The 70,443-nt window shown below is 50.9% G+C and overlaps 1 protein-coding gene and 1 long non-coding RNA gene across 2 annotated transcripts; one reads left to right on the plus strand and one right to left on the minus strand.

Annotated features, from left to right (window-relative positions):
- Positions 1–9,764: 9,764 nt before the first annotated feature.
- On the minus strand, positions 9,765–14,756 carry LOC141370639 (uncharacterized). The gene is made up of 3 exons (XR_012374848.1): positions 14,633–14,756; positions 11,018–11,108; positions 9,765–10,751 (listed from the first exon to the last, which is right to left on the minus strand). It is a non-coding gene; the product is annotated as an uncharacterized lncRNA (long non-coding RNA).
- TBX5 (T-box transcription factor 5) lies at positions 13,463–58,250 on the plus strand. The gene is made up of 9 exons (XM_025889840.2): positions 13,463–14,043; positions 15,804–15,988; positions 17,669–17,763; positions 19,900–20,019; positions 20,841–20,988; positions 24,473–24,625; positions 32,106–32,197; positions 47,169–47,395; positions 56,472–58,250. Exons 2-9 carry the CDS (start codon positions 15,842–15,844, stop codon positions 57,044–57,046), a joined length of 1,557 nt encoding a protein of 518 aa, XP_025745625.1. The 5' UTR covers positions 13,463–14,043; positions 15,804–15,841; the 3' UTR covers positions 57,047–58,250.
- Positions 58,251–70,443: the final 12,193 nt, after the last annotated feature.

Consider the following 70,443-nt stretch of genomic DNA (forward strand, 5'->3'; position numbering starts at 1 on the left):
CTTGCCCAGCCTCCTGTGTCCCAGAAACCTTGGTCAGAGGAGACCTGGCTTCTCCTTCCAGACACTGGGAACTGGTAGTACTGCTCTCCAGGGCCCAGTGCCTTACCTCCTCTTCCGGTCCTGGGCTGCACCTCCAGGCCACCTCCACTCACCAGGAGAGGGTCCGCATTCTTCAGCAGGGCGCCTTGCTCAGTGCACGCATTGTTACTCTCAGCCAGCGGCAGACATTTAAATATATCATTTCTTTTCCCCTCATAATAACCACCGAGGCTGGCATTCTTAGGAGACCCATTGTACAGATGGAGACGCCGAGGCTGGGGGAGGCAAAGAAGCTTGCTCAGGTCACACAACTTGGAAGGGACCTGAGCCCGAGACAATGCCCAGGAGCCAAAGAACCAACCATGAGGGGCTTCTTCTTTTCTTCTGGAGGACTTTCCCACCCCAGATCTCTGCTGTCTCCTCAATTCCTGGTCCCTATTCCTCTTTGTACTGTAACACAGGAAAGTCCTTCTCCAGGAGCCCAAGAGAGAAATGGAGGGATTGGTCTGGAAACATCGGTTTGAGAAAAGCCCAGCAAATGCTCCTTTTATTTTTATTTTTTTAAAGATTTTAGTTATTCATTTGAGACACAGAGATACAGAGAGAGAGAGAGAGAGAGAGAGAGAGAGAGCATAAGCAGGGGGAGATGCAGAGGGAGAGGGAGAAGTAGGCTCCCTGTTGAGCCAGGAGCCCAATGCGCGGGTTGATCCCAGGACCCTGGGATCATGACCTGAGTCGAAGGCAGACGCTTAACCATCTGAGCCACCCACGTGCCCCCAAATGCTCTTTTAAAGTGGACATTTCCCTCAGCTTCCTAACTCTGTCCACTAAGGAACCCAGTTCTCCCCCTCCCTGCCCCCGGGAGCCTCCACCCAGGGAAACGGGAGGTCAGAGGGTGGGCGACAGCCCAGCAAGATCAGCTAGAAACAGTTCTTTCTTTTCTGCCAGTGACGGGTCCACACCCTGGCTACATAAATCCTTTCTTTTATTTTTATTATTATTATAGCCCAGGGTCTAGCATGGGCCATAAACGGATTTAAGAGGCTGCTAGAGTATAGAATTTAATATATTTGGCATCATTAAATAGTGGCATAGCAAACTCACTTGGAGAAGGCTGGACCCCTCCCCCAACACCACCCCTCTTCCCCATCTCCTCTCACCCCCCATCCCACAAATCCTCCTGGCAAAGTTTTCCTGTGGGGCAGCCCTTGCTGGAGGGAAGGGCGGCGGGGAACTGAGCAGAGTCTAGAAGGCCAGGAGGGTGGAGAGGACACCGGGCAAATGACCAATTAGGGACACTTGGGGGAAATGGGACAAAGCTTTCTAGATAAGCATGGTTTTTATCAGTCTATAAAAATACCACTTTCACTAATCTACTGGCTCCTTCTCCAGGCTCCTGGGACCAGATAGAAGGGTGGACAAAAGGAAAGTCCAGAGGACAAGGGAGGGGGGTATTCAGGGAGGGGGGGCACTTGGGAGGGAGGAAGAGAGGAAGCATTTCAGGGCTTCAAGCCTCAGAAAGCCAAAACTATGCTGTGGGTTTTATGCCCCCTTCCAAACTTATCACTGTTCAGACTTCAATCCTTAGATTGTTGCATGGAGCAGGTAGTCCTGTGCCCTTCAGTGTTTCCTTATATATGTTCTGTGTCTCCACATCTTTGACTCTGAGTCCATCTGTTTATTACTTTCACATCCTTTATTCAACAAGTATTTATCTAGCATCGACTTATGTGAATGGGATGGGTGCCATGATCTCTGTCCTCAGCAGCTGAGAGTCTGAGGTGAAGACAGATAATAAACAAGCACATAACAAAAATGATAGGAAGCACGACCATGAGGAAAGCTGGGGAGGGGCAGAGGGAGTAGAATGTGCAAAGGCCCTGGGGTGAGAACAAATGTTGGTGCAAATGAGAAACAGAGAGGAAGGTGGATGGAATGTGGAGGCAGAAATGGGGCCAGGAGACGAGGTGAGAGGGGTGGGCGGGGGCCAGTTCATACAAAGCCTTAAGTATATGAGAAGGAGTTGGGATTCTATCATAAGACTTTTGAGGTGCCATTTGGAAGGCTGTAAGCAGGGATGGGACGTGACCTAAGACCTCATTTTTGCTCAGAGGCGGGTAGCTCAGGGGTAGGTAGCTCACTCTTGGGGCTGCACCAGGCCAGTGGGTGGAAGGGTTGTGGGGGCAGTGTGAGGGTGCCCTATAATCTCTCAGTATGAGCGGCTCTGTGGGCAGAAGACGGGGGTCCCAGTCACAGCTCTGCTCCAAAATCCTGAGGAGCTTTGGCAATTCCCTTTCTGATCTCAGCACCTCTAGACCTCAGTCTCCCCACACGTAAAATGAGAGCTGGACTAGTTAGTGCTCAGGGCCCACTATAGGGTTCCCTCCCTCTGGGACAGGTCTGTGTCAAAGCCCCGGGGCCTCAACAGGGGTTGACGGGGGGCTGGGAACGAGGAGGGCTGGACGTTGAGTTTTTATCTAGAGTTGGGCTTCTCCCTTGCCTGCTGTAAAACCTGCATGGCCTTCTTTCTCCTGAACTGGTATTGTCCAGCCTAGGCAAGGGGGGAACTGTTGAATCAAGGGGTCTGTCCAGAGGAACCTCACCGGGCCTTGGAGAATGATCCCTGGTGGTGCCCGTCCAAGTACTTCTCCCGGGCTGGGGGCGGCCTCCAGGTGCTCCTGTGTGCATGACCACAGCAGAGGCGACGTGAGGGTCCAGGCTGAGGGGGAATGTGGGGTGGACTGCAGACGTGAGGACGGAGCGTGAATCATGAATGCACAGATGTGAATGTAACTGTGTGTGGGAGCGTGCGTGCGTCTGCACACGGGCTGGTGTGTGTGACTCGGGGTGGTGGGGGTGTGGCTGACCGTGGGCTGGTGTGACAGTTTATGATCGTATGTGTGGCTGAATCCATGTCCACACACGTGTGTGACCACGATTGTGTGTTTGTGTGATGTAGCTGTGTCCTGGTGTGCCAGTGAATAGGAGATTCTGTGTGTGTGTGTGTGTGTGTGTGTGTGTGTGTGTGTGATGGAAACAGGAGTGTATTTGTGGATATTTGCCTGTGTGAGGTTGCATGAGACTGAGAACAGGTGTGTGTGTGTGTGTGTGTGTGTGCCCGCGCGCGTGCACTGGCTGGCTGTGCACGACTGTGTGTGCTCTAAGTGACTCCCAAATGGCCAGGCCCAGGGCATCTTACGGCCTGACCTCTTGAAGACAGAGTGTCCTGCCAGCCGCGTCCGCGAGGGGCGGGCTCAGGGTAGCCGGCTTCCTCCCAGCACCAGGGGACACAAGTGGCTGAGGCCAGAGACCCGCGTTCAGGGGGCACGAGGGGCTGGGACAGGGCCTGGCTCAGCAGCCCAGGTAAGCGCCGTGCCCCCTCCCCGGCTCCAGAAGGATTTCTGCAAGCTGCCTTGCCACCCCTTCAGCCTTGCCCTGGCGTCTGTCTGTCTGTCTGCGGGGGCCACAGGGAGCAGCAGATCCATCAGGGAGGGGGGAGCCCACCAGGCCCCTGGACCTGGGGGACAAGGTCAAAGGCTGCCTGGAGTGAGGCACTGGGGGGCAGCCGGGCCGCAGCACCGGATCCCTTGGGAACTGACTTCCAACAAGTAAACACGGTTAGGATTTAGAGTCAACTCTGTCCCTCCAGGATTGGGGAGGGCCCTGGGGCCCTGGAGGTGTGCCCAGGGAGTGTGTGCCCTGGTAGGGGGGCATGATGGGCCCTGGGGGGGTGAGGTGTGCTTGTGTGTTAGCCCCCCGCCCCACATGCTTAGCTCTGCCTGCAGAGGAAGAAACGGGGCTCCGCTGACTGTCCACGTGTGTATCGGGGTCCACTTCTTGCACCTGATATTTCCAACCTGCCGAAGGTGTGGGGCTTCCCCTGAGTGCAGTGTGGGCGGGCAGGGGGCTTCATTAACGACATGGGCCCCTCCACTCCCAGGCACCTCTCACCCAGTTCCCAGGAAGTGAGTGTGGAATTTGTTTCCAAATATAGACTCTGGTGGCCCAGCCGCCTGTGGACAGCCCTTCTGGCATCCCGGGTGAATGGCAGGACTTCAGCTGCCTTCCAGGGGGCCCAGGCCTGCAGGCCTCCACTTGGAGCTGAGGTAAAAATAATAATCATAAAAGTGGTCAATAAAAATGGAGGGGAGCTGAACGCTGGGTTATGAGCCCAGGACACCACTTGACCTGTGGTGATGTTTGGCTGGTGGCTGCCCTGCAGGGGACACACACACAGAGCCTTACACACCCACACCCACACAGGTTGGCACCGCACACACTCGGGCGTGTGCACCGCGGACTCACAGGGGTTTTTGTGTAAGGAAGTACACAGAAAAAAATATATATCAAAGAAGGACACAATGACATACACACACACACAAACTAACATGATGGCAGAAAGACACACGGTTTCTCCACGAATGACACGCGGTCACGCAGAGAGACTCAGGGATAATGTCATATTCAGTCATACAGAAGAGACATACGGCCCATGGCTCCAGGCAGAGAGCAGTCCCTCCAGCTTTGTTACAAAAGATGCAGCTTGGGAAGGAGGCTGGGGATGCAGCAGGATCCACCCTTGCCTGTGCTCTGATTCAGGAGTTCTGGGGTCTGGGACTCACTAAGATGCACCAGGAGCCAGCACGTGGGGCCCTCGGGGAAGCTGGTGTTTGAGAGGTCTGGGAGGAACCCCAGAACAAGCCAGCTTGGTGTTGTCTTGCCAGCAACCAGAGGGAGAGGGGGTGGGAGATGGCGGGGAGGTGTCTGGAGAGGTGGCAGCCTCCCAGGGAGCGCATTTTGCATGGGGGTGGGAAGAATCATTCCCTGGAAGGCCAGGCTGGCCGGGCTGGCCCAGAAGGAAGGCTGGCGGGTCTGGGTGGAGGGAACTGAAGAGGGGCTGCTGGAGAGTGGGGACCCCTTGGACCTCCCTTTGGGTGCTCCTCTCAGGCTTTGGATCTCAGAGTTCCCACCTTCGAAAGAAGTCCTTCCCTTCCTAACTAGTGGCAGCCAGCGCTGCGCCAGGGGCTGGCCTGCGAGGAGTATGGGCAGGGGCAAACAGGGAGCAAGAAAAAGGGTCTGGAAGCGGGAAAGTGAAAGGCCACACGTGGGGAGGCCTCAGGACCAACATCAGGCCTCTGGGTTCCAGGATCTTGAGCTCCTAAAAGGCTTGGGACCTTCCTGAGACCCACCAATGGGACCTGGAGGCCATGGAATCCATACACACCCTGAAGCCCAGTGGGTCTGGGTTGGCGCAAAGACAGAAGGGTCACCCTGAGAGCTGAGTATCTGGGAGGGGAACACTGGGGACCCACAGATTTCGGCCTCTGTGCCTCCAAGGGGGGCGCCCTCAGCAGGCTGAGCCCATAGCTACCTGTGGGGAGTGGCCGGGGTTCCCTTTCAGGCCCTCCCTAAAGGTGCAGACCCTAAGGAATGGCAAGGAGCTGGGTGCATTTCAGCAGAGGCTGCGTGATCCGGGCAAGTCTTCACCCTCTCTGAGCCTAATTATTTGTTTTTAAAAAATGCAGCCAGGGGCATCTCCTCCCCGCCTGCCCTGTATCCCAACCCCATTTCCTTCCTGCCAGGGAATAGCGTGTACTGGGGTTGAGGCTGTGAAGAATATAGGCCAAGGTTTGGGTACAGAACACCTGAGGCTTAGAGTGGGGAATGTCAGCACCTCTACGTCCTCTCTCGCATCTTGCTAAGTTCTCCTGAATCTGGCTCCACATGCCCACACAGGCCCTCTTCTGCTTCCTCAGTGGGAATGAGAGGAGGGGATGGAGACAGAGAGATCTGAGCCCTTACTCCAATTGCTAAGTCTCCAGCAACAGCTTCCATTTGACTGTATGCGCTTTTAGATGCTTAAAATGTGCCCATTGCACTCACCCAATTTAACAGACCTCCTCCCATCCCCCTTCCCTTCCCTGGCTTGATAGAGAAGCCTTGTCGAGTGTAAGAGTCACTCCTGACTTCTGGAGTCAGACTGCCTGGGTTCAAATCCCACCAGAGGGTGACTGTGGCCAGAGCCCCAGGAGCCCACCTCCTCATTGAGCTATTGAGAGCTAGATGAATGAGTGAAACCATGTTCCCACAGCTCCTGGCCTGCAGTAAATGGTACCTATTACCGCACCTCAAATGCTAGCAGATTTTTGAGCCTGGAATATCCACATTTCTCTCTTCATGGCTGTAGAGACTCAAGCAGGACTCTTCTGAAAATATTAATGGAAAATGCTGGGAAGGAAAGACGATGGGGCTGCCTCTGCTGGTTGCCTGGGGCTCAGATTGGAAAGGCGTGGATGGGGACAGTGCAAGCCAGCCTGGAGCTTTGGGGGACATTAGATGCCCCAGTGGAAGCTGAGGGAGAGGAGTTTTGTCCTTCCTGACCAGCCTGGAGATGGACGGTGTCCCCTGCAGAGAGTGAAACAAGAGGGGAGGACCCCAGAGGAGGAGTCGCCCCAAACCCCAAACCTGCAGCCACGGGTCTCTGCCCGCACACAGGTCTGCACCCCTTCTCTCTGAGGCCCTCTCTTTCGGGCTCCCTCGATGGCCTCTAAGCTGGTCAGTGACCCGGCTCTTTCCAACCTTGCTGCCTCCAAAATGGAAACAGAAAAGTCGGCCTGTGTTATGCACTGCCCACCCCCAGAAAAAAGAGGGGGCATTTCGCCCTGCAGGTTCAAGAAGCAAGCAGTGGAACCCCAACATACAATTTTAATGTTGTTTGTATTACACCCACAATGGAAAATGTTTTCTCTAAAAGGCGTATAATGTATTCTTTCTCTCTGTAAGGCCTTGCAGACGTGAAAGTCACAATTTCGAGTTCCTGACTTTCCTCGTTCCATTTAGAAGTTAATCCAGGCAGGCAAAAGGGTTGCTTGGACTGCCGCAGGGAGCCTCGCGAGCGGATTGGGGTGAATACTATGTGTGAAGAGACCCAGCACTCCTTGAGTCCCAGGTCCCTGGCTGAGATTTCGGGGTACGGGCTTGGGTGAAAGCATCCCGCCCGCCCGCCCCGCCTGAGCACGCGGCCCCGAGGTCACGGCCGGCAGCTCCAAACGGGGGCTTTTGCTCCAGACCCGAACCCACCCGGCAGAGATGGCACTAAATCTCGATTTTCTCCTACGTTTCAAAAAGGCGGGGAGTTTGTCAGTCCCTGCCGGGTTGAACCCACGCGGGAGGCTCGGGAAAGCCCAGAGCGACAGGAGGAAGTAGAGCCTTGCAAGCCTCGGAACTCGCGGCGAAAGCACGATGGTCCTGCGGGCGCCGCATTGTTGCCGAGCGTTCGACGGGAACTCCTGGGCTGCCATGGTGACCAGGAAACCAAGGGCCCCTGCGGAACCGGTCGCCCGAGAACTCTTCTTTGCCACCCCCGTCAGGGGCACCCCCCACAAGCCTTGGTCAGTTTCACCCCCCAGGGTTTTCCGGGTGCGATTGTGCACGGCAGCTGGGCGTCTGGGGTCCCCGCTTCCGGGACCCTTCCGTCGGGGCTGCCCCCAAAGGCCAGAAACCCAGCACCCGGAGACCACGGGGTCTGGGGTTGGGGGGGAAGGGAGGGGACCCGCTGCGGCGCTCGAGGCCCCGGGCTGAAAGGGAAGAAAAATTAGAGGTCTTGACCAAGCAATCGTTTTGGTGACGGATCCTTCCAGTTTGGGGTCTGGCGGCCCTCGTCACCCGCACCCCCACACGCGTCCCTTCACCTCTTCAAGGTCATTACTAGAGTTCTCACTCGCAGCTCCGAGCGGGGAGGCCGCTGCGTCCTCTCCACCCCCACTTCCCTGCACCCGAGCAGGGCTCCTCCCGCGGCTGGGGCCTGGAGCCGTCCTGGCAAGTTTCTTCCCGAAAGAGAGAAGCAAGGGATGCGGGGCGGAGCCGTGCAGATTAAGCTAGCTATTCAGCGTCAGTATCCGAGCTTTTCAGGTTCTCTAGACCCAGGCAGGTCCAAGTCCGAGAGCTTGGTCAGACCTTAGGAATTTCCAAAATCACTGGCCTGGCTCGTTTTGGCTATAAAGTCAATGTTACCTTGAATCATATCTTGACTAGGAGGTATCAAGCTGAACTTTCTTAAAGGGGGGTGGGGGGGGAGGACTGTCACCACTCCTACCCCCTTTGTTTGCTTTGTTGCAAACAGTCCACCTCCGAACTCCCTGCAGCACAGACAGGAACCGTGTCCCTTTCCCCTTAAAGAAAGTGCTTTATGAAACATCGGATTGGGTTCTCTCCGGTGTGGACGTCTTGCTCTGTGAGGCCCAGGCTGGCTGGAAGGAGGCCCACGGGCAGCCAGAACTGGAGTCGCGGTTTCGTCTCTGGTTTTGAATCCGGCCCTTTGAGCAAGCTTAACACGTGTGGATTTAATTTCCCTTTCTTTCTCGCTTTCTTTTCTCCCCCCCCCCGCACCCCTTGTGAGGGAACAAGAAAAATAGTCTGCCGTGTCGACAGCGCGACACCGTTCCCTTTGCCAAAGAAAATTTGTCTTTCCAGAGCCCCGGAGAGCAGTGGGTTCCCAAATTTCCACTGCACCCTTCAGTTGAGGGAGGGGGTACCCAGACAGGCTCTCGGCCAGACCGGGAGGTATTAGCCGGGGTCTCCATTGTACTGGGTCAGAGCCCTGGAATTCAGTATATTTTCCCCACATCTTTTGGGAGCTGTGGGGACAGGCTGACTACACGGGAGGCCTTTCTGTGGGTTCTGGGCTGCAGAGAAGGTTGGAGTGCTCAGGCTCAGTGCAGCCCATGGGGTAGGAGGTAGCTCCAGGTTCCCTCTCAGTTCAAGACCCTCACCCTTCTCCTCCACGGAGGACTCCCTAAATTGGAGAGGCAAAAACAGAGATGTTCCTTTGCATCCTGAGCCCTGCTCCCTTACCACCTTCCCTGCTCTTGGGGCATTTGCGAAGCTCTAGCCTTGAGATCTCAGCTGGGCCTCTAGAATGATGCTCCCACTTGCATTTCTCATTTTATTACCCTGATGGGGGGGTACCTCATCCGCCAAACTTGGGGGAGTGGGGAGGAATGTTTCCAAAGCACAGGGAAGAACACCAATGTGAACGAGAACAGTAGCAATAATAATTCTCGGTGAAAATACTGGAGGAGAATATTGGATATTAAAATAATAGCAATAGCCAGTATTCTTCCCAGATGCTTCCGGTCTGAAGGGAAGAAACTAGGAATGGACTAAAACATTGGGAAGGGAGATACCATCGTCCTGGAAAAAAAAAAAATAACAGAGCCAGATTTAACTAGGCAGGAGGGGAAGTGACCCCCTGAGAAACGAGGGAATTTCTCTCCCTTAGTCTGACTCCCTCTTTTGCAAAAGGAGTTGGTCCAAGGTTGGTCATATCTATTGTTATAATTCTTATTCATTTTCCCAGGCCCTTCTGCTCTTCTCCCTACTTGTTGGCCTCCAGGAGAGACCCGAGTCAGGCAGGGATGCATTGGAGAAGAAACGGAAAAGAGGGTGTCTTCTGAAGCCAGTTCTTTTTTAGGGAGGAAAGAAAGAAGGTGGTTTGGGACTCGACTTTCTCAAAAACAGAGGCCAGAGTGAAGATCAACAGTGGTCTCCACTTGCTTTTGCCTGGTTTTGTTTTGGACTTTTTAAGTGGGAACCTCTATTCTACCCACGGTGATATTAAAATCAGGGCCGGAATTTTGCACAACGAGGAAAATGCGTTGCGGGGGGGGGGGGGCGGCAAACGCAGCTGGGAGCAGGTCGCGGAAAGCGGCGATCCACCCTGAGAAGGAGGGGAGGCTGCATGTTGCGGCCTCGCTCTGGAACTTACTGCCCAATGACTGGGGTAAAGAATGGAGGTGCTCAACACTGGTGGAGGTCTTTAATTTATTCGGCCCGTGGTCTGGCCTCCTCCGGAGCGTCCGGAACAGCGGGTATGGGAAGCTGAGGCTTCGGAATCCTCTGCGAGCGGGTCCGGGGGGGTGGCGGGGCCCGCGCCGGGGATGCGAGAGAAGGGAGCCAAACGGAAAGGAACTCGCCCCGCTCGGAGTTTCGCCTTCCCCTTCCAGCTCCGGCGGGGCCCAGGCCTCCGTTTCCGGCCCACCTCGGCCCAGAGGTCAAACGGGAACCCATCTCGAGGCCTCCGGCGAAGGATTTCGGCTTGCACTCTTGGCGTCTGGGAGCCAACGCTGCGCCCAACGGGCCTCGGATCAGGGAAAAGATAATTGTTAATAACTTGGGAAACGAAAGAGAATTGGGGGCAATCGCCGCGGCCTGGCCGGGCGGAGGGACTTGGGTCCTGCTTGCTGGAAGCCCCAGAGTCTGAGGCCCGGCTGGCCCGGGCGCCCGCGTCCGGCGCTGGAAACCTCTGCCCTTACTCCCCGCGGGCCTGACCTTGGCTCCTGGGGCTGCTCGGTCGGCTGCATTTCTGACTTTCCGCGGCCGCTCAGGTCCCAGACGGCCCGGGCCCGGAGCCAGGCCCTGCTTCGGAAAGCCCTGGGGGTTAGGGGCGAGCGAAACCCGGGATGGAACCCCGAAGCTCGGGGCAAGGCCAGATTCCGACGACCGCTTCCCTCTCTGCCCCTTGGCGGGGAGCTTACCCTTGCGGAAGGCCCGGCGCTCGCTTGCTCAGTCCCAGGCAGGCCTAGCTCTTCCCCCGCAGTACGTTTTCGCAACTGCACCCAGCGCGTTCCCAGCTGCGCGCAAAAGCTCGAGCGCATCCGCCACGGGGCGCTTAGAAGTTATGCCCATTGGTGAGACCAAAAATAATGCCAATCCTTATTGCAAAACAAAATAGAGCGTCTCACACCCAGTGCAGCTCCGGTCGCTGTACTTTTTCTCTGCAGAAATCACCCCCTCTACCCCCACCCCACCACCCACTCGCACCCCGCCCCGGCCAGGCCAAGCTGGGACGAGTTGCATCCCCGGACTTAGCTAGAGGAGCTCTCGCAGAAAGGACTTTTTCTCAGCAAGAACATTGCGGACGCCTGTCTTTCTTCCACGCCTCGATCTCATTTCCCCTGCGCGATAACCCGGTAATTACTTCTATGCAGGTCTGCAAGCCGGCGCTGACTTATCGCGTCCCAAACAGAACCAGCTGGAGCGGCGCCTCTATATTCGTTTGCCGAGAGCTCCTCCTCGGAAAAAATTAATTTTTTTAAATAATAAAAGGACTCTCGTGCCTCCTCCAAGGGTCCTCGGTCCACCCCGGAACAATTTGATTTCTTCCCAATCGTGGGCCGACGTGGGCTCCTACCTCCCTTCGCCAGGAGCCCCCCTCCCCCTCCCTAAGAAAATCGATATTGGCTCTATTTGTTGCCTGATGTTCGCCACCCCCATTTCCCCAGAGAGCGCTGGGTTTGTTTATTTCTTTATTTATTCCCGTGGCCGAGACGTCTGGGACTTGGGGCTGCGCAGACCCGGGGCTGATAGGCGAAGACCGACAGAAATTAACCTCCCGCCGTTGCCCCCCAGTCGAGCGTGATAGCGCGCGGGCCGGTTGCGTGACTTGTGACGTCTCCAAGTCCTATAGGTGCAGCGGCTGGTGAGATAGTCGGTATCGCTTGGTTGCCTCTTTATTTTATTGGGGTACGCCTGGTAATAAATAGTAATATTTAATTTGTCGAAGACCACAAACCAGCCTCGAGCTGGGAGGTACATACTACTCTTGACAGAGGTTGGAAGAAGGCTTGGCCTAAAAGGGGTCTCTTTGGGGGGCCCTTGGCAAACTCTTCACTTGAACCCCCACTCCCGCGCAAGGCACCACCGCTGGCTTCTGCGTTGGAAAGAAGAGGTGGGATTTTTGGAGGTGAGTGTCCCCCACAGCTATGGGGGAGGGATAGGTTTCGCTCGGCACTTGGCCTGGCAAAGACCCCCTGGCTTCCCCGCCCCAACTCGGCCCTGCTGAATACCCCCTCCCAGAGATGCTGTTTTTCACGGTGGAAATAAGAATGCACTCTTTTTGCATTTTGCCTTGGAGTGTCACCTGGCAGGAATAGATTCCCGCTGGAGGTTTCAAAATCCCAGTTTCGCTTGGGGTCCAGCACAGCCTGCACTCCACAGACCAAGTGAATCTGGCCAGGCCGTTACTTGGGGGAGTTCAGATTTGCCCTCCCGGGAGGGGCCTGCAAATTATTTATGGGAATTTATTTTATCCGCAAATCTCAGAGAGTTTAAAGGGATTGGAGAAGTCTTTCTGGATTTCCCCTTCCTTTTGCCAGAGATGCAGAGATTCAAGCTCATCCTGAAGCCATGTTTGTTTCCAGTCTTTGGCCCGGGGTCACCTCCTTAGCAAGCCCAAAGCCCTCTGAGCTGACATTCTGGAAGGGTGAGGGTGTTTTCACACAAATAAATAAACTGCTGTGGTGAAAGGTTGTTTGCAAACAAACCTGGAAGGTGGAGTGAGAACTGTAGCCGACAGCTGGGCTTGCTTTCCTCCCCCTGGTCGCCCCACTTTTAGGGATGGATGGTCCGCTTTGTAATTTTGCAAGGGGTGTGTTACACCCAGCCCGCTGCTGATCTCCAGCGCATTTCTCCTCTCTCCATCCCTCTCCCCAGACCTTGGCCTGCAGGCCCAAGTCTCTAGTCAGAGCCCCAGAAAAGAATAAGGTGAGGCGGTAAGGGAGGCAAGGGGGGAAACGGAAGGGAACCCTGACATTTATTCCAAGCACCAATACTTGGTGCTCCAAACTGGGTCTGCTCAGGCTAAGACCTACTCACTGTGTTTACGCTTCTATTGACCTCTTCAACCTGCAAAATAATACATTTCAGAGAGGGGGAGGGCAGGAAGAGGGGCCCAGTGGAGATGAAAATCCCAGCCAGTCTCCCATGACTGTTTGATTATTTTAATAAAACTGGGTACCGCCTGGCGTACACCTCCAGCCAGGGAGGTCTGCTGGCCCTGGGGGTGGGAGCCCCCAGCAGTTTCTTGGCATCTTTGATCTGGGCCCCCATTCCAATGCACCTTCACCCTGCCTTCACCCTGGAGTCGCTGGGAGTCGGGGTGGTGAGTGGGGAGGGGGAGAGATGTCAGGGCGGCCGTCGGCGGCCAGCCGGGCCAGGCGGGGTCACGCAGCTCTGTCTTGAGGTCAGCGTTGGAGGGAGAACGTGGGCCAGGCTTTCAGAGGAGGCGCGGGGTGTGTGTGTGCAGCGGAATGCATTCAGACTCCGTTCTCTGCATGGCCGTGTCCCCAAGATTACTTCCCAGGCAGAAGCCGACCGGGTTTGCGATGATTTGTGCAGGATTTTTTGCAGCCACCGAGCCGAGCTCAGAGCAGCAGAGATGGATGAAGGTTGGGAAGGGGGTGGAGAGGAGGGGTGATCTCCAGGTCTGGGTTTGAGAGTAGTGCTGTGATTTGAGTGTTCGGGAAATCTAATGGAAAAGGTGGTTGGGGGAGGGAGTGAGAAGAGAGAGGGAGGGAGAGAGGGAAAGGGAGGGAGGGAGGCAGGGAGGGAGGGAGGGGGGGCGGGAAAGAGGCAGAGGCAGGCTGTGTGCAGTGGGAGCTAGTTGGATAGGCAATTTCGGTACTTTGTAAGCATCAAGGCAGCCCAACGTCACTGAGCTCAGCTGAGTCGGCTTGTATTTCTGAGAGAGAGAGAGAGAGAGAGAGAGAGACAGACAGACTCTCTTTCCTCGGATTCCAGAACTTTAACCCTGAAAGCGGCGCCCATAAAGGATCTTGACCATTCCCACAGCTCCCTCCCATCTCGCAGCTTCCCTTCCCCAGGGGTGCAAGTGAGGAGCAGGGTCCTGAGGTGTTATCGTTGAGGGTGCTCCGGGAGGCTGCTGCTTGCGTCCCTTGGAGCCCTTCTGGCGCCTGACAACTTGGAAGTCTTTAGGGAGAGCGAGCAAGCGAGCGCAAAGCGGAGGAGGTGTGTGTTGGAGGTGGGCAGTCGCTGCTGAGGCCCCAGCGGTGGGTGATCCTTTGGAGGCAGCGGTAGCCGCTAGTCTGGGCAAGCAGTCCCCGGCATAAGCCCCGGAGCCAGGATGCCCGCGCCCCCGCCTCGCCGCCGGCTTCCCTGCTAGGAGCAAGAAGGGATGTGGTGAATGCACCGGCTTCGCCCAGCGAGGTAACGGTCCCCGAAGATGGCCTGGGAGGCTCGGGAGGGAGCCCTCCGGCCGAGTGGGCTCCGGGAGGCGCGAAAGGCGGGACTGCAGCCCTGCCCGGGATTCTGCGGAGCCCGGCTTGCAGAGAGCTCCTGGCGTGTGGAGCCAGCCGGGGAGGCGTGCGGCCCGGAGCGGCGTGGAGGTTTGCAGGACGCGCGGCCTGGTTCTGTCAAACTGCATCTAGTTCGCCCCCCCCCCCACCCCGCCAGCCCCGAGCTGCCGCCGACCCCGACCGGGGTGCAGGATGCGATTGTCCCCGCGGCCGGCGGCGGAGGCGAGCACACGTGGGGGACACCAGCCCCGGGTTCTTTTGTTGCAAGCCGGTTGCGGTGGCTCCCAGCACCTCCTCTCCCGAACCCCGAGGGTGTGGTGAGGGAAGCTGCTTGGGAGTCGGGCCTCGAACGCCGTCCTCCTCGGCCCCGCTCTGGGTCTCCAGCCCCCGCAGCCCTGGGTGGGACCCAGCCTCTGGCTGAAGCGGCTGCTAAGCTTTGGGGGGCCATCCTTGGCGCTCCCTTCCCAGTCTCACCGGGTTTTGAGGGAGGAAATCCTTACTTGGAAACGTGGAGGAGATTGGAAAGCGATCAGAGCGAGAGGCAGGCTCCTCCGGGCTTGAACAGTTCCGCAGCTGTTATTTTTCGCTCCAAACTCCTAAGCCTGCAACCCGGGCCCTTCTACCCCTTGCGCCCAACCCAGGAGGCCGATCCAACGCCTGAAGACTAGAATATATCTGGGACCCATTAGATCCTCGCCGCCACCCTCCCCCGCCCCCCGCAAGCCTGGGCCTGCACTTCCAGCGAGCCAGGCCGGGCTGAAGCTCAGAGAAACTCCCCTCGGCCTGGCCGCTCGTCAAAATGCCGGTCCCGGGCTGGGGAGCCGAGGAAGCCGAGGTCGCCGGGAGAACGCACCGCCGGGGCAGGCGGCCGAGCGCTGGCCGCGGGCGCCCTGGAGCACGCCTCCCTGCGCACTGCCCCGCCGCCGCTTTCCTGCCCTTTCCGTTGGGCTACTTTTCTTTTTCTTTCTTTCTTTCTTTCTTTTTTTTTTTTTTTTTTACTGTTGCTAAAAGTTGGGGGGAAAGGGGGAGGACTTTTACTGTTGAAGGACTTTTAACTTTAAGGCCTGTAACTGATAAAGGATGAACGTGAATTCTCCTGCCGACCTGGTCTCTCGATCTGCAAAATCTTTCCCCACCTCTGTTTTTGGTTTTGCAAGAGGCGGGTTGTTGCAGACATTTTGCCTGCTGCGGAAAAATATGCCTGTTGCGAGTTTTAATAAACGGGGCTCTGATGTCCTTCTGTGAACGTGACGAAGAAAAACAATTCTCAAAAGGACACTAGGTTTTTGTTTTGTTTTTGGTTCGTACCCAATGGCTTCCAAAAATACCCAGGCCTTATCTTTATTGGCTCTTCCAGAAGTCCAGACAAATTTGACCGGCAGCTGGCTTATCATGGGGGAGGCTGCGCAGGGGAGATGTGGGCCTCGCCTCCGCCTGGTCTGACCCGGGTCTTTCGCAAGAGGTTGTGCGTGGTCATAAAAGTACTAATAATGATAATAATAAGGGGACCTTCGGCAACCTCCTCCTGCAGGGAACGGAGGTGCTGGGAGCTGGAAACTGGGGACCCAGCTGCTCCCTCCTGTCACTAGAACAGCGTTTCCAACCTTCTTTTCTCTCTCTCTGCCTCTCTCTCTCTCTCTCTCTCTCTCTCTCTCTGCTTCCTGTCCTCAGAGCAGGACCCTTCGCGGGGACAGGGCGCCGGGCACACCATGGCCGACGCAGACGAGGGCTTTGGCCTGGCGCACACACCCCTGGAACCTGACTCAAAGGATCTGCCCTGCGACTCCAAGCCCGAGAGCACGCTAGGGGCCCCCAGCAAATCCCCGGCGTCCCCACAGGCTGCCTTCACCCAGCAGGTAAGAAGACCTCTAGCCTCTCGGCCCGTCGCAGAAACCGAAGGCCCTCCCGTGGGGGAGGGGCGGGGGGTGGGTTGCCCGTTGCCCATTAATTGTCCCCTTTCCTTTCTGTCCCCGCTCATTCCACCTTCCTGTGACCCGCGTCCCCAGATCCCAGTATATATACTCCTATCCCTTTTATCGTGACAATAATCTTTACGGCCAGAGGAATTTGAACATACATTTAAGTTGTTAGAGAAGGCTTAATTATCTGGCTATTTGGGGCCAGCTAACAATAGCCCAGATGAGGCCTTTGCTCCTGCGCTAGGTGCAGACTCAGCCCGGAGCACCTCATTAAGGGCTGGGTCAGCGGCCGTTTCAGGCCGGCGTGAGCGATGGCTTGACCCCTCTTCAGATCTTCCCCAGCCTCCGCCTCCGCCCACCTCCTCCCGCGCCGCCGCCCGGGACCCGGGAGTTGCGCTATTTGTCTTGGGCCGGGCTCTGGAAGGCTGGCGCGCCTTGGCTGGTGGCGGAGAGCGCAGGGCTGTGCTGGGAGTTTGCTGGGGGCCACAGGATACCTGGCGGGAAGCTGGGCCCGAGTAGAGGGTGAGGCCTCGGCGCACTCTGTACCTTCTTTCCTGGGCGCTCTGGATGCTCAAGGAGGCCCGCGTAGCTCTTGATAATTTACACAAGGTGTCAGATGGGGTGCCAAGCGGGGTGACTTGACCAGCAGAGACATTCGGATGTAGCCAAATCCTTTCTTTGGGATTTCGATCGATCCATGTCCTTCCTAGCTACTTTATCACCTGCGTCTTTGCCCTTCCCGTCTCAGGAAGACGTGTGTATGGTTATAGAGAAGCAGAGGGCGGTGGGCACAGAGTTTGAGAAACTTCGATTGCTTTTCTTTTTGGAAAAGCAAATCCACTTACGAGACAGTTACAGATTATGGCAAAACGAAGATTTTTGTGTATGTATTTTTTTGCATCGGTTTTGTAAAAATAGCTTTTAGCTGAAAGTGGAAATGTTGAATAGTTTCGGCTGTGCCCAGAATCAAAACAGCTCGAAGTGAACGAAGTTGGCTGTGAGGAGAACCTAGAAGGTTTGCTCATAGAGACATTTGAGGATTAATTTTTTTGGACTACTGGAACCTCTTCTAGACACGTTTTTAAGTTGAGATATTCACATATGTCTATGTTTGCACTGCCACGGTGAGACTAAACACGCGTATGTACGGGATTTGCACGTCTGTGTGTTTGTGTGTGCTCATGCGGGTGTCTACAGAAGGATGTTCTGAGTGGGCTTTTGAGATCGAGCATTTTTGTTTTTGCTTTTGTTTTTTAGTTGCATCTTGACTGAAAGGGATTGAGATTGTTCCCCCCCCTTTTTTTTTTTTTGTCTCAGTATGTCCTCACATGGGCATGTTCGAGCACCCGGGTGTTTGGGGACTTTTCTCTAGCTTTGTGTTGGTGGCATCAGGAGACAGCAGTGCACCGTGGGGGGGCGTGCACGGGGCCTGCACAGGGATTCCTGTCCCCCCTCCCCGGGAGTCCAGGCAGCCCTGCCGTGGGCTGGGGGCAGTTCTCAGCCTCGGAGTCCAGAGACTCCAGAGGGAAGGAGACATCTGTATTTGGGGAAAGTTTGGGGAGGAAAGGTCCACTGCTCCTGGGGCTCGTCTGTGTGACTTTTCTCTTTTTCCTATAGGGCATGGAAGGGATCAAGGTGTTTCTCCACGAAAGAGAGCTGTGGCTGAAATTTCACGAAGTAGGAACGGAAATGATCATAACCAAGGCTGGGAGGTGAGCTGGCCACCTCTGTGGAGGGCCTGGGGAATTTGTGGGGGAGACAGAGAAGGAAAGGTGTCTCGGAGACCCAAGAGACGGAGACCCAGAGAAGGCAGAGGGGCAGAGAAAGGCGAGAACAGAATAGAGGAGAGAGAGAATGAACGTATTTTGTTTGACCTGATTTGGGTTAAAGATGCCTGGAGAAGTCCTCCAGTGACCCCCATCCCTGGTGGGGGAAACGCCTGCAAGAAACAGGGCATTTCTCCCACCTCATATAGAAGAATGGAGAGCTTGGGAGGCTGCGCTCAGTGGACTGGTCGTGGGAGAAAGTGGGACGAGGGGGAGAGGGAACGGGAAGCCAGAGAGGTGCCGAGTCGGCACAGAGATGAGACCCGCTTCCAGCCTTGACTCCTGGCCCCCGCCCTCCTTCCCACCCTCCTCGACCTTGGAGTGGGTCCAGAGTCCCACCCGATTGCCAAACGCTGAATTGTCGAATGTATTCGCTACCTCTTTCATTGTTTATAGAAAGCAGGCGAAGCCTTTGAAACTGAACCGGGGCTCGGCCGGGCTCTATATACACACACCGATAAACACGGCAGTTTCGGCAGTTTTGCCAAGACACTCACCCCAGAGTTCCTCTTAAAAGCTCACAGTTTTGTGCTAGAAATGCTAGACGGCTGGAGGAGGCTGGGGGAGGGTCGTACAGCTCTGTATCTCAGGGTGCCAGTGTGCCCAGGCCCGGGGCCATCCTCACCACAGGCCTCCTGGTGCTCCGTGCCCTGAAGGGCAGAAAGCCCGCAGTCAGCCCCAAGCTGGCGTGTGAAGCCCGCCTATGAAGCTGGCGAGGGCAGTAGGCCTGAGCCACCGAGTGTGTGAAGGGGGAGGGTGGAACCGTCTCACCAGATGCCCCCCGTTCTCTGGCCGAAGCCTCCCGCAATAAACTGACAACAGTGACATTTATTATTATTTGAAATTAAACAACGTCTGCTCCCCCGCTCGGCCTGAGTGAACTAGGAGGCGCGTTCTGTTTATGCTGAAGAACTAAGCTCTTCTTCCCATTCTGCCGAGGAAGGAAAGACACAGCCCGGCCCCCTCTGCCCCCAGCCTGAGCTGAGGGGATTTAACTATAAAAGGCCTGGGAAGCCTCCCGCGCGCCCGCCTGCAGGCGCACGCGCTCGGGCAGATAAACACCACCAGGCTTGGGCTCCAAGGCCTCCCTTCACTCACTCCCTTCCCACCATCCTTGGGCGAGCCGGGATCCAGCAGCTTGTCCTTGCTGGCTTTCTGGGGTGCACGCCATCCCTCCTCCACAGGAGGGCTGGGAATTTGGAGTGCGCGCCCCAGAACGCAGAGGGTATGGGTACAGAGCCTGCAGGTCCCAAGCACCCACCTGCCCATGACCCCATTGCGGTTCTGGCCCCAGTCTTTCCGAAATCAAACCCAGATGGGTTTTGAGTTTCTTCACGGAGGGCCAAAATGTTTAGACTCTCCAAGGAAGAGTGCCAGGCGCCTTGGAGAAGTTGGGGGGCATTTAGGAATAAAATTTGGCTACAGCCTCGTGGCAGAGGTCACCAGCTGAGCTCTGCTCTAGGGACGGAGGACCGTGGCCAGGACAGGAGGTGTATGGGCACCCATGGGTGTGCAGTCCCGAGGGCGCCCACAGCCTGGGGTCCTCATGAGGCGGCAGCAGTGGGCTCAGCGGCCCAGCACCCGCCTGGGCTCGGGAGGCCAGCTTTTCCCCTAATAGGGCTCCTTCTACCCCTAAATTAAAAACTAGGTCTCTGGCTCTGAAAAAGAGCGTTTACAAAGAACAGAAATGGGGGTTCCAAACAGGGCCTTCCACATAACTAGTTCTTTCTAGAAGCCTTGGCCTCCAGCTTTCTATTTTCCTCCTGGTTACAAATAGTCACCAGCCTCCTGCTCACCTCCAGGCCTATCTCCTCCCCAAAACTTCAAGGGAAACCTGGAATGGATTTTGCCAAGAGCGGAGCTGGGGCCACTTTTCTCCTGCACGCTTCTCCTTCCCGAGGAGTTGCTTCTTTTATTAAAATGTGTAGACGTGCTCTTTACAGTACTGGCAGTAATATTCTCTTTCTCTCTTTCTCCCTCTCTCCCGCTCCCTTTCTCCGTCTTCCTCCCCTTCTCTCCAAGGCGGATGTTTCCCAGTTACAAAGTGAAGGTGACAGGCCTTAATCCCAAAACGAAATACATTCTCCTCATGGACATTGTTCCGGCCGATGACCACAGATACAAGTTTGCAGATAATAAGTGGTAGGCACCTACCGGCGTGGGCAGGTGGGGAGGGCGGGGGTGGGGAGTGGAAAGCCTGACTCCCCTCACCGCCGCTCCCGCATTGAACCAAGAAACATTTTTTGAACTCCCTACTGTGGGCCGAGGCTTTTGCTGCTATCCCGGACCCCCCTGAGAGGAAAACACTGCAGCCTTTAGCCCCCATTTTATAGACAAGAAAACTGAGGCTCGGAGTAAGTGAAGGGCCTGTATGTGTTGCTGCACCCGCGGGTTGTGGATTTTAAAAAAGGGTATTGTTTCCAAGCGCTGGAGGTATTTCTGGGGGCATAAAACCATTTACAGTTATTTTTTATGAGTTACCTGCTTTGAACATGCCTTTTTATGAAATTGCAAAGTCAGGCCATGGTATTTGAGTTAAACAGGCAAGAGAGGAGAGGTCCATTCCTTGGGTGGATTGCTCCCGTGGCTGCCAAGCGATCAGAGGCTCGAACAGGAAGGCCCGTTTGAAAGCCCTCAAGGACTTCTCTTAAACTTTTTTATCCAGGCTTCCAGAACCTACCAATGGTCCATGGGCAGCAAGAGGCCGCGAGGCCTGGCAGTGGCACCCCTGGTACAGGGGGAGGAGTGAAGTGGAAGAAGAAAGAGCTGGGTGGGGGGGCTCACCTGGGCACTGGCCGCAGGCCTTCTGGGCACCTGGGCTTACAGATGGCCGGGCGAGGGCCCAGAGTCAGGCCATTTCCAGATCATTCTCCTATTCAGCAGCCCTTGCCTGGCCTGGCGCCGGACCCCGCCAGCATGACAGGGCGCTAAGTCTGGGTGGGTTTCACCCCTCCTTGGTCTAGGTCTGTGACGGGCAAAGCAGAGCCCGCCATGCCGGGCCGTCTTTACGTGCACCCGGACTCGCCAGCCACGGGGGCGCATTGGATGCGGCAGCTGGTCTCCTTCCAGAAACTCAAGCTCACCAACAACCACCTGGACCCATTCGGGCACGTAAGTACCTCGTGCGGCCTGCTCTCGGTCTCTGTCCATCTGTCGGTCTTGCTGTCTCTCCTCCTCCGGCGCCCTGAGTTTCTTTCTCTTCTTGGCTCCTCACACTCACGTTTTTCCTTCCCTCGCCCCACTCCACCCGCCTGGGTCTTTTCCTCTCTCAGCCTCCCTGATCCGGCCTTCTTCCCTTCTGGCTCCACCGCTCTCCTGTGCAGTCCTCTCTGTGGGCCACCGTGCCATGCTCTGAGGCTGCCTTTCCCCGGGTAGCTGGAGACCGGGGCCTGGGGGAGACTGAAGCGCACATGCCTGGTCTGGACCTCAGTCCCATCGGTGATGAGGGGTGGGGGGCTGTATGTTTCAGATCTCAGAAAACCGGGTCCTTCTAGCCCAGTGGGGACTCCGGCACTGGCTTGCCCAGAGGCCGGACCGTGGTGGGAGCTATAGATACCTTCCTTGCTCACTTCCAAATCCTGCCTTATTATTGAGATGTTCCAGCTGACAGGGACACCCCAGGCCACCTGCTCCCTCTTTTACAGATGGGGAAACCAACCTGCCAGAGGCCAACCCTGGTACCCGTGTTTAGCTGATAGCTTGGGATTATCAGTTTTTCCCCCCAGCTTCCAGCTTCCCCGCTGCCCCGCCCCCACCATGCCCGGAGCAGGCAAACCTGGACCAGAGCCCTAAACCTGGAGTCCACATGGGCCCCCCAAGAGCGACCTGGTGAATCCCCTGATTCTGCATGCGGGACATTGAGTGTGCTGCCCCCCCCCCCACCTTCCAAAAGAACGTGTAGCCTTTTAGCAGATTCTCTCGCTTTAAGTAGATTCTCTTCCTCAACAAAAAACAAATGAAGAACAAAACACCGATTTGGGGGAAAATGTCTCTAGATCTTTTCATTGGCAATAATTGATCACCAGCACAGGACACAGTCTCTGAATTCAGTGCGTGCAGAACCCTTGGCTTGATGATTCCACCATCAAGTGGGCTCCTTCATCTTCGGGCACTTGGCCTTCATAGCAACCTAGGAAGGAGGACACAATGTGCAGCCTTTATAAATGGGAGTCCAGGTGACGGGAGGGCACTTGCCCAAGGTCATGCAGCTTGTATTTGGCAGCAGGGATTTGAGGCTTGATCTCTCTAGTTCCAAGAGTGGTCTCTGTCTTGCCATGTGGTCTCTTTAGGGAAAGTCAACAAACACAGGGTCCTTGGTTGAGGGTACTGGGTTTGAATGGATTTGATCTGGAGGAGGACCTTTTGGGATCCAGACGGAGAACCTGCTCCTGTGGGGCCTTAGGGCTAAAACACTGAACCTGCAGAGTGTGTGGTGGGGTTGGGACAGTGATGCAGGCCACCGCCGTCTCTGCACGTGGTCCTGGGGAGCTTGAACTGTTGGCTGCTGGGAGGAAGAGAGAAGGAAGGCCCATTCCCTTCCTGCGCGGTGGGGAAGGAGCAGAGGGTGCCGAGGGGCGTTTCAGGGCAAAACGCCGGGCCTCCTCCGCGTTTCAACCAGGCAGTTTGCCCGCAGCCTGCCGCAGGCGGGAGCATCCCCGCCCAGAAATGCTCTCCAGCTTTCAGGGACGTCGGCTGGCCCGGGTCACGCATACCTGCGGGCACAGAACCGGGCCTCTATTTAGGTTAAGCGCCGCGGAGAAATGGCATGGTTTTCCCCTCCTGGCTGGAGGCCTCCAGGAGGCTGGTAGGACTCGTTTGTGGGGGACTGCGTGGAACTTTGGTGCCAGACAGCGGGACTGCCCTCCAGCCCCACTCGGGCACCTGGCTTTCTCTCTGCGTGTGTCCCGGGGTGCCCTTTGGGGTCGCCTTGGGGTGGGCGCCTGGGAAAGGCGCGCGGCCCCGCAACCAGGCTCCGGCACCCTTGCGAGTTTCCGGTCCTCCCGAGCCTGCGGGAGAGGGAGGGCGCTCGGTGTGGCCCCGGACTCCCCCGCTGCCACGCAGCCCTGCCCCCCAACTCCGGACTCGGAGTCCAGAGCCGCCCTAATGAAATTAGGAGCCATTAGATCGCCCTCGCGCTGACGTCTCCACACTGTCCCCGGCCGTCAAAGCAATTTGGCTAAGCCGGGACGATGGGCGCGCCGGCCGGGGACTGCGGCGGGCCGCGGGGCCCCGCTGCGTCTCTCTGTCGCCACGCCGCCCCGGCCGGCGTCGCTATCGGCCAGGGAGGCGGCCGGGGCCGCGGCGGCCGGAGATTAGAGCCGCGCGGCCCGGGGTCGTCGGGAGCCGCGGGGTCCGGGGTTCTCGCCCCCCCCCCCCCCCCCCCCCCCCCCCCCCGCCTCCTCCGGGCGGGTCTCTAGGGTTGGCCCAAGGACCCTGCCCCAGGGTCATCAACGCAAATAATCAAAGACACCGGGACAGTCTCCGCCGCTCCAGTTGGCGGTCCTGGGGAAAAAGCAGGCCAGATTTTCAGCCCGTTGAGCGCGGCGATTGGCGCATTCGGTGGGTATATATCCGAACGCTTTGATAAATGTTCGCTTATGCAGCCTCCCGAAATCATCAAAAGCCAGGCGTCCTCCAAATAGCAAAGCCGGTTTTATTAGCAAAGATGCTCATCTGCTAGGACTAGTCCCGCTCCAGCAGAGAGGGTGTGGAGTGTGGAGCCTCTCTCCCCCTTAATACTGATTAGAGTCGTATTAAAGGTGCAGCTGCAGCAATAAGACCCCGCTTGTCCCTGGGAGCACCTCAAACATTGAGATGGTAGAAAGGAGGGAGAAAGCGTGCGTTCCCAAAAAAGTAGATGCAGTGCTTCTGTCTGGGGCCAAGTCTGGAGATAGTTCCCACGGTGGATCCCGAAAACGTTGATAAAAGTTGCAGAAAGGGAACCCGGAGAGAAGCAGGCCCTCCTTTGGTGGCGGTGTGATGGTGGGTGCTTCTTCCCTCCATCTCACCATCCTTGGAGGCCCACTCCCCATCCCATTATCTTCTTTTTTTCATTGACTCTACTTTGCACGTTCTCCTAACAAAGGGCCAAGCCTGTGATTTTTACTCCAGTTCTGCAAACACTGGTCTTTTCCGTCTCTTAGAGGGTTTCTTGTTTTTGGGGGGGATGTTTGTTTATTCGTTTGTGTCTTCTCCCCTTTCATTCCGAAAATGACGCTTAAACTTCTCCCTGGGAAACCAGTTCCTTACTCCAGACTTGCTTCTCTCCGATTGGGGGTGGGGGGTGGGGAAGTACCCTATGCAGGAGTTAATTTATTAAACAAACTTTATTAAGAATTCTGATTTACTGCCGTGTGTGCTTTGGGTAGATTCCTGGAATATTACCTTGGCTTTTTGGGTTGGAAATTGTCATTTTTGAAATGTTTCTTTTTAATGAAATCACTGGCCCCCTTTTCCAAACAGGAGAAAAAAAAATCAGACCGTTTTTTGAGAGCCTGTATAAGGAGGTGAATTTTAAGGGTGGAAAGAGGGGATTTATCGGGAAACAAAGGGGTTTTGATTTTTCTTACAATCTCATTTTCCTTATTATTTTTAGATTATTCTAAATTCCATGCACAAATACCAGCCCAGATTACACATCGTAAAGGCGGATGAAAATAATGGATTTGGCTCAAAAAATACTGCGTTCTGCACCCACGTCTTTCCTGAGACGGCGTTTATCGCGGTGACTTCCTACCAGAACCACAAGGTAAGCCCAAGGCCCGGGAACCGGCATGCTGGGGCCACTGCCTGTGCCTTTGCAGGAGGATGCAGCGGTCCCCTGCTGAAACTCTTAAGCTCTAAGGGCTTCTTCATTCCCTCACAGCGGGCACCAGCTTCTACCCCAGGGGGCTGGGGCAGGAACCAAGCTACAGCCTGGAGGTTCCAGCTCTCTGTACTATATTCAGGGTTTTGCGGGACTCTCTGTCTCTCCGTCTCTCCTTGTCTCTCCGTCTCTGTCTCTCTATCACACAAACACACACCAGTTAGAAACAAACTTGTCAGACTGTAGGTGACCGCACATTCAAATACAGGAACGCATCTCTCTGCACACGTGAAGTGATCGCCAGGAAGAAAGGTCACTTTACTGCAGGGCTCCGTGCTCTTGGGTGGGGGCCTGGTGCCACCTTTGTGGAACCTCTTTCTCGGGTGAGAGTCTCTCCTCCAGTCTGCCTTTGGGATGCATTTCAACTTGACCTGGGGCAGGTGGCAAAGTTGCCAGGAGCCTTGGGCTTGGATTTGCAAGATGCTTCTTTCATTTTCTCCGTGGTTACTGATCCCGGACAGACCACGGTGAGGCAGGGTTGGCATTGTTGAAAATCAGAACAAAACCCCAAAAAACCCAAGCGACCTGTGCCACCCCACCCCCGACCCAGCAACTCCCAGGAGTTAGAGGAGACCGCACGCAGCAAACCACAGCTTGCGGATGCCTCAGTCTTCCAGAAGGAGGCTGCAGTGTGGTGTAGACGTAGGAGGGTACAGCTTGATCCTGTCAACGTCAGATCCCACGCTGTTCAAAATCCAGGCCCCAATTTGGGCATTTCCAAGCTGGACGATGGTGCTGGAACAGGGTACCCCCTCACAGCAGGTGGGGGGGTATCTTTTCTTTTTTCCCAGGAGAAAGGGCTCCTCTTGACTTCTCATGGTTCACTTCTGTTCTTTCGAAACTTAAGTGCCTCTGGATTCATTTTATTGGTGGAGGGGGGCAGGATTGAGTGATTCTTAAGCCTCGTTCTGAAAAGACATATCGTATCTGGCAAGGCAAGATACAGGGAAGGGGGAACTGTAGGGGTGCAAGTTGTTAACATTAAGTAGTGTGATCTGGGTTGGAGGACTGTTGAAGGCTAATATAGGGGCTTCCACGTGGGATCAGTGAGGGCAGGTCACTGGGGCAACATAAGGAGATGCACATGGGGATGGTGACGCCCTTCCTCCTCCACAGCTCCTGTCTCCACCTGCAAGGTAGGGTGGCGGGAAGTTACAGGGGCTGTGAAGCCAGGTGGAAGAGGCCAGGGCAGGGGTGAGGGGTGGGTGTAGTACCCTAAAGCCTCCCGCCTACACGCTGGGTGTCGGATAACACCCCCTCCCGAGGAAACCAGGGCAGTTATAAGATGGCAGTGTCCAAATTCAGCTTGTCAGTCACCAGGCCAAGTTGTGATGGATGGTCCTTTCTAGGCTGCAAGTCCTGTCTGGGGACCCAAGCCTTGAGAGAGCTTCCCTCCAGAAGAAAACTCACTCTCTCTAAAATGCAATTACTTTTTAAAGGGGAAGAAGGATTTTTCTGAATTCCACCCCTGACTTGTCAAACCAACAAGAGCAAAAACATTAAGGTCAAATACTCTGAAAATTGCAAAACTATTTCAGGCTAATTTGGGTCTGGCTCCTAGAAACCTGTTTCCTCTACGGCTATTGTAAATCTATGTTTAACTTTGTGGTGACAGTCACAGGGGAAAAAATAGCAATGAGCACACTCAGTTTCACTGCTCCCTCCCTCTCATAGGTATATACATACAAACACACACACACACACACACACACACTTAGACCTGACAGAGGGTCCAAAGATATATCAGATTCTCTTTTCTTTTCTTTCTTTCTTTTCAATTAAAAAAGCCCAGACTCACACAGAAAGGACAGGAAATGGTGGACTCATGAAAGTGACCTGCTAAAGAAAGATGTGAGTGCTTGGGTCCTTTGGGGGAAATCCCTACGCTCTGTGTAGTTATGATCTTAGGGTCCGTCAGGCAAGGCTAGATCTGGGAGAGCATGTACTCTCTCTCTCTCTCTGTCTCTTTCTTTGTTTTTTAAAAGATTTTATTTATTTGTCTCAGAGAGAGAGAGAGCTAGCGCACAAGCAGGGTGAACGGCAGGCAGAGGGAGAAGCCGACTCCCCGCTGAGCACAGAGCCCAAGGCGGGACTCAATCCCAGGACTCTGGGATCATGACCTGAGCCGAAGGCAGATGCTCAACCAACTGAGCCACACCAAGGCGCCGCTCTTTCTTTACTTTTTGAGGCATAACTGTCATACAATAAACTGCAATATTTGAAGTATACAATTTGACGAGTTTGACATGTATTTATCATTGTGACCACTTGTGAATATACCCCACTCCCTCATATTTCTATTTTTTTAAAATGTCCTTCCCAATGAATATATTTAGTGATCTATGCTCTTGAAGGAGTGTCTGCCCAATAGGGTGTATACGTGTGAGATTTGAGTGCAATTTAGGGGATTGTGTGTCTAAATGCTCACGGGTCTAAAAATGTGTGTCTCCAAGTCCGCATCTGGATAGATGTGTGTCTGATGACCACACAAAGGGTTCACAGATGGGAATTTGAGTATTGTTTTGTTTTGTTTTTAATTGGTTGGGCCATAAAGGTTTTTTTCACCAGCCTGACATCCGGAAGAGGGATTTCATAGGAGACAACTTTCCGTCACTCTTCCCCCTCCCACCTTTTAGCTGTGAAGTACCAAAGGCCCCTATGTTCTTCGTCAGGAGGTAGTCTAAAGCAGTAAAATTTTCCAGCCCACTCCAGGGCCCCTGCAGGCGTTCCCCGCGTGGATATAGGACGTGTGACCTAAACACTCAGGCCAAGCTGAGTGTGGTTTGTGGACTCTGTCTTGTTCCTTTATTGTCCCACCTGGGCGAGGTATTGAGACTCTTGATTTCGTGGGCAGAAGCCACCTGCGCTCTTACTCACCCTTGCCTAGGGTTCGGGTGGGACTCTGGAGGCAGGCTGCCTGGGTTTAAATCCATTTGACTTGGGCAAGTTACTGGATTCAGTTTTCCTCCTTTGTAAAATGGGGATGAGACAAGAATTGCTTGTGTTTATCATCGTGAGGACTAAATGAGATAATCTTTGGAAAACGTGTAGCACAGAGCATTGCACGTACGCTCACGCAGAGGGTGAGTGATGATGCTGTGGATTGACTACTCAGCTGATCCGCTTATAACAGGACAACTCCATCCAAAACGCAGGCCCTGGGAAACTCTTTGCCTTCCCTGATTATTCTAGAATCAGAAGAACTGAGCTTTCAAATAAGTTCTTTTTACCGTGCTTGAAAAACCACTACAAGTGTCAGTCTTGGTGGGTGAGTTCGTTCAGTCCCTGAACCTGCCATCAATTCAAGGACTCTTTGCCCCGCATGAAGGTTTGGATACATGAACAAGTACAGAACAGCAATCCACGGGATTAAACTGACAGGACAATTTGGGACACTCATTTTTGGTGTAAGTGACCCGATGCCTTTAGAATGCTCTTTCTCTGCTCCGATGCTGGTATCCCAGGTGGAGGCAGGTACCTGGCGACCTTCGTTTGTTAGGCAGGGGTCACACACCCGTACGCCCTGGGGCTCCTAATGACACGACGACATGTTTCCTCAGCCCAGCTGTGATCCCAAGCTGGATTTGGGAGTTATTTTCCCAGATGGCTGGCAGCTTGAAAAAGATATTTAAAAAGCTCGACTCTTCTGCAGCAGTGACGTTTGCTCTGTGAAACACGTTTTTGTAAGGTTTTCGATGAGGCTGTCAGCAGCGCCCAGAACAAGCCCTAGAAATATTTAGGTGTTAAAAAAAGGTCACATGGGCATTTCATTTCTCTGCTCTTGCAACAATGGCTGTGTATGCAAGCCATGTCTATCCCCCGATATTAACTTACTTTGTCATTAAAAGGCATTTTTCCTCCTGCTTAAATCATTGTGTAAAGAGTCTGTATTTATGAGGTATGAGCTTTCTGGTTGGGACCAGGAAATGAACCCCTAATAGAGAGACATAATTAAGATTTTTGGCCCTCGTGAGGGTTTTTTTTTTCAAAAGCAAGAATTCACAACAATTATTCTCATTAATTTTTACAACCTCTGTCTCACTGGTTGGAGCTGGTATTTATATTTGTTTTAGCTCTCCCCCTCCACCCTCCCCCGGATATCCGGTTTTATGCTGATCTTGGAGAGGGAGTACATTTGTGTGACGAGTGCAAGTCCGTTTCATTGGAGCCTTTTAGTAGAACTCAGACATCCGACCGGATCATATGCCCGTGAGTGAGCTAGCCAACATGCAGCATGTTTGGAAGGGAATTCCAGAGCTGGGGTTTGTACGGACTCAGGCGGACATTTTCACCTGTAGCTGAGCTTGTGTATGACCATTTCTCAAGGGTAATAACCCTTATGTTTTCTAGACCTCCATACTCAGTCTACGCACAAGACCTGCGTAAGATCAAAGTACTGAAGTGTCTGTGTAGCAAAACGTGCTTGTCCTCTGCAATCATATTTTTGGAAGCTCAAACATTAGGTAGTAGGACCTGTTTGGGGTGCAAGGAATTGTTTCAAGCAAAAGATTTTTGCTGATAAAAATACCAAAGCCCATCTCCCCTCCTTTTTTTTTTTTCTTTTCTTTTTTTTCCCTTCACGGTAATTGTTTGTCCCCGGCTCTTGGTGGAAGAGAGACATCATGGACTAGTCATTCATTCAGCCCCGATACCACACCCCGTGTTGCCTACAAAACTCGCAGGGAAGTGCAGTGAGGATTCCCTCCACCTCTTTTTGAATGATCTGATTTTTACTTCACATTTTGAGAATCCCCCCCCACACCGCCTTTTAAAAAAGCATGACTTATGGTCAGTTGGATTGCATTTTTTAATGACAAAGCTTAAGTGGGAAAGAAAGCTCTACTGGGTAATGGGCTGTTGGACTCAAAACAGAAGTGGATTCGGGAGTGCACATTTTAAAGAATGTGTTCCTAAGAGACCTTTACAGGTTTTTCTACTCATTCTGAAGGGTCAAGTCAAAATCAGAAAGTTGTAGGAATGGGTCTAGTTTAAAAAAAAATGAGGGAGGGGGAATGTGTGTATACATAAAGACCCACACCTATTTAAAAAATTTTAAAATATGTCTTATTTTTTTAAAGTGGTTTTAGGGTGACAGCAAGGTTAAGTGTGCCCCCGCCCCTCCACAAAGGCTCCCCCACCATCAACATCGCCCACCAGACTGCGACATTTATTACAATCGATGAACCTACACTGAGACATTGTTATCACCCAGAATCTACATGAGGGCTCGCTCTTGGGGGTCGTAGATTCTGTGGGTGTGGACACATGTAGAGTCCCGGACATGTATCGACCGTTCCATTATCATACAGAATAGTTTTACTTAAAGTCCTCTGTGCTCTGCCTATTCATCCCTCCCTCCCTGCACAAACTCTGGCAACCACTGGTCCCTTTTTGCTGTCTCTATAGTTTTGCCTTTTCCAAAATGTCGTATGGTTGGAATCATATAACATTTTTAAAACTTGAATTTTATGTATATTTTTTATGGCAAGCACACACACACATACACGTGTGTAATATAGTAATTTCATGTTCATTATAGAGTCTTGGAGTTAGAAGGAAACCTTATAAGGCCATCTCTTCTGGAAAACAGAACATACCAGAATGCCTGCCCCTAAAGGGATGACTTATAGGTGCATTCACTAGTTACTACTCCTGGTTTCTCAAAGGAACTTGCTCGGTTTCTCAAAGTCTGGAACTCACCTATGGGGGGTAGGTAGCTGAGGTAGTTTTCGTGGGTACTTGCATACGATGCGATCACAGAAAATTGTCCTTATTTTGATTATCTTTCTTTTTTTCTTTAAATTTTTTATTGTTATGTTAATCACCATACATTACATCATTGGTTTTTGACGTAGTGTTCCGTGATTCATTGTTTGTGCATAACACCCAGTGCTCCACGCAGAACGTGCCCTCTTTAATACCCATCACCAGGCTAACCCATTTGATTATCTTTCTATTCATCTATCAGGGAGAGAGTTCAATCCCAGTGTGTGTTAAATACGTCTCTAAAAGTGTCTCGTTTCCCCTTGTAACAAAGTGAGGGCAGGCCTTGGGTTTAGAACTTTCTGCGGGGGCCAGTAGAGAGAATTTGATACAATAGTTTTCCTTTTATTTAATAGCTTATGATTCCAGCTTGAGGTAGAGAGAAGTGATACCATATTTTTTGTAAAATAAATATAAACAAAAAGTGGTTAGATTTAAATCAAAATACTAAGCAGAGACCAGTGTAGAGATAGATATATTATAGAAATAGTTTTACATTATAAGTATAAATAATAGTATATATTATATACCATTATTATATAAAAATAAGATTACAGGGCGCCTGGGTGGCTCAGATGGTTAAGCGTCTGCCTTCGGCTCAGGTCGTGATCCCGGGGTCCTGGGATCAAGTCCCGTGTCGGGCTCCCTGCTCCTTGGGAGCCTGCTTCTCCCTCTGCCTCTCTCTCTCTCTCTCTCTCTCTCTGTCTTTCATGAATAAATAAATAAAATCTTTAAAAAAAAATAAGATTACAGATATAATACAATAATGATGGTGAATGTGAAGCTTGCGTGATTGAACCTCATGAATGCTGCTGCGGTGGCTCTTAAATGATTCAATAAATAAAAATTCAATTCACATGCAGCCTTTAGGAAATACTTTTAGCAGACTCCCTACGGATATACTCTTTCACCTGGATCTGTTACTCTATGCTCACGCTTATAGACAATGTGTTGATGGTTTCCGTGGAAGTTCCGACCGTTGAACCCAAGATCCTGTTCTATTGCTAAGTTTTGTACATTGCAACAAACATTCGCAAGAAGAGGGCTCTGTGTTCTTTATCTGGAAAACTGAAGGGCTTTGGAACTGATAGACAGCTATCATGTATGTTACAGTTCTCTCTGTGGGTGTTTATTTAATCCGGTGCCATCTTCCACTTGTGCTAACTGTGTCTGTGAAGCTGAAATGAACAAGGCATGAGACAGAGCAGAATTTTGAAAGCAACCAAGTTTCTCCAAACGGCGCTCACCAAGCTGCGGGACGAGCAACACCACCACGTCCCTGTGACCAACTTTCCGAGGGGAAGGAGGGCTCCCAAGTGCTGAGGCCTAAATTGTGTTTGAAACACAACATGCTAGGATTAAAAAAACAAACCAACCCAGCTGGAGTGATGCAGAGTATGACTCCAATTAACGGGCAAACCGAAACCAGGTTTTTTCCCCTTTTAAAAGTGGTCTGATCTAGGGCATTTTTCAAAGCCTCCTCTTGAATGAAGTGGTGGGTCTCACTGACGTGACTGGCTTAATTTGCTTCTTTTGGTCGCCAGAGGCTGCATTTCCAGCCATCAAGTGAAAACCAACTCTCTCTCTCTCCTTTCTGCAGATCACCCAATTAAAGATTGAGAATAATCCCTTCGCCAAAGGATTCCGGGGTAGTGATGACATGGAGCTGCACAGAATGTCAAGAATGCAAAGGTATGAAGGTGGAGCGCTGGGCTCCCTTCTCTCCATGTGCCCCCCCCACGCCCCCAAGGAACCCAGGAGAACCAGCAGCAGCCCAGCACCTCCCTCCTCCAGCCTTCCTGCCTGCAGAGACCCAGGCATGTTAGCCATTGAGGAAAGGCGAGATAGGCACCTTCAGTCCCACTGTCTGACGAGCCCCACATGCTCCCATGTGGTTTACTCCGTGGGACAGCCCTGGGTGGTGGTGGTGGGGCGGGGGAATGTGTCCTCCGGGGATGGGAAGGGGGAGAAGGCACCAGGGAACTTGGCGTTCTCCATCTGCCCCGGGACAACAAAAGCTCCAACTTTCTCTCCCTTTTCTTTGCCTTCTCTCTCCTTCTCGTGAAATCAGTCCTTTCTCTCTTTCTTCCCATAAGTCACAGCCGATGAATGATTTTCTTTTTTGGCAACAGCTCTTGGTAAATGAAAGGGAAGTTAATGACTCGATTTCCTGGGGGTGAAATGCAGACAAATTTGACACCACGTGGTGGTCTGGGGGCACTGGGGGATTGGAAGCTGGTGATAAAAATTGCTCGGTATTTTTACATATCCTGTGGTCACAGTCGCTGATATGATGAATAGAAGGGGCTGTAGCAAATGTACATAGTGGGAATTTGGTCTGATTTGAAAGGATTTTACGAGCATTGCCAATTTTGTCAAACATTCTCTCTACCTCTTGATATGCTTCCAAAATAACTTACCATATGGCAAGAGAATTAGAAATACATCTTGATTCCTTTGACCAAGGGAGGGTTCCCTGTCCCCCCTTTTGGTGGGTTTAGTGTTTCAAAATAAAATGAGATCACGTAGGAAGCTTTTCCTTATCCTTTCTGGAAGACATGAGAGGGGTGAGTCAGGCAGGTGGACAGACATACCCATTCAAAGAAAGATAAGGGATCTAAGAGAGGAACAGAGAAAGGCCACAGTGTTGTCCTTTTCACGCTGGTTTGGAAATTCACGCATGGAAATTGTTTTTAGCGAGCGGGCATCCCTGATCTAAGTTTTCGTGCTTTCATTTATTTTTATTTATTATTATTTTTTTAAAAGCACTTTTTTTTGAAAAAAGATTTTATTTATTTATTTGTCAGAGAGAGAGAGAAAGAGCACAAGCAGGGGGAGTGGTGGGCAGGGGGAGAAGCAGGCTCCCCGCTGAGCAAGGAGCCCAATACTGGACCCGATCCCAGGACCCTGGGATCATGACCTGAGCCGAAGGCAGACGCTCAACTGACTGAGCCACCCAGGCATCCTAAATTTTGCATGCTTTTAAAAAAAGAAATCTACTTTGACCTTCAGGTGTGCACATCTCCGCCCCACTCATATGCATTTCAGCATTTATAATCAGTTTTCTTCCCGATCACAGATTAATAAGATGCTTTTTGTGGCTAAAAGAACCAAGTTCTTAAACTATTATTGTTAAAAAAATAACAACTGACTTTTTGAATGTCTGCACTTTGAAATTGGAGTTGGACTGAGTCTATGGTCAGTGGAAAAGTTGACAACAGGTGTCACAGAAAGCGGGTGGGGGGTGAGGGGTCAGCCTGTTTGCAGCCCTGGGCTCAGAGTGCTGGGCTGGTGTTGCTGGTCACGCCCCCCTGTCGTCCTGACACTGGTGGTCACTACGGGATTTTAGGCTTTGACAGAGTCTCACTTCCATCCTCCTGCGGGTGAGGGTCGAGGCCGTGCATGTAGGGACTGGAAGCAAGTTGCCCCGTTCCAGCCTGCAAACCAGGGGTCTTCCCTCCTTTCCACAAGGTCAAGAACAGGTGGGATCATGGACTTGAGATGTTATAAACCGCCCCTTCACGTGTAACCAGTCACCAGATCTGGTTACCCTCAGTATAAGGTCCAGACTCTTTCCCGTGGTGGGCCATGCCCTTCTCGTCTGACCCGGCCACTCCCCCTCGCTTTGCCCCCCACCAGTGCCCCCTCTCTGTCTCCATCATGCTCAAGGGGATGCTCCACGTCTGTATCCTTCCCACTGTTTTTGGCCCTTGGAACAGCATGTCTGGTCTGCCTCAGGCTTTCTCCCCTCCTTCTCACTCGGCCATCTCCTGCCCATCGCTAGGTGTCCTTGGAGCTGTCCTTTCTTCCAAGAAGCGTTCCCTGGCCCCAGACTGTGGATGTCTATCCTCAGGACCCCTCCTCGCTGCTTTCCTGTGTCAGGCCCGGGCCCTGCACTTTGGGAGCTGATGGGATAGAATGATAGACACGGAGGAGAGTCAGGTGGGGAGTGCAGGTGTCTGAGAGATGAAATGTCGGTCACCCCGGGGACTCTCCGCTAAAGTTTTAAACACAGCCGGTTAGAGATTTAGGCGGATGGCTCTACTTTGGTCTGAATTCGCTGTCCCGATCATCCCCCTGTTAGTGCAGATTGGCTGAGGGGTCGTCTAGGTGTCCTCTTAGGGTAGGCACTTGCAGAAAAAAAGGCGGGAAAGGGTGGTGGGTGTTCAGTAGGCACTATGTAATTGACATGCACGGTTAAAACCTGCAGCCTAAGAACCACGTGTGTCTTTGTGGCCATGTTAGGAGTTGCCTTGGGGAGTCAGAGGGCTGAACTAAGCACTGACCAGGCTGGGAGAGTGAACAGGGTCATCTGCCCAGTCCTGGGCACATGGCCCCTGGGAAGGAGATGGAGTAAGGCAGAGTGGCTCCAACAGAAGGCTATGGGACTCAGACGAACCTGGCTTCCATCCTTGCTTCTGCATTTATCAGCATGTGACCTCGGGCAAGTGACTTAACCTCCCAGAGCCTCAGTATCTCCACCTGTAAAATGGGCATAAATGATAGCTTCCACTTTCTAGGGTTCTTTTAAGAATTATATGAGAAAATGTCTATAGGGTGCCTGGTTCCTAGTCCACCCTCGATACAACGTATCTGGTTTGGGGGAAGACTCCCAGGTACTCCCGGTTTTGCCCTGGTTCGACATTTATTCTGGGCTGCGGTCCCAATCCTAGTGACAAGTAGGGAAGGTGGCTGTCCAGAGTCAGCCGTGATAACAGCCAGGCTGGAATGGCAGGCTCCCTGTTCATCTTGCAATCCTGTTTCCTGTCCCCCACACACCCAGTGACAGCTGGCCCCGCGGGGGGAATAAGCAAGAGGAATGACATTTCCTCTAATTCCAACAGTTGGAAGAAGAGGAGAGGGCTGGACACGGACTCGCAGTTAGCCCACATCAGTAACATCTGGATTCGCTTGGCCAATGTCTGGGCACTCACCCTGCTATCTCTCCGAGCCCCGCAGTCTGCGTTTGGAAAATGCAGATGATGTCTTAGTTATTTTTCCACCGTTCATTTATGGGCTCTGGTTACAGAAGCAAGAACTGCTTATTATAAAAATGGGCGAGCTGTGGAAAAAGCATGAGGAAGAAGATAAAATTATTTTAAAATCCTGTCTCTAGCCGACTGACTAAAATAAGTGCCAAGGTTATTTCAAAAGGTTAATCTGCGGCTTAAGAAGACATGTTACCCTAAAAAAACAGTATTTCCCAAATTGCAGGACCTCTACCCTGGTGACAGATGGGATGATTTTAGAAGATGTACAGACATGGGCACACCAGGCTGATTTTATAGACGGTATTGCTGGCAATGAGACTATGTTCTACAGGAGGAAGGAGAGAGGGAGGGAGGGAGGGGGAGAAGTAAGGCTGATTATTTAAGGGAAAATATTAAATAAGAGGAGAACCGGTATAAAGGTTTGGTGAACCTGTCAAGGTGATATGCAAGTGACAGAAATTTGGGAAATAACCCTACATGCTCATCCTAACAAGAAAGGTGTGGGAGCCTTCCTGCTGTTTGAAATGGCCTAGGCCCTGGTTTTCCGGGGAACGTTGCTTTCTTTGACCTTGGCTTCGGTCTTTAAGATGTGTTCAGGCAAGCTGTGAACTTCTTAAGAGTCAAGGGTGCTGGGGGCCAAGGCCAGGGCCACGAGGGGTGGGGGTGGGGATGACGGGGGGAGGGGCAGTGGAGGAAGGAGGGTCGGAGAAGGTCGGAGCTAGGTCTTGTGGGAAAGTGAGATTTGTGTTGGGAAGAAGGGTTTTCTGGGTTGGGTCGGGGTAGAAGTGGGCAAGGATCTACAAGTCTAGAGTAGGGGTCACATTCTGATGCTCTCTGGAAGCGTGCTGGGGTGGCACAGTGACAGGGTGGTTCTGGGGCCGGGGGCGGGGGGGGGGGCAGTTGCTCCGAGAACATGGCATTCTAGAGACAGAAAGGACTATAGGAGACAACGTCTCTTCTAGTTTTGCAGAAGGAGAAACTGAGGACTGGAGATTCATTTATTTCTCCAGTGTTTGATCTGTCCATTTGTTATTCAGGGAACACATGTTTATTAAGTGCTCACGCTATGGCAGGTCTTGAGGATGCCAAAGGTGAATCAGCACCCAGAGGAGCAGGGTCCACTGGTGGAATGCTCCAGAGTTGGGCTCCCCCAACTCCGCCCAACCTCTACTTCCTCATCTGTAAAATGGGGGATGATTACAGAACCTACCTCCGGGGCTGTTGCATGGGTGGAAGGAGGTAATGAGTGTGTCCTGATGACTATTGCTACATAACGGAGTATTCCCGGGCTTCACTGGGCCTGGCTGGGAAGGGGCCACAAGCTAGGCCATCCTTTGTCTGTGTGTGATGGTAAATCTGGGACAGCCAAAGCTCTAGAGACCACTTAACCTGTGCCTCCACAGCCCGCTAAAGGGACCTGGAAGGGCAGGCGACCTCAGTCTTGAGGTCTGAGATTCAGAGCGCCCTGAATCTCATCCAGGTGCAATCTGCTAACCCTCGCTCGTTAATGCTCGTCAGTACTACTGATGGTAAAAAGACCAGCCATTGCTTGTCGCCACTGTATGCAAGGTGAAGCAAGAGGTAACAGGAAAGCACCTTTATTTTGCTCATGGTTTGTGGGTCAGGAACTCGGAAAGGGCTCATCTGGGCCATTCCTGCCTGTCTTCAGGTGGTGGCTGGGGCAGCAGTGGCTGAAGGCCCCAGGCCGGACGTCCAGGTTGGCTCATGCCGTACTCCACAGTCGATGCTGGCTTTCAGCTGGGATCTCAGCGGGGCTGTCCCCTGGAGCATGTGCATCGGGCCTGGCCAACATGGCGGACCCTGTGGAGTCAGACTCCTTCCATGGCTGCAGGCTGCCCCCAAGACAACCAGGAAGAAGCCACGAGACTCTGTTCACCAGGCCTTGAAAAATGTAGTATCCCTTCTGCTGCTTTCTGTTGGTTGAACGGGACTCACTCCCCGATTCCAGGGACAGGGTTCCCTCCTCTAGACAGAAGGAGAGTCAAAGAGTGTGTCCCCGTGTTTTAACACCGCCCCCACATGCGTGGAAGCACTTGGCCGGCATCGGGCCCAGACTGATGCCAGGTATTAAGACGGGGTCTGTGCCCTGGGGAAGCCAAAGGCCAGGTTGACGTGCCCAGGGCCATGCAGCTAGTCAGGGTGCAGAGGCCTGGCTGTGAGCTTGGTTTCTTCAGGATGGAGAGAATCACCTGCCTCTAAGCTCTTTTTACTGCCCTCCATCTTCTTCCTCCAGGGCTGGGTTTCTTAATCAGGGTTCCTTTTGAAAATCCAATGAAAGCCAGGGACTGTCTGAAAAACTCACTAGATATAAATAGACAAAAATTTCAAACCATTTTAAGGGATTCAGGGGTCTGGGGCCCCTAAAAGGTTAAAAGCATTCCATCGGCACCTTCCCTCCTCCTCCAGGCCTGGCTTCCTGATTTTAAATGAATGTTCAGCTCCTTAACCTCAAATGGTCACTTTTCAAACGGTTTAGCACTCTTGTATTCCCATGCTTGTGGTTAAAGGTAATCGGAATGCCTGGTTAATGAGGAGTGATTTCCAAGACAACATTCTGGAGATGGCATTAACTCTCTACTTCGTGCCATACTTTTGGCTAGCCACACGGTTTCCCCCAGAGAAGTGTGAATTTATGGAAAACAAGAGGGGGTTTTGTTTGGGAAGCCAAGCCAGCCTAAGTTGTGAAATTGAGGTTTGTCTCAAGGGGTCCCACGTTGGCTCATGGTTGTCCGTTGAGGATATGGATGTTGAGAACAGCCCCCAGCCCCCCACCCCCACCCCGAACTTTTCCTGTTCATCTGCAGCACTGTCCCCACCTCTCCTCCCCAACCCTCTGCCCCAGCATACCTGCTCTTCAGGGACAGTGTCCGTGGGCATCTTACTCATTCATGTTTAAGCAGTGTTTCTCAGACTTTTGGCAGACATTGAAATTACCTGGGGGTGGAGGGAGCTTGTTAAGAAAAGCAGATTTCTGGGTTTCATCCTCAGAGGTTCTGAATCCGTGGCTCTAGGGAGGGCTCAGAAACTGCCCTTTGACAGGTTTTCTGATGGAGGGATCCCCTGCTTGCACCTGGGTAATCCCTTGGCTCTGCAGAACGAGCAAGGGCATTCAGGTAAATGTGTGAAACAGATCTGGAAATAGATCCCATGTGCTGGACTGTTTTATAAAAAATAACCCTTTCCTCTAAATGCTTAACTTGGGCTGAACATGAGAAGTACCTACGGTGCTCCCCTAATGTTTTATTATGAAAGGTGTAAGACATATAGAAAACATGGAAGAAATGTACGGTGAGCACCCACATACCCACTGCTTAGGTTCTGCCGTTAATATTTTGCTATATATTTACCCTATTCCATCCATCCATCCATCCATCCACCATCCATCTATTCATCCACTGACCCATCCATCCATTTGTCTGTCCATCCAGCCAGACATTTACCAATCCATCCATCCATCTTATTTTTTTTAAGCATTTCATACTGAGTGGCAGACGTGAGTACATTTCACTTCTCTGTACTTCTGTATGCATATCATTAAGATTCCATTTTTGCTCACGAATCTCTATTTTAGGTAAAATTACATACAGTGAAATGCACAAATCTTAAGTGCACAATTCGCTTTTTGACAAATGCACATTTGTATGAAACCCAAGCCCCTGTGGTAATACAGAACATTCCCTCACCCCAGACATTTCCCTCATGCCCCATCCCAGTTAATTCCACCTTCCTACCAGAAGCAATCCATGTTTCGACTTTTTTTTTTTTTTACTATAAGTTAGTTTTGTCTGTTCAGAATTTTGTGTAAATGGATTCTTACAGCGAGCCCTCTTTCGCATAAGGCTTCTTTCTCCTGGGGAGCTTAAAAAACTTCTCAAGTCCAGGCTGCACCACAGAACAATGGCATGAGACCCTTGAGGTGGGAGTGGGCTTAGGAGTCAGTATTTTTTCTTTTTTTTAAAGATTTTATTTATTTGTTTATTTAAATGAGTGAGTGGAGAGCAGAGGGAGAGGGACAAGCAGACTCCATGCTGAGCGGGGAGCCCGATGCTGGGCTTGATCCCAAAACCCTGAGATCGTGACCCAAGCCGAAATTAGGAGTCGGATGCCCAACTCACTGAGCCACCCAGGTGCCTTGTTATTTTTTTCTTTGCAGAATTTTTTTCTCTTTTTTAAATTGAAGTATAATTAACATACAATGTTCTACTAGTTTCAGGCGTACAGTATTATGATTCAGCACTTCTATATGTTGCTCAGTGCTCATGAAAATACTTATATGCTTAACCCCTTTCACCGATTTCACAGGAGTCAGCCTTTTTTTCTTTAGTTCCCCGGATGAATGCACTCTACGGCCAAGCTTGAAACCCACTCATGTCTGTCTACCGTCCCCACCCTCAGCCCTGTACCTCAGCTACCCCATCCCAGTAAGAGTCTCCCATTAGAAGCTGGTTTCCCTGGAGACCTACTCGCTCATGGATGTTTGTGCTTGTTTTGAGGAGGGAGAGACAGATTTTTTTTTCCTAAAGATTTTTGTTTATTTATTGAGAGAGAGAGAGAATGGTAGAGCGAGAGCACGAGAGGGAAGAAGGTTAGAAGGAGAGGCAGACTCCCCGCGGAGCAGGGAGCCTGATGCGGGACTCGATCCCGGGACTCCAGGGTCATGACCTGAGCCGAAGGCAGTCGCTCAACCGACTGAGCCACCCAGGCGCCCAGAGAGACAGATTTTTGTATTAGCATGCAGGCTGCTTAGCATTCCCGCAGGAGTGGTTGCTTTTGGGTGACTTCGCCAATGTCATCATTTGAGCTAAAGGTCACCAGGAGCTGCTTGACTTCCTTCTGTCTGACCGATGAGCCCCCAGGGGATGCCCCTCAGAACCTAGGCCTCAAGACCATCCCCTTCAGTATAGGAAGCAGTTTGCCAAAGGTCTGTTAAGTCCGGGCCTTTCCAGTCTTCTGGCTTCTAGAAAGCCCCAGGCTGAGCCTCGGAAAGTCCTCTCCATCTTCCCATCCTGACTCCAAAATCATGAAAACAGAAAAAAACAAAACAAAACAAAAAAACTACTAAGACAAAGGCACGGTTAAACTTGTTAAAATTGCTAGTTTTAGGAACGGCACCAAAATGTCGAGTTCCTGTCTGTAGCTTCGGACCCCAGCTCTTGGTTTGGGGGCTCACAACAAGGACGTGTGACGTGGACCTTGTGATTCCCATTCTGTGAGTGAAAAGACTGAAGCGAATGTTGGCCTCATCTGTGGTCCATGCAACCACCCAAGGCCGCCTCTGTGATTCTGGAACTGCCTCCGTAGTGTTGCTCCAAAGCTTTTTTGGAACCACAGACTGCTTTTGAGTAGGTGATACGAGTACAGACCTTTCCCTAGGAAAATCGACGAGTTCTACTGAATCTCTGATATTTGGGGGGACAGGGAGGGGAGTTCATAGGCCATTCGGAGCCACTGCAAGGTAAGAACTGCTTCAGAATAGAATCCTGTGCGATTTGTAAGCTGATGTATATCGAGCCATGTGTCCCAAATATGTGCTAAGCCTTTCCCTGCATTGTCCTATTTTACAGTCCCGAGAGGCAGTGAGGCTTATTATTCCCATTTTACAGACAGGAGAGTGAGGCTCAGAAAAAGGGTGGAACCTAGCCAGCTGCACCGTGGCCAGGTTTGAGGCCGAGTACCGAAGCGAGGCACGTCCACACCGCCCCAACCCCGCACGACCACCCTGCGAGTAAATTACCTAGAGATTTAACAAGGGAGCCCCGGGTTCTCAAACCAAAGTTGCCGTAGTGGGGGGTGCTCAGTGCCGGAGAGGGAAGTGTCTTGGCACCTATGAATCCCACGGCCCTGGTGGGATCAGCGCGGGGAAGGGTGTGTGGCTTCTCTGTGTGCCCTGTTCTCAGCATACCCTTCCCCAGCTTTGCTGGCTGGTGTGAACCGAGCGCTAGAAGGACCATAAAACACTCTGTAGACGGGGAGGAGACAGCGATGATGATTTGCCCCGCGCTCAGTCCTGCTCACGCGGCCCTGCAAGTTAGATCAGGACACTGTCCCCCCAGAGCTGTTCATAAGTGAGAGCTCTTGTGGGATGGCGGGACCGCTTTCTGAATTTCCATCGCAGATCAGGGTGCTGGCCAGAGGAGGAGCTCGCTCCGGGGAGACCCGGGATCCTGCAGTCCTAGCCTTGCCCCGGCACGCTGCTCCCTCCGGTCCTTTGAGAAGGGCTGCCCGCGCTTGAGTGAGGGCCCCCCCCCTCCGCCCAGCACCCCGGCGCCCCTGCCACCTGTCCTGTGAAAAGACCAATTCAGTTGGCCGCGGTGGGAAACGTTCTCGGGGGTGTTCGTTAGCTGGCGGGCTACAGATGCAGTTTGGCCATGGGTTTCAGTGTTCCCTTGTAACATTTTACAACCCAGACCCGGCGACAATGGCATCATTCACTGCGCTCACTCACGTGGAACAGAACGCGAGAGGGGGCCCGAGCCGGGGAGGAGCTGGTCTGCGGGCTCCGACATGCGCGGCAGAGCCGAGGTGCTGGGGGCCCCCCCGCCCCCCCCCGGCTAGCGTCGGCAGGGATGCGGCCAATGGCAGAGAGAGCGGCGGCGGCGGACATTAGGTGTAGTAAAGGTTGCTCAAACAGTAGGACGGACAGATGAACCAGTAGAACTTGACATTGCCCCATGCAGCCCGGGGCCAGCTGTTAGCACCAGGCGGCCTTTTAGAGGCCCGTTGGTGTGGGCAGCCCCGCTCCTGTGATCAAGTAGAAATTCACGGGCAAGAGCTTGGGAATAGCACTGACCCAGGGCCAAGCTCGACTCTATTCTCTTCTCAGCTGTGCATTCTGGGGCCAGGCCAGGTGCTTACCCCTCTGAGCCTCAATGTCTTTACCTCTAAAGTGTATCTAATCATCCCAGTGGAGTGGGCTTGTTGCCTGGATCAAAGGAGGGAACGCATGTAAGTCTATACCAGTAGAGCGGCTGGGGCCTTAAGAGGCCCCAAAGAACAAGGTTGATGAGGAGTTGGAGGTGGAGGCGTCGAGGATGGCGACCCGGCTGAGGAAAAAGCACTCTGTTGCTGCCCCTCTTCCCAGACACACAGGGGCTTTTCAACTTTTCCTTTGCTTCCTTTGTGCCCTGGATTCTTCACGGATGCTCTTGAGCTGCAGGGGGAGGAGGGTCTGTCTTCCCGCTGCAAGGACAGTCCACAGCGGTCGTAGGGCCACAGATCATGTTCCTTTGATCGGTGCATCGAGGAGCCCAGTAAAAATGCCCATGGCTTGTGTGATTGTTATGTTTTCTTCCCTTTGCCTCCGTAATCCCACGCTGATGGAGAAGGCACTTCACCCTTGCGTGCTGTCAGTCCACCTGTCAGTTGGACTTGGGGACGTAGATTGCAGGCATCCGGGGACGGGTTCATGATTGACGGTGGGGAGGATGTTTCAAGCACCCTGGAGAAAAACAAGCTGCGAGGGACGAGTGGTTATTGGGATAATATGGCTTTTCCACTTCTGTGAGTGTTAGTAATCAAAAGCAGGATTTGGCCTTTCTAGAGAGTAATTTTGCAATTTGGCAGCGCTGGAAGGGAGAATTCCACGGAATCCATTGATACATTCTCTTGTAAAATCCCTCAGCCAACTTTTTCTTTTGGGGGGAGGAGTTGATTTCTTTAATTAAAAAAAAATAACTGTCCCCATTAAGAATATAAAACTAAAAAGAGATTTCCTCCTTCCTGTTGGAGCTCGGGCAGCTCCGTTCTTGAACTAAGCAGACCTAAATAGAATTGCCAGTGAGATTTGACAACTTTTATAATGTTTTATTATTATTATAATTTTCCTCCTCCTCCTTTTTTTTTTTTTTTTTCCATTACGTAGCTGGAGCCTCAAAGGAGAGGACTGTAAAGCTAACTTCATTCCTTTCAGACTTCTGGCCCCAGGGGGCGATTCCAAGTGGTGTGGCTGCTCAGGATGGCTCCAGCTTTGGTTTGGAGGTGGTACATGCCACGGGAAAGCTCGGCCAGGGGACCCCTGGGTGTTGTGAGGGCTCTGTAGCCTCATGGAAACTTGGCAGACACTCCTTGTCCCCTGTCTGGCTACTCTGACGTGCTTTCACATGACAAACAAAGTCAGGGGCCGAGGTGGAGATCGTTGCACCCCCAAGGGATGAGAGAAGCAGGAGAGGAATCTTGGGCCCTAAGCCCCCTGCTCCTCTAAAAGTATATTGCATCCTATAAATGGAAAGAAATAATCAGGAGCCTGTCTAGGAGTAGCGAGGGTACAGTTGGGTTAGAATCCTGGCTGTGTCTCCTTCTAGCTCTGTGACCACGGGCAAGTTGCTTGACCTCCCAAGGCCTTGGTGGCCTTATCCCGGAAAGTGGGGATAAACCCAGTACCTGTTTCATAGGGTCACAGAAAGGATGGAAAGGGCCAATGCAGCATCCTTCACGCTGTGTTAGGTGTAGTGTTCTTGGTACCACCTGATTTCAGGTGGACTCCTAAGCCTTGAAAGAATAGTTGGTTTATGGCAAAAGTCACAACTAAGTTGGGGATTTACTGATATGTATTTCTTCTAGGGAGGAGTTCTTAGCCTGTTTGGTGCCATGGGCCTCTCCGGTGGTCTGGTGAAACTTATGGGTCACACTTCTCAGAATAATATGATTAAATGCATCCTATCGAATGCATAGATTGCAAAAAGAAAACCAGTTATCCTGAAACGTAGTTAACAAAATATTTTTAAACGGCAATATGGGATTACGTGCACTTTATAAATGTCTTAGGTAACAGGATCTAGTAGCAGGTCTAAAAGGACTGTCATTTTGAAGCTGGGATAAGCACAAATGGTATCTTGAGGCATCTACAGCAGCTGCGGTGGAAATGAAATTATTTCATTTCTGTTGATGACAGTCGCTAGGGCTGCTAATACAACCGTGGCTTGTTGCCTACATTTGTAAGAGAAAGGAATGCTAAATTTCAATTCAAGATTAGTGAAAATAAAGACGTCATTTTAAAAATCCAAATTTAGAACCTTAAGTTTTCCCCTGAGGAAAGGCCTCCCAAGTCAAGGAGACAGGCTTCCTCCTGAGAAATTCTGTGGGCTGAAAGCATGAGTCATTTTTGTGAAGGCATAACAGAAGTTTCTACTAAGTGCCAGGTATTTTCTAGGGCATATGGTGGGATCTTTTCAACAGTCTCGTGAGGCTCAGAGAGGTTAAGTGCCTCATCCAAGGCCACACAGCGTTAGATGGCGGATCTTTCAGAGAACACGTATCTTCCCGAATCCAACACCTTCATTCTTTCCACTACATCCAGATTCTTAAATATCTAAATAGAAATCAGGGTCCAGTGGGTTCTTCAGGGATAGGAAGGTATCGGGGTGGCTCAGGGTAGAATGGTGTGGTTTCTCCTCATCATCTCTGTGTTTTCCTCATTTCACAGACGGGGAAACTAAGGCTTAACGAGGCGACCTGCTTTATCTGAGCTCACAGAGTTAGCAAGGACATTGGGCTGGGTGTGCTACAGGCTGTGGGGGGCGGTGGAGGGACTCACTTCCGGGGACTTTATGAAGACTGGGCATTTCCCGGAAGTAGCAGCTTTTCTGCATTTCCCAGGTGACTTGGGATCGGATTCAAATCCGGTTCTCCCCCTCCCACCTGCAAGTAGTCTTCTTGGGAGAAGCATGGGGAGGGCTTTGAATATCTTTGTCTTCATCTTTGTTTTGCTTTTCATCCAGGCGGCGCTTCCACTTTGCACAAAATAGTAAGTGCCCTAAAAGTTTTCCCATATCCCCAGCTCCTGAAGGGAGCCCTGGTAATCATCTCATAAGTTAGATGATGTTACGTGTCTTACTACCTCGATTCATCTCGCACGGCTTTCTGCATCCATGTATGGACCGTCTCCACATTCTTTTTGAAGCCTGTGTAATATTCCATTCTCATCTCTGTCAGAGTTTACTTAACCATTCATGAGGACATTTAGGCTGTTTCTCATTTTTTTCCCTGTTATAAACAGTGCTGCAGAGAGAAGCCTCATGCTTATGTCTTTGCACACAGACTTGAACAACTTTTTCTAAGATTTTATGAATTTGAGATAGAGCGAGAGAGAGCACGAGTGGGGGAGGGGCAACAGGAGAGGGAGAAGCAGGCTTCCCACTGAGCAGGGAGCCCAATGTGGGGCTCGATCCCAGGACCCTGGGATCATGACCCGAGCTGAAGGCAGATGCTTAACCGACTGAGCCACCCACGTGCCCCTGACTTGAACAACTTTTTAGGAAAACGCATAGTAGTTGGATTGCTGCATCTACGTTATTGTACGTTTTTAAGAAAAGGGATGCTATCCAGTTGCCTTCCAAAAAGAAGGCGCTGGATCACCCTTCCACCAGCCTGCACAGTGTAATTGTGATTCTCCTGCCCACGATTTCCTCTCCCCCACCCCAAACATTGGCAGCCCCCTCTCCTGCATGGGATGAGCATGTGTTCCAGGCCAGACCATTCTCTTCGTAAGCTTCTCTCAATTCGTCCTTTGATCTTAGAGCCACCCCTCCTCCCAGCTCCTCTGCAGACTCCCACTCTGACCCTCCCCACCCACCTGGCTTCCTGTGGGGCTCCTGGGCCTGCTGAGCACACCTCCCTCCTTCCCAGGGGAGGTTTCAGTTGAAGTCTCCAGGCTAACGTGAGGAAGAGTGTGGGAATACTGGAATGAAAGCTGAAGGCAAGGGCGTGTGGATGGTGCATCCTAAGAGGGTGGGGAACCACATTCTGAGCCCTTGGGGGGACGCTATTCATAGGATGTCGCTGGATTTTATTCTGCTTGGTTCACTCGTGTGACCACTGAAGCTCCGAAGGGCACACAGTCTGTAAGTGATGGGGATGGGATGTGAATCTGGATCTGCCTAATTTTAGATCCCATGCCCTGTGCTCTGTTTCCTTTGTCCTTGCTCTTCCTTCCTCTCTTTCCCTCTCCTACTGTCTCAAAACAATGGCAATAATGATGATGCTTGCCATTTGTGGAGCACTTGCTATGTTCAGTTTTTCACACATATTAGTTCATTTCTTCTCTCAGCAATGTTTGAACTGGGGATTTTTACTAGCCAGGCATGGAGGATAAGTTCATTATTGTCGGTGGTGACAAGGATACCCGCTCAAAAGGAAATTCGAAGGCTCGGGCAGCAAACTACCCAGATCAGGGTAGCCGAAGATCGTACCTGACTATCCTAGGTGGTCAGCAACTTCTTTACTAAGGTTGGACAAAGACCTCAGCCCTGTTTTAAAGATGGAAACCCAGAAGTTCAGTCTAAGTGACTGCTTCGCTCTTCTAGCTTTTGAATTAGGGAATTCAAAGACATATACATTAGGTTGAAATATTTGAAAATGCCACGTGAAGAGGGGTTCCTCGTGGGGGATGCTCATTTAATTTTTGGCATACACATAGGACTATTCATAAACCTACTTGCCTAATGTATAAGGCATGAAAAGTTAGTGCGTGGATATATGTGTCTGTGGTGTTTGAAGCACTTGGGTATAATTGGATCACTGTGTTCATCAAAGACTGCTTTTTTTCTTATTCTGTGATGAATTTCTGGTGGATTCTTTGGCCCTGTGGTTCAGCCAGTGGGGGGAATCTGTATCGGGGCACTGATCAATGTTATTTCCCATCTTCTCTCTTTCAGTAAAGAATATCCTGTGGTTCCGAGGAGCACAGTAAGACAAAAAGTAGCCTCCAACCACAGTCCTTTCAGCAGTGAGCCTCGAGCTCTCTCTGCTTCATCCAACTTGGGGTCCCAGTACCAGTGCGAGAATGGTGTGTCCGGCCCCGCCCAGGACCTCCTGCCCCCACCCAACCCATACCCACTGCCCCAGGAGCACGGTCAGATTTACCATTGCACCAAGAGGAAAGGTGAGTGTGATGACCCTTTTCTGTTTTTCCTTCCTTTCCTTGGGGAAAAAAAAAGTACGCATAACTATGTTTATTTATTTAAAAAAACGTAAGCAATATAAAAATACATGGAAATTGTAAGAAATTCAAACCATATCAGTAAAAGAGAAGGATCTCCCTTGATACATCTCCTCCAGTTCTGGCCCCTTCCTTGGGGAAAACTTATTTGAACTGTCCATTCCTATTTAATTCATTTACACATGGGTGTGCACGCACACCCATTGTGCAGAGACACATAAAAATAGTTTTGTTCTTACTTTTAACAGTTGATATTATACTGTCTGTATTTTGCAACTTGCCTTTCTTAAGCTCGGGAATACGTTGTAGATGATCTTTTCATGAACCTAGAGCTGCCTTGCGCTTTCTAGCTGCTGAAGAGAAAATATGGCCTCAAAAGGATGAAGCAGAGTTTATTTTTCACTCCCACGAGTGGACAAGGTGGCTGCTTCTAGCGTTTCTGGTTGTATTACAAGCCAGGCTGCAGAGAGCCTTCTTGTAGTTGGATGTGTTTTAGTTCATGTACTAGGGTTTCTCTTGGGTGGGTGGATTCTGAGCTCTTCTCTCATTCCAGATCAAAATCAATAAAAAAGAAAAAAAAGAAAAAGAAAATCACAACTGATCTTCTCTCCTTTGCATTTTTTCTTTAAATCTAGTTTAAATTCTGTCTGAGACCCTTCATTGTCTTCTTCGCCAAATGAGAAATGGGTGACTTTTCCTAAGTCATCTGAGTTGAGGGCTGTAATACAAAAGGAAATTTCTGGCGGCACATTTTTTGAGCCAGGGTTGAAGCGGATGTGGTTGAGTTCAGCTTAATAGAACGTCACTTGTGTGAACGGCAGACTGGCACGGTGGGGACAGCATGGGCGACAGGGCCAGACGACACAGGCTTGAGTCTCAACTCCACCACCAGCTTCTTGTGTGACCTCAGCAGGTGTCCTGGCCTCAGTTTCTCGCCTTGTAAATGGTGCTTGAGATCCCCAGAGCATCTGATACTCAGTAAGCACCCAGCAGGTGTTAGGTCTGATTGTGTGAGTGGCAGGTATGGCTCCAGGGAGAGCATCCACAGAGGAAGGGAAGGCTGCTTATCTGGGTGAAGTTTCGAGAAAGCGGATATGGGGGGGCAGGGACCACGTACAATTGGGATGAATCCCACCTTTGCCATTTGCAGATTTTTATGAGTAGGAGCAAGTTCCTTAACTGCTCTAAGCCTTATTTTTTCTAATCTGTAGATTTGGTCTCATGATCGGACCTGTCCCATAGGTGTGGTGTGATGATCTCATGAAAGTGTGCTTGCCATATTTAGCACAAGGTTGACCCAAGAAGCAGTCACTGGTTTGCTCCAGCAGGCCCAGATCTTAGTCTTTGAGAGGGGTCTCTCATACCTCCCAGCCTCAGTGGCCACCTCGATGCCTTTAGAAGTCCAATGCCTAGTGTCTGGAACAACTACTTCTTCTCCCTCCTCCTCTCCCTCCTCCTTTTCTTCTTCTTCTTCTTCTTCTTCTTCTTCTTCTTCTTCTTCTTCTTCTTCTTCTTCTTCTTCTTCTTCTTCTTCTTCTTCTTCTTTCTTCTTCTTCTTCTTCTTCTTCTTCTTCTTCTTCTTCTTCTTCTTCTTCCTTCTTCCTTTTCTTCTTCTTCTTCTTCTTCTTCTTCTTCTTCTTCTTCTTCTTCTTCTTCCTTCTTCTTCCTTCTTCTTCCTTTCTTCTCCTTCTTCTCCTTCTCCTTCTTCTCCTCCTCCTCCTCCTCCTCCTCCTCCTCCTCCTCATTCTTCTCCTTCATCGTCTTCTTCCTTTAAATCAGCTCACTAACAAGAACTGATGGAAATGGTTGCTTTGGCAGTCTTCTCTGAGCAGAGGTTACTCGAGGAAAGTAACACAGTTTGACTCTTTGACATTTACTGATCTCATGTCTTGAAGGAGAGAAGGGCTGTCATTGGTTCAAGCCTGGGGCTGGGGAGCTGCCCTGGGCAAGGCTGAGTTTCCAGACTTAACCTGAAGCCCATCCAAGCTCCTTGGATCTTGAAGGCCTGAACAAGAATATCACCCCAATGGGCCCCCTGGCCCGGCTCCCAGCATGTCCACTGACGCCTGGGCTGGAGACCAGATGCCTGCAAACATGTCAGCCTCTTCAGGCACGAGCAGGATTTAAGCACGTCCCTTGGGGCACAGGTGATTGATCAGAATGAAGACTCTGATCTATGTCCTGTTGAAGGGAAGCGTTGCCTAGGTTCTAGGCCATAGCCTTTTGACAACACTATTACGTGTGTGCTGTTATTCGCTCACCTTACAAACAGGGAAACTGAGGCTCAGAAAGGTAAAATCATGTGCTCGTGGTTCCCGAAGGTGGGAATTTGAACCCATGCTTGGTCTGCAGGATCTGCCTGAGCTCCGAGTCACACTGTAGATGGTCCCCATTACCTTTGCTTATCAGCCATAATCTCAGAATGCCACTTTTCACTAGAGATCGGTCTGGAGACTGAGTCAAACATATTGATGAAGAGCTCACCAGGTTTGAATTAGGGAGTTCTGTCGATTAAATTAATGCCAGGCCAAAAGAAGGGGAGGAAGAAGTTAAAAAGAATACAGGTACTTTTTTAGATTCAGTATCTACAGCATCATCCTTGTAAAGGCTTTTCTCTTGGAGGGTGGTGTGAGAAGGCTTTGAAGGCAAGGGGATGAAGTCTTCCGATGATGTGAGCAGATGACCCGCACAGGGTATTTGGAGGGATCCTCAGGTGAGCTCAGGGTCAACTTGAGGTGGCCACTGGGGAAGCCAGACTTGGTGGCCTGTCTGCCGCAGGACATCCCAGCAGCTGACGCTTTCCAGCAGCATGGCGATGGGCAAGCTGCTTGCTTTCTCAGCCTCAACTCCCTTTTCTGCAAAATGAGGATTACAGTAGCATCTCCCCCACAGGGTCGTGATGAGATGGAATGAGAGGGTTCATGCGAAGCACCCGGAACAGTGCCCGACACATCTAAGTGCTCGATGCGTGTTAGCTGGCCACCGCTCTGCACTTAGGAAGCTCACGGCTGCAAGCGGGTCAGATATGTAATTATATACGGTGATACAACTGCTTGATTAAAACGGTGATCTGATGCTGTGAAGGAGATAGGAAACGTGCCGATGCATATGATGCGGGGTGTGATGCAGGAGCCGGGGGACCAGGGGGAATTTAAGCCAAGGTCTGCAGAGCAGAAGCTGGATGGAGAAAGAGGGGAGATGGCCGGGGATCTGGGCAGAGAGAAGGGTATGGGTACAGGCCCTCAGAGATTGGGGAGCCAGCCCCCGCTGGGGAGCAAACACAGGGCCACTGTGGCTGGAACACAGTGAGGGGAAGGGGAGGCAGATGAGCTACGGAGAAAGGCAGGAGCCAGCACGCTGCCAGCCCTTGTAAGTCATTTTAAGGACTTTAGATTTTTTTAAAAAAGATTATTTGTTTATTTATGAGAGAGAGAGAGAGAAAGCGTGCACACGAGCAGGGGGAGGAGTGGAGGGAGAAGGACAAGCCAACGCCGTGCTGAGCAGGGAGCCTGATGAGGGGCTCGATCCCAGGGCCCTGAGATCATGACCTGAGCCCAAATCAAGAATCAGAGGCTCAAACGACTGAGCCACCCAGGCGCCCCGGGACTTTAGATTTCATCCTAACCCCAACAGGCAGCCATCAGAGGGGTTTTGACCGGTGAGGGATGTGATGAGGTTTCTGTTTTGAAGCAGACGTTTTGCTGTGTTGGGGAGTGGGGGGGCGGTGAGGATTGGTGGCAAAGCTCTGCCGAGAGGCTATTGCAGACCCCGAGGCGGGAAATGACAGTGCTCAGCCCCGCCGCCAGCACAAGATCTGCAGGTGTGGGTACAATCAGGCCCCAGGGACCCGTTGCCGATAACAAGGTGAAAAATGACTCCCTTTCCACAGATGCAGAAACTGAGGCTCAGGGAGATTGAGTGATTGGTCCAGCATCACCCGGCTCGTGAGTGGTCCCATTCCAAGTTCATGCCACGGTCCGTGCATTCGGGCTGCAGGGGGTGTGCACCCTGCAGGACCCCTTTCACCTTGCCACAAACCTCTGCCCTTCTCACCTCCCTCCACCCCAAAAGGGCGCTCCCAGGGACAGGGAGCATTCCAGCCGAGCTCTGTCTGTCCCGCGTGCCGACAAAAAGCAATTCATCATCAGCCTCCATTGTAAGGTGATAAGGAATCAGCAAGGTTTCCTTCCAGTTTGGGATTCCCGTGAAGTGATAGCTCCGTGGGTGGTTCCCCGCCCCCCCGCGGCCCCTGCCTGCCCCACTATCTGACTTCCCCTCATTGTCTGTCTCCTTTCCAACGAGCCCAGGAGGCAGGCCCAATGAAATGTCAAAGGGCCAGGCAGGCCAGAGGGTTTCTTGTGTTTGGACCCAGCTGTCTCCAAACTATCTCTCCCCATGGATGGAGCTGAAAGAGCCAGGAAGGTCTTTTATCAATGCCACTCAATCAAATCCAGGACCCCGGGGCCTGGGAGAACACTTGTCTGTCTTTCTTTCCCCCTCCCACCCTGATAACCGCCCCCCTCCCCAACCTTAGAAACCAGGGGCAACCCAAATAAAGATTTGAGCAAAGCCATCTACTGCCCTGGCTATTCAAAGGGAAGTCAGAGGTGAGGCGGGGGGAGGAAGAGAATATAGTAAAGGGTTCTGTGGGTTGCATTTTGTCAGTGCTGTGCTTTTTAGAGCAACTTCACATTGCTTCCTTCACTGGACCTTCCTCGCAGCCCGTGAGCCGGGGTTGGGGGTGGTGGTGCCCTCCATCCCCGTTTTGCAGGGCATAACAGGGGACTAGGAGGTTGGATTGGCTTTCCAAGGTTATGTGGCTGGTGAGTGGCAGATCCGGGATGCACTCGTGAAATAAATATTTGTTGAGCATTTACTTTGTACCGGGCGCTGTCCCTTGTACATGGGATAAGGGGACAGCAAGGGGGTGAAGGTCCCTGTTTTCCCGAAATTTGTATTCTCCTTGGGGAGACAGATAATAAGCAGATAAATAAATGTCATGATGTTCAGATGGTGGTTCTGTGAGGATTGGACCCGAGTCTTTGGATTCCTAATTGAGATTCTTCTCACAATACTGATTCAGTCTGTCCCCACTTTGAGCTAAGAGCTAGCATTACGGGGACACACACACACACACCATCCATCCATCCATCCATCCATCCATCCATCCATCCATCCACCAGGTCAAGGTTACCATCTTTTCATCCTTTCTGGACACAGTGAGTTTCACGAAAGCCGAAAGGCTTAGGCTGTCCCATCCATCCATCCATCCATCCATCCATCCACCCACCCACCAGGGCAAGGTTACCATCTTTTCTTTTTTTCTGGACACGAAAGCTGAAAGACTTAGGCTGTCTGTCAGAAAGAGCACTGTGTTGTGACTCAGAAGGCCTGAATCATACTTCCTCTTCTGACTTGCTGAAGGTCACTCAGCCCAGGAGTGGTGGTTCACCCAGATCTTTCATCCGAATAAACCCAATCAGCAAGAGAAATGACCCATTTGGGAATAGTGACAATATTTGCTTAATGGGATGAACAATTTAAAAGCAGCCTTGTGAGTTTTCCTGCTCTGGGATCCACCCAGACACCTTCAAGCATTGGACAGCCTCCACACAGCCATCCATCCGATCTTCTGAGAGGGAAAAGAGAGGAGACCCATGTTACGTGGACAGATAAGATTTGAACACTTTATTATCATCTCCATTCCTGCAAGAAATCTAAGCATTATCCCCCTACATAGTCAAGAACTGAGGTTGGGATATGGTGCAGTGGCCCGTCCAAGGTCACATAGGTAGGGAGAGTCAGAGACATGCCAGAGACATGCCACTGTCAGAGACAATCTCTGCTCTGGATTGATTGTTAAAGCCATTTATCCAGAATCAGAAACCACTAGAAAAATGCAAGGGGCCGGGATATTTCACAGTGCTATTTGGTGATCGGTGCTCAGAATCAGGAGGAGCTTTCCTGTTATTCAGGAGACTCAGTTGGGTTCAGGACAGGTGGAATATAATTGACCACTCTTACTACTCACCTTTCTGAAACTGAGTGCTGGACCTGTCTCATGGAAGACTTGATGCTTGACTACCTATTCCCCGGCCGTGGAAGGGAAACACGACTCGGCTGGGGAAGAGATCTTTGCTGTTGACCAATTATCAGGCTCCCAATAAAGAGAAAGAAACCAAACCATGGCCAAAACAAACACAGGGATGATATCCCAACCATTGATCACCTCCAACCTGAAATTTGGATCTGTGCTTTGGAATTTCTTTACAATGTGATGAGGTCCAAAGAGGAATTTGAGAACACTCGGGACCCGCTTTCATGAATAAGCCAGCCTTTTGCTTTTCTTAGGACTCTGCATCAGATCTTCGGGTTATTAAAGACTGGAATGTGTAATTTTACGATTTTCCAAAATGTGCTCCGGCCTTTTTCATATTATTCTTCCTTTTTTTTTGCTTGTAACAAATCTGGAAGGGGATCAGAAACTCGGGAATGGTTAGTTTGCCTTGTTTTTTTCTCTTGCCAAGGGTACCCTGCAGCTGTACTCTTGATTATTGAAAAGGGGAACGCCCTGGTTAAATGGAAAACCCAAAGGTTATGATTCTAGCAACAATGGAAACATTCAGATTTATGGATCTGGGGCGGGGGGCGGGGGGTGGGGAGGTGGGTGGGTTGGAAGGAAGCGTGGAGGCACGAGGGAACCGAGGGAGGAGGTGGGGAGGACGGAAAAGTTCGAGTGTAGCAATGTCTTCAAGACACCAAAGACAAATGCCCCGTTGGAAGGTGGAAAAAGTGGCCACGGGCTCATCTGGATGTCTTCAAACATCTGGATGGCTGGCATGATGTAGATAAAGCACCTGGAAGAGAGGCCGCGTTTTTGGCTTTTATTTTGGACAAATGTTTGGGCGTCCTATGGGGCCCAGATGTGTCCCAGAAAGAGTCTAGCTAAAAATAAATGTGCTTGCTGGGAGGTGGGTCCAGTCCCAGCATAGATGGGTTTAGATGGGGCAGAGTTTTACCCGCCTATGGGTGTCACTCAGGGTGTGATGCCCATGGAAGCATTCGGTGGAACCCAAACCCAAGCTCTCCTACTCGAGTTGGGGAGCTGTTTTAAAATCCTGTGCAAAAACCAAAGGACTCCCTGTGGGGTGAAGCTTTATATGCAAGGACCACCTCCCGTTCACCGAGAGTCAGCCTCCCACTGTCAGTTACTGCTCAGGGTGGGATGGAGAGCCCCCCCACCTCCAAAGTGCACTGAGCAGGACCCTGGCTAATTATTGACTGCTCTATGCCCAGCACCTGGCACTTGGTCATGGCTCAGCACATCTCTGTTGGATGACTAGGTGAGTGGCATTCGCTGTGAGAAATCGAGAGAGCTGGAAGCAAGGTGTGGTTGGCAAGGAAGCCAGACGTGGCTTCGATTCCAGCCCGTGCTCCTTCCCAGTTCCGTGACCTTGGGAAGGCCACGTCTCTGAGTTCAGTTTCTGCCCATTGACGGGGGCAAGAGGGGCCACCTGGAGGAATTACTGTGAGACCAGGGAAAGGTCTCTTAGTAGGTGCTCAATACCTAATAACGATGCTCTCCTCCCATTATTTAGTTCCATGTGCTGCCCCCAGGCCACTGACCGTCACAGCAGGTGCAGGGATGCCCCTGTGTTTCCTTTTTCTTCACACCCCCCAACAACAGACACTTTTTCTTAAGACTTATTGATTCAAAAGAGATTGGAAGATGAGGTTTACACCTTGGCCGAAACTCTCAAGCATTGCTTCCCCGAAGGAAACACCTGGAGGTGTGTTAATCTGTGTTAGGTCTGCTGAGAGACTGACTGGTGGTGTTTCCCTTGCAGCAAGAGCTGCTCTTGATGACAGGTATCAGGAGATTTACGTGCTTGATTTATTGAATTCTTAGCGGCCAGGTGAGGTAAGTATGACTAACTCTGATTTAGACAAGCTGAGCGTGAGTCTCAGGCCGGCCCTGCTCCTGGCACACAGATAGGAAGTAGGAGAACCGGATTGAAACTCAGACACGTCTACACTTCTTAACTTGGGGTCCGGATTTCAGGGGATCGCTGAGCTCCTGAAAGTGCGTGCAAAGCTGTGCTAGGCACATGGGTGGTTTTCAAAACGTTGTGTTTCGCTGTGTGTTTCTAGGAGAGAGCCCAGCGCTTGTGATTGTTCCGGAAGAAGGCAGTGCCCCCAAAGTAGTTACGGAAGACCCTTTTTCAGAGACAGAATGATCTCCACGGCCCTACGCGGGGGGCTAGCTGGTGTCTGGAGGGAAGGGAAGTGACTTTTTCGATAAGGAAATGGTGACCCGTTAAGTTGTACCGACTCTAACAGATATTTAACTGGGACTTGCCGACAGAGGTGTTGGGGAAAGATCTGGGGATTCGCCCGAGCTCCCGTCCGTCTATGCACTTGCCCATCCGTCCTTCCGTCTGTGGCACAGATACTCAGTGCGTGCTTCTCTGGGTAGCGTGGTCCCGAAGAGCAGAGACTTGTAATTCGATTACTTGAATTCTAACCCACCCCGCTCCACTATTTAGCAGCAGACCTCGGGTGGGTGGCTTGACCTCTCTCTGGGCTTCCGTTTTGTGATCTGCAAAATGGGGATCCTCGCAGAGCCCACCCCATGGGGTTGCTGAGCAGGCTGCATGGGGTCCCTTTCCAGAGAGCGCTCAGAACAGCCCCAGGCGGAGTGAATGCTGTTTGTGTGCATTCATACTGTTACCGGGGAGGGTCTTATTATTATTCTGGCTCCCAGGTATGTTCTGGATTCTGGGGAATACCGTGGTGGGTAGCACAGACGATGTCCCGCCTTTGTGGAACTTACACGCCGAGCTCAGCCTCTGAGCTGAGTCAAAGTCTGTGCTCCAGGCCTCCACCATTACCATCCCCACTTCTCGTGATCAGAGTGGAGGCTGGCACTCAGAGTCTCCCGGACAGGATCCTTGAGTCCTGTGGCCGAGTCCGCCTCTAGTTCCCGGCCTCACTGGTCTCTGTCCTCCTGTCTCCGCAGATGAAGAATGTTCCACCACGGACCATCCCTACAAGAAGCCCTACATGGAGACGTCGCCCAGTGAGGAGGACCCTTTCTACCGCTCCGGCTACCCCCAGCAGCAGGGCCTGAGCGCCTCCTACAGGACAGAGTCCGCCCAGCGGCAGGCCTGCATGTATGCCAGCGCCGGGCCGCCCAGCGAGCCGGTGCCCAGCCTGGAGGACATCAGCTGTAACACGTGGCCCAGCATGCCTTCCTACAGCAGCTGCACGGTCACCACGGTGCAGCCCATGGACAGGCTCCCCTACCAGCACTTCTCGGCCCACTTCACCTCGGGGCCCCTGGTCCCCCGGCTGGCTGGCATGGCCAACCACGGCTCCCCGCAGCTCGGAGAGGGAATGTTCCAGCACCAGACCTCCGTGGCCCACCAGCCTGTGGTCAGGCAGTGTGGGCCTCAGACTGGCCTGCAGTCCCCCGGCGGCCTGCAACCGTCCGAGTTCCTCTATTCTCACGGCGTGCCACGGACCCTGTCCCCGCACCAGTATCACTCGGTGCACGGCGTTGGCATGGTGCCAGAGTGGAGTGAGAACAGCTAAAGTGAGGACTGCTTCCTCACAGACAGTTGCTAGAGAGAGAGAGAGAGAGGGAGAGAGAGCGAGCGGGAGAGCGGGAGAGAGACAGTAGCAGAGAGAACCCCACGGACGGCATTTTTCACTTCAGTGCTCACGTCTGCACTCCAGAGCCCCGGGCGCTGATCTAATCGGCTGCTTGAAACCACAATTCAAAAAATGTGACTTTGTTGTTCCGTCTCAAAACCAACCAAAAAAAGAGGAGCCCCCACCCACCACGACCACCATACTCGTCGGCCGGCCATGTTCACACCACCTCCAGATGTCCTCGGTGATTCCTTCTTTTGGTCTCCAGAAAGCCTTGCCTTACCGAGTGTTTTAGCCGAATGGCGTAGATGGAGTCTTCCCTGTCTTGGTGTTAATGTTGACATTGTTATATAATAAATAATAATATATTTTTTTTCTTTCAATTTTCTTAATGGGACCCAGTCCCTTATTTTGGGGGAGGTCTGAGGCAAGTGTGTTTCAAAATATGTACTGGTGGGGTTCCACCCCAGATATATCACCCCTGAAACCTAAATTTGCCACCCTGCCCTTGACTAAGAAATGACCTACCTCTGCCATGTGATGTTCCTGAAAAGGTTCCCTAGGTCCCAGCTTTTGTCTGATTTTTCCTCTCTTGCCCATCATCACGGAGCCCAGTGTGGCCTTCTCCTTATAACGTTGGCCTCCATCTGGCCTCCTATCTCCTTCTGCCCTCCCATCTTCCGAGCTCTGTGTCTTTCCAGCCGTCTGTCGCTAAAACGTGGCCTATGGCTTCCCGACCGGAAAGCTTGCTTTGAAAAACTTGAAAAGCCCTGGTTTACATGTGGGCAGAACTGTGATAAAGCAAGGAGCAAGCTCTGTGCTGACAAGCGTTGCAAAAAGGCCAAAGTAAATATTGGTCCTGATAAAACACAAAGCCAGCCCCAAGCTTCCAAACCTCCATCACCGACGACCCGCCCCGGATGCCAAGCAGAACCCACTGTTCCTACAGACGGGGCCAGACGTGCTCGCCGATTGGTTCTCCCCAAAGAAATCACACCGACACCAGATGCCGATTCAAAACTGCAGTTATTGAAAGCAGAAAACGGTATAAAAAAAATAAGCGTGTAAGTAAAATGTTATTGCAGGGTTCTTCAGATGTAATATTTTACTGGTACTATTTATTTATAAATAGGAGTTCTAATTAAGTAATAACATGAAATGAAATCCAGCATATGAGCTGGCCAAGAGCTTTTAATTTTATTAATACTCAAAACCAAGTTTGCGTTTTTTTTTCTTTCGAATGTGCTTTGCTTTCTTGATTAAAAAAAATTTTTTTTTAAACTGACCCTAATAAAGAGAACAGGGTAATATGTGAGGCTAAGTATGTCCCAGTACGTGCGAGTGTGTGAGTATGTTTGTACGTGAGTGTCCTCATGCGATTATGTCCTTTTTATGTTGCTAAGGGGTGGGGTGAGAATTAAGTACTCGTTTCGTATATTTGTGTGCCAATTAATGCCTAATAAATACCATGTGCTTAAAAAGTACAAGGGACTTGAATACCCTTTTTTTTTTTTTTACCCTGTTCTTTCTACCGACTGAATAGAGGAAAAATTAGGTGGAGGACATGGGAAGAAGTTGTCTTGCAGGTGCAATTTTTACCCCATCTTCTCTCTCCTGCTGGTCTCAGGGAGTATTTGGAATCCCGTACTTGAGTGTGATGGAGCTGAATATATTTATCTCTTTGCTTATATCCCTGGGATGGAATTATTTGCTTTCATTGAATTTGTGTCAGCGTTGGAAGAAAAAAGATCATCAGGAATCTCAACTGATCAAAAAATATTGGTCATACTCTCTATAACACCTAGTACTTGATTTTCTGAAGGATCTCTTTCTTTGAATTAATTGCTGGAATCACGTGTTTTGGAGGTCCTAATGCAAGCAACCTTAGGGACCTTCGATGACTATTTATTTAAAACCCCCAAATTTAAGATGTGTGAGTTTGTCCAGTATAATACATATAGGGCAGAGCAGAGCAGCAGATTTGTGAGTAAATTCATGCTGCAGTTTTTCAAAATTGTTGTAATTTCAATGCCTGCACCTTTCAAATGATCAAAGACCATCAGATATATCACATCCCCTTGAAACAGGAACAACTAGATTGTTGATTACAAATTATTCATTTAATCAAATCCCCCTGGAACTTTTCCTAGGCAAAGAACTCCCAAGACGTGTGATTTAATTATAAAGAAATGACAACTCAGCTTCTTGTAGGTACAGTGGAGAAACTAGTCAATGTATTCTCATCCCCGCAGAGAATGAATTAAAATTTCACTGAATAAATTCTGACTGTACCCTAAATAGGTGTTTATTCTGATAGGTTAAAAAAAAGGTTGCATTTGAAAAAATTACCTGCCAAAACTCATTTACCAACTATACAAGGTAGTCAGTCTTATTTTTTCACAAGAACATCACAAGAATACTGATTTAACACCCCTCCGGCGCAGCGCTCAAACAGTTGCTGCCAATGCAAAATCACTAAAAACGTGCTCACAGCAAGTTTCATAGAAGGGACATCTCATTCCATAACAGATGCAAGTTAACTTCTTTGGGTTCCAAACAATGGTTACAAAGTATCTTTCCACTGAATTGGTAGGCTTAAGGATGTCACATGCAAGTATTTGTGTAGTTTTATTACTGTTCAGATGTCAAGAGACATGGTGTAAGTTGCCATATTGCTGTAGTATATTTAGTGGATGCTTCTTCTGGACTGGACATGTGGAAATGCTGAGGACACAGTAGTGAACAAGGTGATCGAGGTTGTATTCTTCTGGAGCGTATGGTTTAGTGACACAGCCCTTATGTAATCTGCATGATCAGATTGCAGATGGATTGCAAAGGCGAGATGTATGAAGGCCGCATGCATGATGTCATAAAGGGTTAAGACAAGGAGTCCCCACTTGATCTGGAGGAGGTGTCTTCTGAGCTGAGCCCTGAAGGCTAAGTAGGAATTAGCCAGATGAGAAGTTGGGAGGAAAAGCATTTCAGGCAGAGGGAACAGCTTGGGCAAAGATCCTGAGGCAGGGAAACAAACTGAGGGTTGCTGGAGTGGTGGGGGGGTGGGAGGGATGGGGTGGCTGGGTGATAGACATTGGGGAGGGTATGTGCTATGGCGAGTGCTGTGAATTGTGCAAGACTGTTGAATCACAGATCTGTACCTCTGAAACAAATAATGCAATGTATGTTAAGAAAAAAAAAAGAAGATAGCAGGAAGGGAAGAATGAAGTGGGGGAAATCGGAGTGGGAGACGAACCATGAGAGACGATGGACTTTGAAAAACAAACTGAGGGTTCTAGAGGGGAGGGGGGTGGGGGGATGGGTAGCCTGGTGATGGGTATTAAAGAGGGCACGTTCTGCGTGGAGCACTGGGTGTTACGCACAAACAGTGAAACATGGAACACTACATCCAAAACTAATGATGTAATATATGGTGCTTAACATAACAATAAAAAAAAAAAACGATCCTGAGGCAGAAATGGTGACAAAAGAATGAGCTGTAGGGTTCATGGATGGGTGGTAATGACCTACTCTGCATTCATTCATTTCTTCAACAAGCATGTGTTAAGGTCCCACCCTGTGTGGTAGACACCCTGACTTGTTGAGCAGCTACTAATTGTGTTAGGCTCTTTTCCAGTTAGTTCCCATGACTGCAAAGGACTGGATCTGTGAGCTGGTAGGCTTCTTTGTACTTGAGAGAGGAGTGTTAAAGTCCCCTCCTGGCTTCCTGGTCCAACATTGAACACTTAAGTATGGGACTCAGAGTTATGGGATCACTAGAAGGATCAGCGGAACTTTGAGAGAGTCAGATCATTGGTATTCTTGGGCTCAGAGAGGTTGGGAGCACCACCCCCAACATCACACAGCTGGTGTGCGGCAGAGCTCAGCATAAACCTCAGTTTGCCCAAGCCTTAGCTTCCTTGTTCATTGAAAGGAGATAGGATACCTGCTTCAAAGGACTATTGTCCTTTGAAGTTTAGGTGAATAATACCTGTAGAAATGTACCAAAAAGTACCTACCACAGTACATGTTCCATAAATGCCTGAAAAGACAAACTTATCAGTGAAACACAAGTTAAGCCTAACTTGTATGCATTGGCTTAGCAAATGTATAGTCAAGTAATCATAATACCTATTGCTAATGAGAAAATAAATCCCAGAAACTGCTGGCTGGAATGAAAATAGATAAACTTTTTAAGAGGAGAATTTGGCAAAAGATATCAGAAGCCTTAAAATTGTACTAATCGGTTCATTTGGTAATTCCACTTGGAGGAATTGGTCCTAAGGAAATAATCAGGGATGTGCATCATACTAATTTTCTGGGAAGTTAATCATGATTTTTAGAATCATACAAAACTGGAGACAGACTTATTATCCACTAATATGGTGCTGGTTAAATAAGTGGGTGTAGACCCATGCAATGGAAGACCACATGGCTTATTAAAAAATACATTTGTGAAGACAATTGGAAAGGGATATTTAAGATACACTGAAACTAAAAGAAGCTGATTACAAGTAACGTGCATGGCAGCTTCTCAGTCTTATTAAATGCAACTGTGTTCATTCCAGCTTGCAGGGAAAAAAAACACTTTTAGTTTGTAGAATAGAATAATAATGGTGGCAGGACGATGAGTGTTTACATGTTCTTTGTGTTTTGGGTATTTCTCAATTTTTTTGTGTGATGAAGATGAGTTGTCTTTATAATGAGGAATAGAATTAGTAAAATAAAATCTAGTGTATTCCTTGGCCGTGGTCAAATCGAGTTTGTGAGGAAGGTGGGGCCTCCTGGGTCGACTTTGAGGATGAAGGGATGCGGATCCAATAAGGAGCGCCATTGGCCCGGGGAAGTGACAGAGCTGGGTACCGGTACCAGTCAGCCGACTGCTAATCGCGGAACATTCTACCTCAGAAACAAGGAGACACCCAGCTGCTTCTCTCTTTCCACTTTCTGGGATTGCCTCTTGCTGACTTGCTCCTCTTTGTGGGTTGGGGTATTGTCCTGGGGTGGACTCTGATTCTCTTGTTAACAAATCTAACACACAGGCAGGTACGTGCACGTGCACACAGACTCATAAACACTCGTATGTACACATACACAAACACACAGAGACACATACACCCACGTGCAAACACACACACACACACACCACACACGCACACACACGTACTTTTTGGCTCAGGTGCTTTAAAGAATCTCACCTTTGTTTTCTACCTGACCTGGCTTATAAAATTCACTTTCTAACTCACTGCTTCCGTGACCTTGGGCAAGTCACTTAACCTCTTTTACCCTCTATGTAATCCTCTGTGCGGTGAGGATAATAAGAGTACTTCCTCCCGGGGGGTTATTCTAGTGGACACGCAGTGAGAGAGTGAGTATAAAGTTCTGAACACCGTGGCTGGTCTAGGGCAATAACCGTTGGCTGATAAGAAGATGAATCAGTATCAATTATTATTGCTAGTCCTCCCTCCCCTCCTCCCCCTCTTCCCTCTCCCCCTCCTTTGCTGGTTGGGAAATTGGCCCCTGTGATCTGCTATTATTTTTATAATGGACCTCAGCTCAGCCAGGGTTAGGAAAACATCCCCATCATCATCATCACCATCATCATCACTTTGAACAATAATTAAAACACAGCTTTTCCACACAGGCACCATCTCAAGGATGATTTCAATAGCTGGCTTCGTAAGTGACTACCAAACCTGGATCCTCTGTGGCAACCTAGAGGGACCAGAAATTTCTACATCCCCAAAAGGCTGACAACCCAGCACCGTCTCTTTTCTGACCTCAGAATGCCTTCTTCAACCTCTTAAAAAAAGCAGTCATGCATGTGAATCCTGCCAAATATATGAATTTAAGAACACCTGCTCTCTGTCCCTAGAGCGGCGAGTGCTGGGGGCTGGGAGCAGCCTGGAGAACAGGGGGAGGCTCTTCCTGGCCGAGCTTTAATGTTTGGTTGATGTCCCCTACTTTTGCTGTTAGGAGCAGAAGAATTAATAAAGAACAGCTTCATCTCCTGACCATACACGGTTTGCTGGTTCCCACACCAAGCAGCATACCTATACAGTCCCTTTATCGGGAGGTAGGAACCAGTCTTATTTCTGCTTTATAGATGAGGAAGCACCCAAGCAGAGAGTGTCCGTGACATGTCCAAGGTCACTCTGCTTATGAGTGGCTTGGCCACCATCGCGTGCTGCTGACTCCTGAATGTGAGGGACAGATCCGTGTCATCTCTGCCCTTCCCTGGGGGCCCGGAGAAGAGAGGGAGGGACAGGGTGGCTGGAGTGTGCCAGGGCAACATTCTGGGCCTTCAACCTCAGGGAATGTAGAGGAGGTTGTGCAATTTTGCAGCTGGAAGCCGGGCAAGGCCTGTGGGCTCCCTGGTCTCGGACGCCCCACTAACCCCTGGTGTGCGAGCTACTTACTCACTTCCTTGAGCCTCTGTCTCCATGTCTGAGAAATGGGGGTGATAAGATCAGCCTCACAGGCCTGGGACAGGGATTACATGGGAGCCCTTATGGAATGCGTTCTGCAGGGCATCTGGCCCCTCTGCACATTTAATAAACAGAGGCCTAAAGACAGATCTCAGCTCAGCTCTGACATCCACCGGGAAGGCTTTGCTGTACCCCAGATGAGTCAGGAGAGACTTCCCCTTTCCGGAACATTCACCGCCGTTCACTTCTTCTTACTTGTGTAATTTCGTATCTTCTCTCCTGGGGTCGGGAGGGCTTCGTGAGCGCCGGAATGCTCCAGTCTTGCCTGCTTGTCTTTTCATTCCGAAGGTGTTCCCCAACTATGTCGTGAATGAATTCATAAGTGGCTCAAGAGAAGTGCTCCTCAGAGAGCAGGGCTCGGCGAGAAGTCAAGGACTCTGTGGCAGGTGACTTCTGCCTTGTTTGCATCCTCTTTGGCCGCCTCAGATTTGAGGCGTAAAGGGGGACAGTTTAGTGCATGCTGACAGCACCCGACCTCAAGCATCCAGCCATGGTCTGGAGCCCCAACGAGGGCTCCCAAACGGTCCACCACAAAGCCTTTAAGGCCTGTGTCAATCACCTGTTTAGTGTTGTGCATGCGCAAAACAGTGGCTGGGTTGTTTCGTTGTTGAATTGACCTGGCGGTTCTGTGGACTGGGGCCAGGTTCAGCTGGGCTCGGCTGGGCTCCGGTGCCAGCGATCGGCTGAGATGGGCTGGGGGCAGGTGGATCTAGGAGGCCTTTGGATGGGACGACTTCATTCTGCCCTGCGTGACTTCTCATCCTCCACGGGGTCCTGTATCACTCTGATGTTTAGACCAGGCTGTGTATGGTGTGTATGTAAGTCACAGACAAGCCTTTTCTTAAGGAGTTTTCTCTGCCTGGCTTCCAGCTGAGCAAGTAAGAGATATGGAGATAGATAGTCAGAGATTTACTGCAGGGGATTGGCTCGTGTGGTTGTGGGGGCTGGTAGGTGAGTCTGAAATCCATAGGGTAGGCTATTAGGAAGGGCAGTGCCTTGGTCGGCTTGGCCGTGGGAACAAAACATCACAGACAGGACAGCTAACCAACAGAAATTGATTTCTTCACGGCTCCGGCAGCTGGGAAGTCCAAGATCAAGGTGCCCTCAGGGTTGGTTTCTGAGCAGAGCTCTCTTTCTGGCTGATAGATGGCCACCTTCTTGCCAAGTCTTCACCTGGCCTTTCCTGTGTGCACGTGGAGGGAGGGAGGGAAAGACAGGGAGGCTGAGCTCTGGTGCCTCTGTCTTAGAAAGACACCAGTCCTACAGGACTAGGCCCAGGAGTCAGGCCCGGGCGCTCACAGCACCTGCTTAGACCCACCAAAACCGCACACCACGAAGGAGAGAGAAACCCCACCAAAACACTGGGGTGCCCTCTTCAAAAAAAAGGAGAAATGGATGCAAGGAGGTCGAAAAATACTCAATACCCATCACATGAGGAATCCAGAACAAATCCAGTTTTGGGCAGGTGTTCGCCCCACCTCTGCCTCTAAAGAGTCCCACGGCCTTGAACAAGCCCCTGCCGCCTTCCCTTCCTGTTTCATTGCTCTCTCACCCAAACAGACCACTGCTCCCAAATCCTTGTTTCAGGGTCTGCGTTGAGGAAATCCTGAAGTAAGAGAGTAGAACTGCTAATCCAACGGCTCCCTACCACTTTAGACCAGAGAGTAGGAGTGCCTGACCCAAGAAAGTCTCATTGTTTCTGTCTCTGTCTTTCCCAGAGAAAGAATCTTTTTATTTTATTTTATTTTATTATTTATTTTTTAAACATGGGGCTTGAACTCACAACCCTGAGATCAAGACCAGGGCCGAGAGCAAGAGTCAGACACTTAACTGACTGAGTCACCCAGGTGCCCCACCAGAGAGAGAATCTTGAGTGGAGAAATGAACAGGTGGACACTGCTGGTGCTCACTTACTCTGGGCCCTAACTAAACTCTCTTTTAGTTACTTCCACCTGCATCCCCAACGATTGTTCCTCTCTTATAATTGTGGTTCTCCAATCTTCCCTTCACTTCCGTGAGTTCCCTTTCAAAGCTGTCACCCACAGTTGTATAGGTTGAGCATGACACAACCCTCAGAGCATAGCTTTCACAATGACAGTCTCTCTGAATGGTGCCTCTCGGAATTGTGGCAGTGCACAGCCTGCCCAACTGTTCATGGCAGCTCTGTACTGCCAATATTCTCAATAATTCTTTTCTTTAACATTGTGCCATAGCTGATAAAAATCTTGATAAGGAAATCACTTAGAGATGTTCTGCTCCAGCCCTCTGCCTTCGGATAAGTCAGTGTCTAAACCATGGGCATGAGATAGTTGCAATATAGTTGAATCCTACTGAAACACAATTCAGGTATTCTTCAGGTTGAACTTTGTCCCTAAAACAAAAGTCCAGAGGAGAAAAAAAGTCAGCTATCACAAGGGAAGCTTGGGGCCGAAGAGCTGACTTGGCTTTCTCAATACCAATTGTATACAGGGGGTGAAGCTTATTTTCCTGTTATGTTTATATGCTTGAAGTAACTCAACCAGCTGAAAGCCCAGCCATTGGCAGTGGCCTTGTCCAACTCTCTCTGCTACCTGCCTCTTTTCCCCAGGGAAAAATGCAGTGGAAGGGAAAGGAGAGAGAAGGGAGAGAAAGAGTGAGACGTCAGGAAAACTTTTACATTGCTCTAATTTCTGAAACATAAAAGCTATTCTTTTAGAGTAAATCCATTTTTTCCCTGTGGCATTAAGGACAGAGAAATTCCTATGAAAATAATTTGTCAAGTCCCGACTGATCAAAGATACATATGAAAGGACCCCACTTTTTTTCTTCCCAAAGCAAAAACCAGCCCCCATCGCAGCTCAGAATGAATTGGCAATTCATTTACTGACTGTCAGATAAAGTAGCACGATCCCCATCACATCTTTAACTGGGACGGGACCAGAAGGAAGCAATTCTATGCCCACTGAGTATACAAGCTGGGGGTATGTTAGTGATTAAGGGATCCTGGCCTGGGGGAGGCAGAGAGATATGACTCAGATTCACAAATGCACCATAAATCTCCCTCTTTTATTCAAAATGTGTGTTTTATAGTCGTTTCCTGGCCAATTGCTGCCTTGAATAAATATATAACATATCTGGACTTAGCGTTCAGGCCTAGAGCTGGGGTTTGTCTTGAGGGCCAAGTATTCTTGATATTTTCAAGAGCTAACAAAAAGCGAATAATGAAGCTCTCCTTTCTTCCTGACTCACCAGCCGCATTCTACATGGAAAATAAAAGTCGAGGTTGGTGCTAACCGGGCCAACAGAGAGCAAGCAATGCCTGGTGTGTTGAGCTAATGTCTCGGATTCTTCAAATAGGCTGCTGGTCCACCTTCTTACCTGGCGCCCTCAACCAGGCACCCACCCATGAAGCTGCAACCTCTGATGGTCATTGACTGCATTTGCTTGGATCCACAAATTCACATACTGGCCAAAGAACTTGACTTAAAGCATCAAGGGTTTACCAACAAAACAAAACAAAAAAGAACATGGGGGATTTCTGTTTGTTCCTGAATCGCCGGGTCCCCTGACTTGCATCCCATTGCATCGAGGCTGCCACCTGCAGAGGTGGGAAAACCAGAAGACCAGTGACCTTACCCACCCTTTCCCTCCCTCTTGCCATCAACCTCAGTTGAGCTTAGACCCTGCCCCAGAGAGCTTCCACAGCCCTGTGGATTGAGGGCTGATTGTGTGCTGAGCCTTCTACGTGATGATCAAGCACAGGCCCCAGACTTGCTTTTGAGCTTTTTAGAAGTTATGAGATTTCTGATATAGTCCTATGAGGTGTGCGGGGACTGTTCTGATCCCCAATTTACAGGTGAGCAAATGGAAGCTCAGAGAGGTGGTCACTCATTCAAGGCTTCATTGCTGAAATAGACAAACACTTCCACTTTCTCCATTCACGGTGCGAAGTGCTCGCCAAGTGCCCAAGTACAAAGCCCAAATGGCAAGGTCCCTGCCTTCAAACGTATCTTGGGCCAGTGTGACATTAAATGTCTTGTGTCTGGATTCCTGAGAGTTAGCTCAGGGCCTGGCAGGAAGTGGGTGCTCAGAGACTTTCGGCCAAATTCCCCAACTCCCCACAGGCTGGCTGATCTAAGTTGGAGAGAATGTTAATCTTGATATATATGCAGAGGCCAATGAATACTCTCTCATTTCTCAGAGAAAGTTGCACATAAGAACACTCGGGGGTCAGGGAAGATATTTGGGGGAAGGAAGGGCTTCTTGTACGGTCTTCGTGTTACAATATCAAGTCAGGAGCCTGGGGCTGAGTGAGGCTCCAAGGACGAGAATGAAAGTGTAGGGGGGCACTCTACCTGGGCAGAGCTGCTCCGGGCTGCCCAGGATGGAGCCCCTCCTCTGTCTCTTCTCCACCAAGCTGAATCTGGTGAACTTCATCAGCTTCCTGCGCTCTGGTTTCTTTACTTATAAAATATTGATAAGTGGATTGTTTGTGAATTAAACTGGTGAAGGAGAAGGAAGGATCTATTTGTACAGCACCAAACATAAAAAGCACTCAGAAAACAGCACTGATTAAGCTTGCCTGGTTCCATTAAAGAATCTCGGGCCACAACATACATGCAATTCACAGATGATAATTAATAAGGTGATAAAGCCAAGCGTCATGAGCACAGATCAATGGACTCTGTTTGGTCCCATGTGGCAGACTGTATTTTTCCCAAAGTGGCCACAGCAACAATTTTATCCCTCATGGTCTTCTAGAACCATGATGCTTTTCCCGTCAAGAGATGGAGTCTGATTTTCCTCTTGATTACGAGCTGGACATGGCGGCTTACTTCGGGCAAATAGACTGTGGCGGGGTTGATGCTCCCTAGCACAAAGGTCAGGTCAAGGGTGGGGGAAAGGGAGTGACCTCCTCAGTGGGAAAACCTTCCAAGGCGAGGTCATGGACAGTGAGACCACTTCTGCCTTACTTGCCCCTGCAATGGGACGCTCACTCTTGAGCCCCAGTCGCCAGGCTGTGAAGATACTTAAACTAGCCTACCGGGGGAGCCCACAGGGAAAGGTCTATATGGAGGGAAGCTGAAGCCTCCAGCCTGCTAGCACATGAACGCAGAGCCTGCAGCTCATTCTGCTCCCGGCTCCTGCCCTGTACTGTCTGAATCACCGACCCACAGAATCCAGGAGCATCGGAAAAGTGTCGTCTTAATGCCACTACATTTTCAGGTATTTTGCTTCTCATCTTTCAGAACTAGAACATCCTGTGTAGTTAATAGAAATGTATTTGGCTCTGAACTTCCTAGCTGCCAGAACAAGGAGAGAATTATAGTTGGTTACAATAGTCCGAGAGTTTGCACAAGACAAACCAATCGAGATGTTTGCTAAAAACCAGGAGAGAGTTTTCCTTTGGGTTCTTGTAAAGACGATGTAGCGCTACGTGACTTTTGGTGATGTTCTTGAGGATACCATCATGTTAAGCCCGACAGCGAATATTATAGGACTGTTTCTCCTGGATTCTCTTGATGGGCTACAAAACCCCAAATCGCAATCTGGGAAAATCAAGTGGTCCAGAGGCCAAACCAAGGTCTCTGCAGGTCTGGCTTAATCGAAGGGGATATTTTCTAGATGTCAATAAGCAACTGAGGCCATGCCTTTATCACCAGCACCCGCAGCAAACCTGGCACAGAGTCGATGCTTCCAAAGTATTTGTTGAATGAATACAGAATAAATGGCTGTACACTAATTCAGACAATCCTCATCAACATGATTTCTTATAACAGACGCGTGCAAGGAATACCCTGGTTAAAGTGCTAAGGAGTCAGCTGTGGAATCGAGAGAAATCTAGGTTCAAATCCCATGGATGTCTCTGATTGGCTGTGACTGTAGGAGAGTTTCTCAATGTCCCTGGCTCTGATTTCCTTGCCTCTGGGACAGGGAGGAGACCAGCACTCATTTCCCAGTGTAGTAGGGACCACGGTGAGTTTTTAAAGGGTCCTGGGGGCAGAGCTGAGGCTGGTTGGAGCTACAGACCTTTCCCTTTTGCTCACTCTCTCCTTCCTACGTTTCACACTCCCCCAGCCACTTGAGAACAACAAGCTTTGGTTTCAAGTGGTTCCCCTGGGAATGGGGCCCCAGGTAGGGAGCCAGGGCGGGACCATCTCCCCAGCACTCAGAGCTGATCTAAAAACAGGCGTGGGGGCGGGGGGTGACCTCCTCACTCTGCTCTTTGGGAAAGCAGGCCAGCCAGGGCACCCGGTCCTAAATGCCTCCCTTTCTCCCCTCCCCCCGCGCCCCCATGTCAGGCTTCTCCTCTCGAGGAGGGAACTGTAAGTACTTTAGACAACAGGCTGATAGCGTCAAAGAGATGGATGGGACAGGCAGCTTATCTCGCTTAAAGAGACATGACCGGCTGGGCCTGTGGCTCCCCCACCCCTCCTCTTCCTTCCCAGCCTGTGAATTTAATTTTCTTTTGGACACATACACCCAAGCACAGACGCACACAGACCTGGGAAGCTTCTTTCTGCTTCTCGCGGCCGCTTACCTTGTCTTCCTTCCTCTTGTTCACTGTGCTCATTGCCTATAAAACTCAGATTGCAACCAGGATACAGATTGTGTCCCCCTAAGGAGACTGGCTCTGGAAATTTCAGGTGGGGAGAGGCAGGATGAGGGAGGTATCCTCCCCTCCCCTCGGCCGAATGAACTTTAAAACAAAACAAAACAAAACAAAACAAAAAAAAGAAGGAAAGAAAGAAGAAAACCAGAAAGAACTCGGCTCCTCCTTACCCACCTTCCTACTCCCGATCTTTAGGCTCACATTCTAGATTCTGGATTCTAGAATTGTATTCCTAGGCGTGACAGCATGCCTGAGCTTCGGGG

The sequence above is a fragment of the Callorhinus ursinus genome, unplaced genomic scaffold, assembly GCF_003265705.2.
Source record: "Callorhinus ursinus isolate GAN/ISIS: 27379988/994484 unplaced genomic scaffold, GSC_fseal_2.0 scaffold41, whole genome shotgun sequence".
NCBI classification, from domain to species: domain Eukaryota; kingdom Metazoa; phylum Chordata; class Mammalia; order Carnivora; family Otariidae; genus Callorhinus; species Callorhinus ursinus.

Coding starts and splice junctions, on each gene's coding strand:
- TBX5 (XM_025889840.2), top strand. CDS start 15,842: ATGGCCGACGCAGACGAGGGCTTTGGCCTGGCGCACACACCCCTGGAA. Junction 20,989..24,472: donor ACCTGGACCCATTCGGGCAC/GTAAGTACCTCG, acceptor TATTATTTTTAG/ATTATTCTAAATTCCATGCA. Junction 32,198..47,168: donor AGAATGTCAAGAATGCAAAG/GTATGAAGGTGG, acceptor TCTCTCTTTCAG/TAAAGAATATCCTGTGGTTC.